The sequence below is a fragment of the Schistocerca americana genome, chromosome 7 (genome assembly GCF_021461395.2).
Source record: "Schistocerca americana isolate TAMUIC-IGC-003095 chromosome 7, iqSchAmer2.1, whole genome shotgun sequence".
Classification (NCBI taxonomy): Eukaryota; Metazoa; Arthropoda; class Insecta; order Orthoptera; family Acrididae; genus Schistocerca; species Schistocerca americana.
Window position 1 is genome coordinate 122,377,454 of NC_060125.1, and position 72,089 is coordinate 122,449,542.

Below are 72,089 nucleotides of genomic sequence, written 5' to 3' on the forward strand. Positions count from 1 at the left end.
GGCGGAGTTAATTACCAGATAACCGATATCACGAGATAAGGTCACTGAGGGAGACTGCCAAATTCAATTTCATTCCAAACGCGCTTCTGTGTATCACTGGCAATACAGACGCTATCCGCGGGACATCAACGAGCCGTTGTCTACAGCACTTAAAAATAACTCACTCTGGATAGTAACAACAACGAGTTGTAGCTGTTAGTTGGAACGATATAATGAAGAGCTTTTTTCTTTTTGTCAATAACAATCCTAGTGGTGACCTCAGTAACCAATTCGCTGACGCACAGCTTAAGTGTACACCTCCTGTTTTCGATATCATAAAAGAAATCGTTCTCCACTCTATTTTGTACATTTATCGGCACATGACCATTTGACGAACAGAATATTATCTCGTTGTCTGTGAACAAAGATGATGATGGGGTAATCAAGCTATTCAAAACGTGTACGTATAGGCCTATATATATATACGTGTATCAGCTGAGAGAGCTGCAAGCGGCTGTCGCGGGCAGGCAGAAAGAGAGACACTCGATGTGGGCGGCAGTTGTCTTCTCCGCCGCTGCGCTGGCTCTTGGGTATGCGCAGACCGCCGTCAACCGCTTCCCCGATGGCTTCATGCTGGGGACGGGTTCGAGTGCTTACCAGGTGGAAGGCGCCTGGAATGAAGACGGTGAGTTGTGATTCGCCCTCTACTGTCTGTGCGAGAGCTCTCGCGATCTGTTTCCAAACTTGTCTAAAACAAAAACACAGGGATATGATTCGAACTATATCTCAAAATTATTTGCGTAGCACAATTTTGCCAAGGAGAAAACTAAAGGTTTACCGTTGGGCAGCCGCGCGGAGTGGCCGCTCGGTTAGAGGCGTCATGTCACTGATTGCGCGGCCTCTGCCACCGCAGGTTCGAGTCCTCCCTCGGGCATGGGCGTGTGTGTGTGTAGTTCTTAGTATAAGTTAGTTTAAGTAGTGTGTAAGTCTAGGGACCGATGATCTCAGCAGTTTGGTCCCTTAGGAATTCACACACACACATTTGAACCGCTGTGCACTTCAAATTAGTTAAAATTATCAAAATGGTCAAAATTACTGAAAGTACAGATTTCGTTGGGATCACTGTGATTAACTGAACGAATTATAACCGCATCCCCGTAACACATCTATAACGGTTCCAAAATGTTTTAGAAATAGTAATATGCTAAGTGCCGAACCAGGAGCGCCGAACCAGGACGATATATGTTTAACTGAACACGAAGACAAAAGGAAAATTTGGTGATGCGAACTATATGACTCGCTACCATTTCCCTTACGTTTGTAATGAGTGTCACGATTTGTTTGAGCACCACGATGATACACCATATGTACGTGCGAGAGCAGGCTTTAGAACAAGTTTCGTTCGCGATGGATCCATAATACTCTGACCGAAAAAAAAAAAACGCAGCACCAATAATGAGTGCCATAAACAAAAATTGGTAGGCGTTTTCCTGCATCGGAAAGGTGATGTCTATTCAAATTTCGGCCGCGGTGGTCTAGCGGTTCTAGGCGCTCAGTCCGGAACCGCGCGACTGCTACGGTCGCAGGTTCGAATCCTGCCTCGGGCATGGATGTGTGTGATGTCCTTAGGTTAGTTAGGTTTAATTAGTTCTAATTTCTAGGGGACTGATGACCACAGATGTTAAGTCCCATAGTGCTCAGAGCCATTTGAACCATTTTATTCAAATTTCGCACCAGACGTATACAGAGGGGTCCAAAAAATGTATCCACTGTTTTAAAAGTCCATAATTGGCAAACTAATTGACGGAGTTGTCTCATCTTTGGTAGTGTAATAGTTTGTAGTTCCGGCAATCGCCCCACAATCGTTGTATTGCGTTATTTTGTTTTGTCAGATGACAGTCGCCAAATAGTCAGTGTTTTGTTCTTAGTTGCACCTAGTTACTCGAGTAAACATGGCTGGCGCAAGGCTTACATTCGATGAAAGGAAGTAAGTTTTGAAGCGGTATTTTAAGTAAGAAAACATTAATGAGGTTCAACGGCAATGGCGAAATGAGTATCAAACGAAGCCACCGACACGTTTAACGATTCGTCGCATTCGAGACAAATTTGAAGCCGAAGGCTGTGTTAAAGATGTACACAAACAACGATCTGGACGACCTGTAACAGTAACAAGTCCAGCTAACTCCCGTCGTGTGTTACAACAATTCACTCGCTCACCACAGAAGTCTGTGAGACAGTGTGCCCGTGAAACTGGAGTCAGTCGCTCAAGTGTTCGGCGAATTTTGAAGACAGCAAAGTGGAAGTGCTACATCCCACGATTGCTACACACAATGAACGAGGACGACCCAGATCGTAGAATGGAGTACTGCGAGTGGTTTGCTATCATGGTGCGCAACGATGAAGAGTTTGCACAGATGATTGTGTGGTCTGATGAGGCATAGTTCAAACTCAATGGTACAGTAAATCGCCACAGTTGCATCTACTGTGCCGCCGAAAATCCGAACGTCCATGTAGACAAAGCCGTGAATTTGCCAGGAGTAAATGGGTGGTGTGGGTTGTCTTACCGGGGCTTGATTGGGCCATTCTTCTTTGACGGCACAGTTTCCGGTGAGGTGTACCTTCAGAAGCTTCAGACATCCATTTTACCTGCCATCCGAGACTTGTATGGAGACGGAAGAGTTTACTTTCAACAAGATGGTGCCCAGCCCACTACCAAAATCGTGTTAGGGCGTATCTCGACGAAAATCTACCAGGAAGATGGATAGGCCGTAGAGGTGCTGTGGAGTATCCACCACGTTCCCCAGACCTAACACCTCTGGACTTTTACCTGTGGGGAGTACTAAAGGACGTCATTTATCGGCAAAATCCACGCACATTGGATGAACTTCAAGAATCCTCGTACGTTCATGTGTAAATATCCAACTGAACACGTTGCAGTCAGTAGTTCGTGCAGCAGTTCAGTGGCATCGTTTGTGTGTGGATGTTAATGGTGACCATTTCGAACACCTACAGTGATTTCTTTAAGTTCGACTTTAAGCTACACTTTCACCGAAAATGAGACAACTCCGTCAATTAGTTTACAAGTTATAGACTTTTAAACAGTGGATACATTTATTTTGGACCCTTCTGTAAGAGTGAAACTGGCAGCGCCACTTTGTGGATGTAAATCAGGTTTGCTTTAAACACATGCTGTAATGGCCGTGAGCGTTAGTTACATCAGAGATTCGATGTGGTGAGCTGACATTAGTCACGTATGCCTTCAAGGCGATAAAGACTCTATTACCAATAGCTCACTGAGTTTGAACGAGGTCGTGCAGCAGAGCTACGAGTAGCTGGACGTTTCTTCTGCGATATTACAGAAAGACTCGGCAGCAATGTGGACGCCGTACATGACTGCTGACAGCGGTGTTCACCAACTGTACGGTCGCGACAAGACCGCGGGATCCGGACGGCCACGTGGGACTACCGCGAGGGAAGACCGTCGTATTCGGCGTGTGGCTCTGGCGCATCGTACTGCATCTTCAGCAGTAATTTCAGCCGCAGTTGGCCACACAGTCACACAAATAACTGTTACAAATTGGTTACTTGAAGGTCATCTCCGAGCCAGATGCCCTGTAACGTGCATTCCACTGACCGCAAACCACTGCCACTTGTGACTTCAGTAGTTTCAAACGAGAGCTCACTGGAGGGCAGGGTGCAGGTCTGTCGTATTTTTTGCTGAAAGCCTGTTCTGACTCGATGCCAGCGATGGCCGTGTGTTGGTTAGGAGGAGGCCAGCTGACATCTGCCACCAATCTATTTGTGTGATAGACACATTGGACCTACACCTGGAGTTATGGTGTGGGATGCGATTCCGTACGGTAGCTATGGTGTCACCGCCAGACACCACACTTGCTAGGTGGTAGCCTTTAAATCGGCCGCGGTCCGGTAGTATACGTCGGACCCGCGTTTCGCCACTGTCAGTGATAGCAGACCGAGCGCCACCACACGGCAGGTCTAGAGAGACGTCCTGGCACTCGCCCCAGTTGTACAGCCGACTTTGCTAGCGATGCTACACTGACGAAGACTCTCTCATTTGCCGAGAAGATAGTCAGCATAGCCTTCAGCTAAGTCAACGGCTACGGCCTAGCAAGGCGCCATCACCAAGTTATATTGAGATGATAATACTGTATCAACAAGACCAATGTTCACCAATTGTGGATTAAAGTTAAGTATTCCAGCAGCTACGTACTTTTCTTTATAGCATTCATTACGTATCCTGTTTCAGACCTCACGCCAGCCTGCGTGAGTTTAAGCGCGTGCCTTCCGGCTTCCTCTCATTGTGACTTGGCTGTCTTGCATAGTCACAACAGTAGCAGCAACACTTTTGAGGTTATCCCACGCACTCTCACTGCAGTCCGTTGTTTCGGACCGCTGCCATTTGTCAACAGCATTGTACGGCGTGTTTTCCAATAGGATAACGCTCGCCCACTTACCGCTGTAGCAGCCCAACACGCTCTACAGGGCGTCGACATGTTGCCATGGTCTGTTGGATCACCACATCTGTCTGCAATCGAGCACATGTGGGATATCATCACATAACAGCTCCAGCGTCATCCACAACCAGCGTTAACCGTCCCTGTACTGATCGACCAACACCAGCCGCCGGCCGGGATGACGAGCGGTTCTAGGCGCTACAGTCTGGAACCGCGCGACCGCTACGGTCGCAGGTTCGAATCCTGCCTCGGGCATGGATGTGTGTGATGTCCTTAGGTTAGTTAGGTTTAAGTAGTTCTAAGTCTAGGGGACTGATGACCTCAGCAGTCAAGTGCCATAGTGCTCAGAGCCAACTCCAGCCCAGAAACTCACATCCAGCACCTGCAGAGCGCAACGCAAGGACGTTTGCATGCTTGCATTCAAGATTCTGGCGGTAACACTCGTTATTAATGTACCAGCATATCACATTTTCAGTAGCTTATCTCGCGCTTAACCTGTGATCTTGCAGTGTTAATCACTTCAGTATGTTACGTAGACAAACGTGTTCCACAAATTTCGTTACTCTTCATTAACTGTTTTTGTGGTATTGCGATTTTTCTTCCGTCCGTGTATTTCTCTCTGAATGAAGTCCCAGATCATAAACTATATGTCTCTTAGTACTTTTGGTAAGAGTTTAAAGAATTTAGTAGAACTAAACATTCGTTAAAACTTAACTTTTTCAAATGATATGTTACTTATTTCTGGTGTTTCACAACTTGTACAAACGTCGGAATGCAATTATGAACCGAAGGGTATGTAACGGAGGCAGTAACTGAGAAAGGAGTGAGACAAGGTTCTAGTGTACCCAATGTCCCCGCCGTTTCGTATTCGCTCCGTACAATGGGAAAGCAGTTATAGAGAAGAAAACTTCGGAAAAGGAAATAGGTTTCAGGGAAAAGAAACATAAGCTTCTAAAAGTTTTCTCATAACACTACAATTCTGCGAGACTCTCTCTGTAGTACGACCTTCTTAATGTCGGATAAGCTTGTTATTCAGCTAGCAGTACAATCTAGGACGACATACCTCTTCTTCGTCAGGTGGCGAGCAACACCTGTGAAGATCGTATCTCATCTGTATCCGAAGATAATTCAATGATTACAGATTCTCCTCGCAATCGGATTCGTTAATTTCTCCGTTGCTGTATCAACTCAGAGATAAAGTTTAACTGCGGTACTTTTACAATTTGTCAACTGGGAAACGGAAAAATCCTAGCGACTGTTCTCCGCGACGGTCGAGCCGAAAAAGAGCCGTCCCCCCCCCCCCCCCCCCCACGAGGTTCTTGAATACACCTGTCATGGCCCAGCAGTGGCTACTGTGCCAATGACGTCTTCTAGAAAGGAGGCCCGATCTTCCTCAAGCAATCACTGTAGTACAGTACAAATTCTGTTCTCCGAAAAAACAGCACACAATGCCTGGAGGTCCTACAGCGAAACCCCCGGCGCATTTCAGAAGATGAGGGAAGCTTCCCAGCGAGAACAAGCTCCGTCTCGTCCATAAAACGATTTAGTGGGCGCCGTTTTGGCGAGGCGCGGCGGCGTCTAAGAAAGGCGACATCCAGAGAAATTCGTCGTGCCGTCTCACAAGGTACGCTGTTTTTGTAAAAAACACATTATCCCGGCGCCAGCCTGACGCCGCTATACGTGGACCCGCACACGGGATAAGGAGACCAGCCTCCCACATCACGTCCACTCGCTAATGAAGCAGTCAGGCTGCCGCCATGATGCCCGGCGCCGCCAGTTTCCAAAAACGTGTCATTTCGCATTCAGCCACGCCGTTCCCATCCTCTCGCTTGGCCGCTAGCGAAACAAGGCCGTCCACCAGAATGCCGGCCCATAACCACTGCCCTGCAGGCACGGCCCACGGCCAGTATCGGTGAGTACAAAGGAATCCGCGAACTCGCTTGCTGCTCGGCGAAAGTTCTAAAGCTGCCCCTAATGCAATGGTCACCTCACGTCCAAAAAATTTGTATCTATAGCTGAGTTTCTAGTACTGTTACTTAAGTCATGCAAGTACTGTGAGGTCAGTCAGTGCTTTACCCTAACGCTAATAGTCCATCAGATTAATATCAATCTTAGCTGCGCCAAAGGCGAATGAAATTGTATGACAATCACCGAAACAAAATGAAAGGGGAAGTGCCTGACGGCTGTTACCACGGCAGTGGTCTGCCTGGAAGGCACCGCCGTATTTCAACCTGCTGTTTACTAAAATTACTAACTCGTTTAATATCCATAATAATTAGCGTTTCTGTGGTGTCACCGCCAGACACCACACTTGCTAGGTGGTAGCTTAAATCGGCCGCGGTCCATTTAGTACATGTCGGACCCGCGTGTCGCCACTGTGTGATCGCAGACCGAGCGCCACCACAAGGCAGGTCTCGAGATACGGAATAGCACTCGCCCCAGTTGTACGGACGACATTGCTAGCGACTACACTGACGAAGCATCGCTCATTAGCCGAGCAGATAGTTAGAATGCATCGCTCATTAGCCGAGCAGATAGTTAGAATAGCCTTCAGCTAAGTTAATGGCTACGACCTAGCAAGGCGCCATTAACCATTTTAAGATAGAGTCTCACTTGTATCATCAAGGAATGCTGTATTCACATGAAGGATTAAAAGTTAAGCATTCCCAAAGCAACGTACTTTTCTTTATTGCATTCATTGAGCGTCCTGTTTCAGACCTCTATCTAGCCTACGTGAGATTACGCGTGCCTTTCGGCAACTTCAGTGTGGCGTAGCTGTCTTGTTACGCCACAACAGTTTCTTTTGCTGTAGCATAAGCGTTAACAATGGGGATAAAACTGAATTAATATTCATTGTGTTTAACACTTAATGTTAAACAGCAAGCAAACCGGATTTTGCTTCGTAAAACCTGACCACGAGCTGTTAAATGGAAGAAAGGCTCACAAGAAGTTGTAAACACGAGACAAAATGAAACCGCAAACTGTGAAAACACTGTCTAAACTGTTTACTGTACAGGTTGGCCGCAAAATCTCGTCCCTCCCCCCTCCCCGTCCTTAATAACCAATATAAACCCCTGAAATTAAATAAATAACGTGAACAACAGTTCTTTAGAGCAGTTTTCTTGAGGTATGAACCATGTAGAGCTGCTCGAGAGAGGAAATGCACCGTTACCAATGGAGCTCTATAAGACTAGGCACACCGAATCGCAAATGAGATTGTGGTGTGCGTACCGTAAGACCTTCGGTACACACACCATCAGATTATTTGACTCGTCGCTCTAACGAAGTAGGCGAGTGTCAGCAATATGTCTCGTGGTCTTATCGTGGCGTGTTAATCTTCTGCCGTTAGGTCAGACGATAGAAATGTCACTTGCACGCTTAGAGTAGCAGATAGACGGTGACCAACTTTAAACAGAACTTGATTAATTTTCATATACATTTATTAAAACAATAACAAGCATAAACATTACGTAACTTGATTCTGGATGCTATTTACAATTGACAATCTGAAGTTCCTTTGGTCTTGGTACATTAATCTTATTCTCACATATCTCTGATACTTGACAAAGTGTCTATACATTTATCTTTATGGCTATGTACAGGAATATGATAATCTTCTTAGGTGCAGACTGAAGCTTGACTATAGACTGGTACAGACTAATGCAGACAGGTACAGACTGGTGCAGACAAATGCAGACTGGTACAGACTGGTGCAGACAAATGCAGGTACAGACTAATGCAGACTGACTAATCAGAGGTGTGTACACTCGTTATAATACCTCGCGTGTTCAGTTATCACTGCGCAAATGTGATCCGTGAGGAGAAAAGGTTCTACATTAGCAGCAATCTCATTGGCTGCGTTACATATTAATACGCGGATCGGCGGAAGCAGAATTTGGTCCATCTCTAAGGCAGCGCCATCTCGTGGTGCGGAGATGGACGAGCGCTGCGCCTGCGCTGTTGTGCTTAGCGGGGCGCGCTCTAGTGGGACAGTTGTGTACGCGCTGACTACGCGGAACTATGTACACAACAGAGATGAACATTGCTGATTTCAGATCTTCTTCGATCTGGTTAACCAGATTTAAGAAATCATACAATATCAGAAGTTGCTGATTTCAAGTCTTCTTCGACCTGGTTAACCAGATTTAAGAAATCATACAATATGAGAAGTCGCAAGACAACGAAGTTTACTTCAAGTAAAAACGTAGAAGACACGCCATTAGTTCGTAGCTGGCTGTTATCCCGACATCTGTTGTGGCTAACTCCGATCAGTCAGGTATCGTGAAAGAACGTAAGCAAACCGCACTTCTCTGGTATCGGGCTGCATGGAATTTGACCGCCCGCGGAATACACGGACCTCGGTGGATGATAGAGGGCACTGTCGCCGCAGCGCTGCACTCGCCTGGTGAGTGCGCCACCGTGTCACCGCCTAAATACACCGGTCAGTAGTGTCCTCCGCAGCCGGCATAAACACCACTGCACACTGACCGCTCGCTTCTTCTCGCGCCCGCCACGCCCTCCCCCCACCCCTCCAAATTTTCTATGTCCTCTCCGTCCCACGGCTCGCCCCTTCCTTTCCCTCTCCTCCCTTTCTTTCCCCTTCATCGGTCCGGGTCCTCCCACTCCGCCCCCATCTGCTGCCGTGTTGCCTATAGTGCTGTTGTCAGTGAATGTTCAGTGTTGTGCGTCTCTTGTTAGTACTGCGAACAGCAACCAGACTGTCGACGTGTTTTTTTCTAATTGTGCCTTTCTACTTACTGTGAATCTTCATCCGCTTCGTCAACGCCGTGTTTTTATATTTTAAATTCCACAACTCTCCGCCATTTAACAGTTTTTTACAATGTCACCGTTCTATAGCCTGTTTTTCTTGTTTGTTTATATTCTCATTATGTTTTTTAACTTCACTGTAGGCTGTAGAGCAGCATATTACGCTGCTGCCAGCCCCCCTCCTCCCGCCCCCTCCAGAGGAATGCAATAAAGAAAAAAAAGGACCGCTCACTCAGTCGTGTACAATATTTCATGGGGTTTCATGTCATGAACGATTCATTGTAGCGGTCACCCTTTCTGTCTTTGGCGTCGCCAGACAGAGTTTTTCTCCTCTGAAAAATGGTACCTCTAACCCGTCACCCTCTTCTTTCGAGAGATATACGTTCTTTTGGCTAGTTATTATTCCCAGCGGTACGATGTGGTTGCCTCCTGGCTAGAATTGCATCAATGCTATAATCAGCTGGGACAGTCATACCATTTGTGGGTCACTGACTTGCAAGGACAGCCGAAAATGTGATTTCACTTGCGCCCATAAGGCTATAAGATTTCCTACGCCGACTGCTCGATTCGTGATGTGGTGGTTCGACTGCCACCAAACCAAGGGGTTGACATGACGGCTTTGAAACTGGATAAACCGTCGTCAGAGGACATCTTGCGCATCGCTGATTCGTTCGGAATGGCCCAGGCAGCTAACGAACTGACACATGGTAAGGCAGTTCACCACGTGCGCCATCCCAGCGTCGTAAACGTAGGACGACCGCTAGGTAGCAGCAACGTCGTGATTCGTCTTTGTCCGATGTCTCTGTGACTTCTAAGCCTGCAGTTGCCCCTCAACGATGGCTACATGGGCGGCTCCATGTCCACAGTGTTTTTTTCTCTCGCTCCCGGGAAGACTGTATTGATCGCTGGGCGTCCTGTACACCCTGCGGAAAAGAGGGGCACCTCCGCTCAGTATGTCGCAATCGCACGACCCACTCCACTCGTTCACTACCGACCCCACGACCACACCAGGACACGGTACACATGCTGCAGACAGTAGTCCCCCAAGGCGACCACTCAGAAACTGTTTCTCACGCTTTGCACGTTTCATCAAGACCAGTTTTCAGATAGACAATGGGGCCACTGTCTCTTCGATCAATCAGGCGACTTATGTCCAACTCGATTCACCTGATTAATCCCCGCCCTCGCGATATTTGCTGGTGTGTGGAGATAGTGCGATTCCTCTTCGTGGGAGGTTCTCAATTGCACCAACTTACAAGTACGTTACTCGGCTTTTGACGTTCTTTGTCGTCGACCATCCATAGGCTACCAAGATTTTTCGCCTCAATGCCTTCACAGCGTTTGGATTTTCTATCTCAGATGAAGTCAAGGTGGTTTCCACTGTGGTTCCTTTCCAGGAACTCTGGCGACCTCTACACAGCATTTTAGCCTCTCTGTCAACCAGATTTCGGGTGTGGTTCAGACTTTCAGGCGCACATCACTCAGATGCCACACCTCGTTTTTATCGCGCCAGACCAATTTTGGTGGCATTATGAGCTGCTGTGAAGCAGGAATTCGATCGTCTACAGGCAGCTGAGTTATTAAACCTGTGAAACCTAGTGCATGGGCCACTCCACTAGTCATCATCCAGAAGCCGAATGCGTCTCTTCTCTTGTGTGGGGATTTCCAGGTGGCCATTAATGTTCAATCCCAGGTAGAAACCTGTCCTATTCCATGGCAGGAAGACATCAAACTGGCTGGGGGCATATTTATTCAAGACAGACATGCTGATGCATATCTCCAGCTACCCTTAGATGAGGCATCTCAGGACATTGTTGTCCTTAATACGTCATTTGTGGGTTGTGCCCCGCTGGCATTTCCTCAGCCGTTTCATTACTGCAGCGATTTCTGGAACAGTTGATACAGCATATTCCAGCTTGCGTCTATTACTTGGGTGAACTTATAACCAGAGAATCCTCCCACCAGGACGTGGGCTTGTGTTCTTTGAAGACGTGCAGATTTTTTTCAGCCAGTAGTGGAATATCTGGGGCATTGGCTCACTGAAAATGGAATCTGGCCTACTCATCAGAACAAGGCTGCCATCACTTCTTTACCTCGCCAACGAACTTACTACAATTACATTTGGGCAAGCTCAACCATTATGATAAATTCTTACCCCAGGTAGCCCACGTTGCACAAACTCTTAATCAGTTGCATGAAAAGGGGTCCCTTGTATCTGGACCCCCGACTGTGACCTCGATTTTGTCAAATTGAAAATAATGCTGACATGCGCACCCTACCTCACGTCCTTTTCTCCCGATCGCCCATTGGTTGTTGCAGCCAATGCATTGGTCTACGGTATCAGAGTAGTTTTACCACAGAGGGATTGGGATGGTTCCAAACAGCCTACATCATACACATCCAAGACCCTGATCTCGGCACAGTGTAACTATTCCCAGTTCAAAAAGGAGGCCTGGGCAATAATGCTCAATCAAGAAATTTCATGTCCATGTTTTCAGGACGGAGTTCTTTCTAATTATGGATAACAAGCTGTTTGTGGTGTTATTTGAGCTGTGTTCGAACTTCCCAGAACGAATAGTCCAACGCCTTTGGTGCTGGGTGTTGTTCCTCAGTGTCTACAATTTTACTATCTAGTACAAGCCTACAGCCCAGAATTCCAATGTTAACACTCTGTCCGATCTACCAGCTGGCCAGGACCCTGATTTTGACCAATAGGAGGCCCTCTGATTCCACATCAATGCCAAACGACATCATACATTGTACAGTTTTCCCCTTATGGCTGCATGTATTCCTGTGCAAGGCACCAGTACCTCATCCTGTAACAAGTCCTTCTTTATGTAATCCATGACTGCTCCCATTATCTCACTTGTCAGTTGACAACAGAGTTCCACTCTTGGAAACAGCTTTCTCACTGACTATTGGTTGTGGATGATGTCATACTGAGATACTCAGACAGATGCACATGAAGTGGTTATTTGGGCAGAACTGCATTGTCGGTTGTTGAGTTTGCGTCACCAGGGTCACTGGGGCGTCTCACACGTGGAGACACTGGCATGCCACTATGTGTACTGGTCTGAGATCAATGACAACATCAGAAAGATGGTCTGTAGTCATGCAGCATGTGTCCAGCAAAGGCAGCGCCCCCTCAGTCCTGTGCCCCCTGGCCTCCCATGGGATCGTGTCCATCTCGATTTTGCAGGCTCATTCTTGGGATGTAAGTGGTTGTTCATTGTTGATGTATATTCAAAGCACCCCTATTTCGTATGTATGGCATGCATAACGGTCGAGGCCACCCTTACTGTTTTAGCCCAAGTTTTGGCCATTAAAGTATTAGTTTGTAAATTGGTCTTGGACAATGGCCCACAGTTCACTGTCCTCAAAGGATCTGTACCAGCAATGGCATCAAACACATCTATAGCCCTCTGTTCCTCCCTTCCTCCAATGGTGAAGCTGAACATCTGGTCTGGACTTTTAAAGCAACTGATGAAGAAGACTATCGAATTCACCGCCGCTATGACGGCCCTTACTTGTTTTTTGAGCACTTATCACATCACACTGATTAACAGTCCAGCCCTGTGGAGCTCCTCCATGGTTGCCAGCCCCAGATCTTGCCTCATCTGCTGACACCGTCCCTCCAGCATTACAACCTTGGCACAGCAGTGTGGGCACACTCCTACAGGAGTACTGAGCCTGGGACACCAGCAACAGTAGTGTCCATTCACGAGTGATGAGTTACATCGGTCCAAACACAAAGGGGCTTGAGTGCTGTGACCACAACCAGCTTCTGCCTAGGCCACAAGCTTCCTTTTCTACTACTTTCTGAGGCCAGTGAGGCGCAGTGGCCAGAACCCTGAGAAGCCACAGTGGACGTCCCCTCCCCCCCCCCCCCCCCCGCCCCTATCAGCCTGGCCCACCCCTCTGGCTCCCTGTGGACCAGTGGTTCCTCCTGGCACGCCTATCTCCAGTGATGTTCCTATGGACACAGCCGACCACCACCTACAATCAACCTTCGTTCTACCTTTCACGGGCGAACAGTGTCCCTCACGGCCAGTATAAATACTGCCACACCTTGACCACTGAGCTCTCTCTCCCACATCCTCCACCTCCTTTCCCAATGCAACTTCCAGCATCTACCCCTCCCAGATGATGAGCTTCGCCCAACTCTAACCCCACCTTCCTCGTGCTTCCTCCTCTAGGCTCGTTCTACTCCCCCCCGCCTCCCCCCCCCCCCCCCCCGCCACTCCCCTGAGCGGCTTACTGTGGCCGACTTTTAACTTGTGTTTGATTCCAGTGATTTTAAGTATGCGGCGAATTGCCAGCTGTGTCCTTTTAACTCTATGTCGACTTTTTAATTGTCCCCCAATGTCCGCATGTTAGTGTATATTTTACCTCCTATCATCTCCATTTACTGTATTTTATGTCCCCCTTTTTACCGACATTTTTTATGTAAGAGTTCCCCTTGTATTTTTATTAAAGCCATTTGGTTGAAGAGCAGTGGACTGTGCCACTTCCAGCCCTACCCTGCCCCCATGGAGCAGGGGGATGAAATTACAATAAAGGAAAAAAACACTGGGTCCCCCCTTTTTTATGTGTCCTCTCCCTCCATTGCCCCCCCCCCCTTATTGCTTTTCCTCTCCCCACTTTTTTTCCCTCATCTGTCCACGTCCTCGCCCCCCCTTCCTCCATCTGCCTCAGGCTGTGGTGTGTTATCTTCATGTCTACTCTATAGTGCTGTGCTTAAGCGAATGTTCAGTGTCGTGCGTCCCCTTTTTAAGTGTTGCGAACAGAAACCATACTGTCGCTAAGTGTGCGAACAGAAACCAGACTGTCACCGGGTTCTTTAAATCGTGCCTGTCTACTTACTGTGTCTCTTCATTAGCATTGCCTTCCAAAACTTTCCGCCATTTTACAGTTTTTAAAAAGTCACCGTTTTATCGCCTGTTTTTTATTGTTTGTTATCTTCTCGTTACGTTTTTTTAACTCTTCTGTAGCCTGTAGAGCGGCTTATTAAGCTGCTGTCAACCCCACCCCTTTCTGGGGATGAATCGAAATTCAATAAAGGAAAAAAAGAAGACCACTCAGTGCTGTACTTCGTATGAAAGCATTCATTACTATCTACAGCGTACTACTGAGTACTCGTCGACGACTTCGCTTTTGTATTGGTTTTCCTCTTTGGCCTCTATTAAAATTTCGTCTTGTGCTTGACCTGTTCACAGCGTTGTGTCGAAAGTTCGTTGCACTTCTTTATTGCATAGGTTGCTATTGACTTACCGGTTCTCTTGTTGTGTCGAGTCTGCCGTCCGACCAGCCCCGTTGCTAGATTCCCACGAGAGTTTGAGTCCCGTCCACAGGCGGCTGTGCGTCGTCATCGTTCCTCTCGTGTATTTCTGACGTGCGCACCGGTATTCGGCTACTTGCGGATGTAGCAACTTCATCAATTCGAGGCGATGATGAGGACGGTCTGTTGTGTAATCGATAAATGGTGTAACACATCCGTACAAAATATTGACAGTGATGAATATTAGTGGATTACTGCTTCTTCAGCTGTCCTTGTGTCTTCATGGACCTCAATGCATATTAGGATCAAAAATTAAAAAATCTTATAACAGACCTACCAAAATCTGAAAAGATGAGAGAGAATTATTTTTAACATTTTATTCGATCCGATTTCTAACCAGTTTCAGGAACTGATTGATTAATTCCTTCTGTTCTACCCTTGTCCTGTACATAACGGTACCTCTGTCTTTCTGGAGAACGAGAAAAAAACTGTTTGTACAATCCAGATTCCACCCAGAACAACCAGTGTCTCTCGATAAAGAATTTTTTCGACTGTATAAAGTATTTTTAAGTCAATTGTCGGACAATATAATTTCCGTTAGCTCTGTCATTCGAGGTTCATCAGGGCAATAGTATTCTTAAAATGCAGTCGTTTGTGCGTTGTTTTCGTTGGCACAGTTTACGAACTGCTTTAGGTATGCTCGGTATGCAACACAACAAGCAGAACAATGGCCACGAACGTTTCTTATTCCACAACAATGTTGCCTAAATAAAACTAGTAATTAATGTGACGTGCCTGAAAGCATTAATTTTTCTGTCGTCGGGTCTGCGTGGAATGAGAAAAATGTTTGTTTTCGTCATGCAAATGACACTTCGCTTTATTATGAGGGCTGTCGGGAATTAATAAGGAACTTTCATTGTTACTAAAACGTACATTATTCAGAAATTATCATAAAAACTGCGTTGCAGGAATTATTATTAAATGATGTATGTATAAGGAATATTTCATTTCAAAAAATTAAAGTCGCGATTGACGGTAGTCGTCTGAGATGCAAGTGAAACTCTGCTAGCTACCTTTGTAAGAATTATATGTGCAACAGTTTAGCTGACGATATGAAGTGTCTCTCATTCAAAATATTATTGATAGGTTACCTTTCTTGTACGTTTAAGTGCCCCAGATTCGCGTGTATCACTCTGTGTGTTAGCACTACGCGGCGGTGCGTTCTCTCGTCGCGGCCGAAGGAAGGAAGGGCTGTACAAACCGCTGTCATAAGCGGTTCTCTGTCCGACAAGAACGAGTAACTTTAACAACTGAAGAAAATACGTCTTAGCAGCTAAAATTTTCATAGTTCATTTTTTTCGTTGAATTCCTTCTACATAAAAAATTTCAGCGTGAGTTGCAACATGTCGGATTGGACCATTCCCTTGTGAGAACTCAACAGCAGCAGTAAAATACGGCTTTCAAACACGCCTAAAGAACTTACAAGCTAAAATTGTAGACATTTGCTAAGTATTAGGGGTGAATTAAAGTAAGTTACAGGGACTATAACCAAGGGTAGATTTAAAGAAAATTAAAGGGATTATCTAAAGCCTAAAGGATTTAAATTTTCTTCCTTTTCGTAACTATTGACTTTCCTTGAATTCTGCTGTGATTGTCTTGTTTTGTATTTATATTAAAAAAAGTAATCATTTGTGGAGTATTTCGTATTTTGTGCTGCACTTTTCCCCGTCCAAAATAGCAGCAACTCAAAATATTCTTTTCTTTTGGCTTTAGAGTTCAATTTTATTGCGAAACGACGATTGATGCAATACGCACATGTGACACAATTTACTGCTTTTTATATGAAACAGTTTCAGCCTCTGAGCTTATTACAACGTTGCTGCTTTTCTGCATAGGAAAAGGGGAGAGCATCTGGGACCGGATGACGCACGAAAATCCGGAGTACGGCCTAGGCGACGGAAACGGTGACGTGTCGTGTGACTCGTACCACAAATACAAGGAGGACGTGCAGCTGCTCAAGGCCCTGAACGTGAGTACCTCCATACAGCGAGTGTCGCTCACGGAATACCTGTTTAAGATTGCAGTAAACATCTTAATTTCGACCACCAAGTTTCTCAGATTACCTGCTTGCATGCTTCACATCTTTCCTCCGAAGCAGCATCCGACATAGGAAGTTTTTTGTGAAGTCTTATGTTATACTTGTATGTAATTAATAGGCTTTCCCAATAAAGATGTCCAAAACAACAAAATCGATTAGGGATTCAGTGGTTTAAGAAATAAGAAAATATTTGAATATCTAGAGAGCGATAATAACAATTTATTTGTTTAATCGTATGATGATTTTATGCAATCACAGTTGATATATGACAAGTGATTTTATGCAATATGCATATGATATGAGACAAGATTAAACCTTAAAGTCCGTGTTTTTCAACCAATTAATTAAGTTGGGTGTGAGAGTGAACAAGTCGTCCGGAATTCCAGGGTATGAATGAAGTGGACAGCGTTGGACTAGATGTTCAGTTGTCTGCTCTTCTTGATTACATTCACACATTGGTGAATTAATCCAGCCCCATTTGCTCCTGAAGTAGTTACAACAACCATGTCCAGTCCTTAACCTATTGAGGCGGCACCAGAGGTTCCTCAGTAGATCAAAACCTTTTGGCTTCTTTGTGGGGTCAAGGTGACGGGCTCTTGTTCCCAATATTTTTGTTGACCATTCATGCTTCCAGCTTTCATTTAGATCAAAACCATCCGCGATGAGTCCTGCAGTAACACTTGCTGGTGTTCTTGATCGCAGTCGTTGCTGTGGTGGATGACAGAATTCCTGGTGCAGTGGTAGAGGGGGTCATGCAAAGGTTTTCTTGGCCTCCCTCAGTAGAGTTTGTTTCAGGCCTTAAGTGAGGTGGGAGGGATGTGACTCAGTACAGGTAACCAGTGGCATGGGGTTGATCTGATGGAACCAGTAATGCAGCGCATTGTGCCGTTCAGTTTTGTGCCTACCTTCTTCACATGTACACTTTCCAACCAGACAGGTGCACAGTACTCGGCAGCAGAGTACACAAGACTGATGCCAGTTAAACGCAGACTGTCAGCAGATGTTCCCCAGCTGGTACCAATGAGCTTATGTAGTATGTGGTTTCTCCCAGCAACTTTATGAGAAAGCTTGGTGATCTGCTCTTTGTAGCTCAGGGTTCTATCTAGAGTGATTCCGAGATATTTTGGGAAAGGATTGTGCCTCAAGTTTGTCCATTAAGCAGAACTCTTGGTTTGTAGTTCGGAGCACGATTCGCTAGATGGAAACAAGAGACTTCAGTTTTTTATGTGCTTGGGATCAATCTCCAGATCTTAAAGAAAGTTGACATCTTCTCCAGATCCTCCGTAAGAATTCGTTCACCATCTTCGAAATTAGTGCTCCGTGCTACCAGTGCGATGGCATCAGCATAAATGAATTCAGTTGATGTTGTGATTGGTAAATCATTAATGAATAATCTGAATAGTGATGGGGCTGAAACAGATCCCTGTGGTAGTCCATTATTTAGTTTCCGTTTGTGGCCTATAGAGCTGCCTAGAAACACTAAGCATGCTGGATATTTGCTTTTAGATCAGTCCCTGTCGCCAGACAGTGTCGTACGTGGCTGTCAGGTCGATGAAGACAGCTGTTGATTTCAAATGGCCTTGAAAACCTGCTTCAGTATGGGTAGTTAGGGCAAGAACTTGCTCGGTGCACCTGCGTCCTTTTCTGAAGCCAGCTTGTTCAGGAGGGGTAGCAGCCTCGACGAACGGTGCTTTTCTGGTTAGGAGGACTTGTTCCGAAAGTTTGAATGTACAACTGAGCAGTGTTATAGGGCTGTACCTTTCAGGGCTGTCTTCAGGCTTGCCAGGTTTGAGAGTAGCTATGAATTGTCAGGGAAGTTTGTTCTCTTTGACTGTGTAAGTGAAGAGCGAAGTGAGCCAGTGCATGCAGTGCGGGCCCAAGTTTTTAATAAATTCATTATAGATGTTGTCGGGGCTAGCAGCCTTACCGACTTTCAGTTCCTTGACAACACTTTCTACTTCCGCTATGGAGAAGGGCCTGGAAAACGGCTCGTTTCTTGGGGCACTGCGCTTGACGTTAGAGAGGTTACATTTTACTACTCTGGTATGATTCTTGTCTCTGTTTGCCCTTGTGAGGTCTGCGATCAGGTTGGAAATGAGGTCGGGACTCAATTTAGGATACGGCTTTTTGAGGTGTTGCTTGCCAATAAGCCCATTCAAGACTCTCCATGCTTTCCTACTTGACTCGGCAAAGTTCATTTCTTTGAGTGTTGCTTCCCATTTCTCTCGTCTGTCCTTGTTTAAAGAGTGGAGTAGCTGTGAGCCCACTGTTTGATTTCTAGAACTTTGGTATTCTTGATATAAAGCCTCACTTTCTTGGTGGCACATATTCCTTTCTGTAACCTCTGGGAATGTTTGACTTAGCAGCTTCGATAACTAGTGTAACGAATTCATCGTAGTTGTTTGCTGTTGTCTGTAAGTTCTTCGCAGCTAAGTTGGAGTCAAGGTCTTTTGAGAATCCATCCCAGTTAGCTCATTGAAAATTCCATCTGTGTAGGGGCATTGAGTTTACAAGGGGAATTTTTAAACCAATTTCTGTCATAACAGGACGGCGTTGGCGGTTTGGGAAGTTAGACAGAACAGTACGAGTGGCGTTAAGTGGTTGATCTAGCTGATCTTTTGACACAAATACCAAGTCTGGGTTGTAATCCTTATTCCAGCGTGCAGAGTGGAAGGTTCCTTTGTCTTTCACATCAACGACCAAGTGCATGCTGGTAGTTTCTGCCCATTGAGCTAGTGACTCCCCACAGACATCCACGGTGTCGTACCGCCAATCCGTGTGATGGCTTTTAAAGTCTCGAGTGTATATACAAGGGTGATCGAAAGCCGGCAGAACTGTGGACGTCCAATTCACACTTGGAGGCTTGTACAGGTTGACAATTTTTAAGTCGTTTATCTGGATTACTGTTGTGTAGATGTGGATCACTTCTGTAGAATCAATTACATGCACTCCGTTTAGGCTTGACTTCACAAAGTGGCTATTATATATTGTGGATGGTGGATAGCTTCGACCAGTGTATAACCAGGTATTCGTCCTCTACGCTGAAGATCTTGCTCATCTGTGGTATGTGTTTCTTGAATGTTGACAACATCAGTGTTAAGTTCACGCAGTTGTTTCTGTAGATACATTTGGCAGAGCTTATGCCTTCAATATTAAGCTGCATAATACGAACTAGGTGTTTCTCGTCTCTAGTTGGACGATCCTGAAAAGGACGGTTATTAGTTATGTTTCCGTACATATTGCATATCACCTATGAGACAATAACAATAATTCCGTGAGACCCTAAGGACTGTCGCAACTCATTCAAATGGAAGTCCTTCGCCGACATGTTTGTCCTTAACCTGCCTAAAAAGTCCTGCCAGGTAAGGGCATGCAGGAGGAGCTGCGGGTCAGAAACTTCTGTCAATCAGTACAACGAGAAAGTAATCCAAAGTTACAAATTGCAACTCTGGACCGACTTTTAGTTCTACTGAAAGGGACCTACAATTTAATGGGTTATCCGAAGTTTCGTTCCTGGTGAATCTTCAAATCATTGAGAGGTGAAGTCTAGGTTAAAGGCAGACTGAAATATTGCGTACTCTAACCGGGATTTGATCCCACGAATTTTCGGTTTGCGGCACCCGCTTTAACACGAGACAACCAGGCCCAACATTCTGAGATAGAAATTTGAGGAAATGTCTTATCACTTGCCATTATGCTGCTCTAAAACTGTTAATCTCCTGTGGCTGCACAATGATGTGACCATTGGAAAAAGGTCACAACATGTACCGACCTAGTAAAGCGTTTGTGATATGAACGCCAACAAGAGTAAAACAAGTGTAATGGAATGTACTCGAATTAAATATGGTGGTGCTAAAAGGAGTTACATTAGAAAATGTGTGGTGTCACCGCCAGACACCACACTTGCTAGGAGCCTTCAAATCGGCCGCGGTCCGTTAGTATTCGTCGGACCCGCGTGTCGCCACTATCAGTGATTGCAGACCGAGCGCCGTCACACGGCAGGTCTAGAGAGACTTCCTAGCACTCGCCCCAGTTGTACAACCGATTTTGCTAGCGATGGTTCACTGACAAAATACGCTCTCATTTGCCGAGACGATAGTTAGCATAGCCTTCAGCTACGTCATTTGCTACGACCTAGCAAGGCGCCATGTTCAGTTACTATTGATATTGTGAATAATGTACAGTCAAGAGCGACGTTCACCATTTATGGATTAAAGTTAACTATTCCACCTGCTACGTCCGTTTTTTCTAAAGTCTAATTTCCTTGTCCTGTTCCAGACCTCACGCCAGCCTGCGTGAGCTAAATCGCGTGCCTTTCGGCTTCCTCTAATAACACGGTGTTGGCTCTCCAACCCACAACAAAATGAGACACTAAAAGTAACCCACGAGTTTTTTACGTGGGCAGAAAAACAACTAATGATGGCCGAAGAAAGCATTTCTGAAAAAAAAAGGAATTCGTTAAATCGAATGTAAACTTGAGTACTAGGAAGCGTTTTGTGAACGTGGACGATACGCAGTTCAGACGAGAAGAGAACAGAAGCTTTTGAAATGTGGTGCAACAGACAAACGCTGAAGATTCGATGGGTAGATCACTTAGCAAATGAAGTGTTGCTGAATATAACTGGGGAGACAAGAAATGTGTGATACAACTTGACTAAAGGGATCGTTTGATAGAGCATACCCTGATGCATTAAGAAAGAGGCAATTTGTAATGTAGCGAAATGTGGGTGGGGTTCAAAAGTGTAGAGGAAGACCCTTGCATGAGTCAACTAAGCGGGTTCAAAGGATGTAGGCTGCAGCAGTTATTCGGAACTGAAGAGGCTTGCACAAGGTTGAGCAGCTTGCAGAGCTGCCTCTGTCCAGTTTTCGCACTAAGGACAACAACAACAACAACAACAGCAACAACAACAGTAGCGTGTAGTATCCTGGTGACTGCGCTGATCCCACGATACTCTCAAAGCACAACTAGATCAAAGTGGTACATACATATTGCAAGACAACGCACCTAACGTGATGAATATGGTTGAGTTATTGTGACCTGTAGGGGACCACACAAACGCCTTCATGTCCGTGAACTATTCCTCAACCACGCTGACACATTTCGGATATAAGCGGGTAACGCATGGAAGAACTGAACATGCCGGTTACCAAGAGGGCCGCCATAGCCGAACAAATGTGTCCACGCAACCGGACAATTAGTCCTGTATAGTTCGTCGACGAGAGGCGACGGCAGGCGTACCTGGCGACACTTCTCATTCTATTTAATTTGCCTGCAAGAGAATACATAGCCCATCTTTATAAACATTCTTCTGTTGGAACAAATGCATCGCCTCATCTGCCTATCGATGTATTGGGGCCATGCAGCGCCTGTGTCTACCAGCATGTTATACTATTCACCATTCCTCTTTCTTTGCCTAGAGCACCCCGTGCCGATACCCATGAAAACATCTGTGCCCTGCGGGGTGCCTAAAGAAGAGGTACGAGTCATTCTGTAACTCATGGTGTCGAGATGGCTGCTAAATGGCTATAGGTTAATGCAAGTACTCTTCTGCTCTGCAGCAAAGTGTGTGCTGTTTCACTCTTTCTGACAGATAATAACTGTGTACTGGGCCGGGACGACAACTAGGAATACGTGGTGGGCAATGCCTGAGAAAGGCAAGGTTCCGTATTCGTGCATCTATTCGGAACATAGAGTTTCTCTGCCAGGGACTTTCAAGAAACCATTCGTAGCATTTTGGGTTGTCTACTAACAGTGACAATTCGCCACTGTTGATGGTATCTACCATTCCACCCCCCTCCCCGATCCGCCCCTGTGAGTGATACACTACTGGCCATTAAAATTCCTACACCAACAAGCAATGCAGATGATAAACGGGTACTCATTGGACAGATATACTAGAACTGACATGTGATTACATTTTCACGCAATTTGGGTGCATAGATCCTGAGTAATCAGTACCCAGAACAACCACCTCTGGCCGTAATAACGGCCTTGATAGACCTGGGCATTGAGTCAAACCGAGCTTGGATGGCGTGTACAGGCACAGCTGCCCATGCAGCTTCAACACGATACCACAGTTCATCAAGAGTAGTGACTGGCGTATTGTGACGAGACAGCTGCTCGGCCACCATTGACCAGACGTTTTCAATTGGTGAGAGATCTGGAGAATGAGCTGGCCAGGGCAGCAGTCGAATATTTTCTGTATCCAGAAAGGCCCGTACAGGACCTGCAACATGTGGTCGTGCATTATCCTCCTGAAATGTAGAGTTTCGCAGGGATCGAATGAAGGGTAGAGCCCGGGTCGTAACACATCTGAAATGTAACGTCCACTGTTCAAAATGCCGCCAATGCCAACAAGAAGTGACCGAGACTTGTAACCAATGGGTCCCCATAACATCACGCCGGGGATACGCCAGTATGCCAATGACGAATACACGCTTCCAATGTGCGTTCACCGCGATGTCGCCAAACACGGATGCGACCATCATGCTGCTGTAAACAGAACCTGGATTCATCCGAAAAAATGACGTTTTGCCATTCGTGCGCCCCGATTCGTCGTTGAGTACACCATCGCAGGCGTTCCTGTCTATGATGCAGCGTCAAGGGTAACCGCGGCCATGATCTCCGAGCTGATAGTCCATGCTGCTGCAAACGTCGTCGAACTGTTCGTGCAGATGGTTGTTGTCTTGCAAACGTCTCCATCTGTTGACTCAGGGATCGAGACGTGGCTGCACGATTCGTTACAGCCATGCGGATAATATGCCTGTCATCTCGACTGCTAGTGATATGATGCCGTTGGGACCCAGCACGGCATTCCGTATTACCCTCCTGAACCCACCGATTCCATATTCTGCTAACAATCATTGGATCTCGACCAACGCGAGCAGCAGTGTCGCGATACGATAAACCGCAATCGCGATAGGCTACAATCCGACCTTTATCAAAGTTGGAAACGTGATGGTACGCATTTCTCCTCCTTACACGAGGCATCACAACAACGTTTCACCAGGCAACGCCGGTCAACTGCTGTTTTTGTATGAGAAATCGGTTGGAAACTTTCTCTCGTGTCAGTATGTTGTAGGTGTCGCCATCGGCACCAACCTTGTGTGAATGCTCTGAAAAGATAATCATTTGCATATCACAGCATCTTCTTCCTTTCGGTTAAATTTCGCGTCTGTAGCACGTTATCTTCGCGGTGTAGCAATTTTAATGGCCAGTAGTGTGTGTTTTTCCCCCACAGCAGCAATGTGGTTGCGGCGGTTTCTGCTCGAACCGAGGCAGTCACGATAAGACGTCACTCACTACAACAGGTGACGTTGTAGGAGACAATTTTTTTTAAACTGTTATAAGACACTTTCTATGTGACTCACCTGCATTAAATTTTTTAAGAAGTCTGGGTTACATGTTTTCTTTACAATGAGGTGTTCAAGGGCTACGTGTTATCTTCAATTATTGTGGAATCTGATTTAATAAACTCATTTCCAAAGTGACAGTTTTACTTTACCGGTAAGGTTAACTAGTCCAATTATTGAAATCAGTGGAAATCCATTAAAACAATCTAATTTTAATTTCAAAACATCGTGAAAGTGCATTACAACAACGTTTAATAGTTAGTCGTCGATGCTCCAAATACAACTGATTGAAGTTTTAATTGAAATCAGTCTTAGCAAATGCTGTACTCATACAAAACAAAATTGGTATGAAACACGTGTTCAGATCTTCGATGTAACTTCTTAAGATGACGAGGAAGCTTTGTAGTGACATCATCAGCGACAGCATAAATACTTTCAGCTGTCATAACAAATCTACTGGAGGGTATGTGCCGCTTACTGAGTGTCACTATAATTTTTTTTTTTCCGCGCACCTTAACAATTATGATGTCACCCGCTTAAATGTCTGGAAAATTCTCATCATCTTCAAAGTCTTCATTCCAAAAAAGTCAGATTCTTGTTATACCATGTCAGCGCTTTCCTCTGACGATGAATACGGTCCTTTTGGAGCACGTGCCTTCATCTTACTTTTTAGTTTTATTCTCTGGCAGAGGCTTCTTCTTCAACGCAGGCCTTCCCAGGTAAGGATATGAGCTCCTTCTTTCTTTCGGCTACAACCATCTCATTTTCTGGGACCATACTGAAGGAATGGAAGCAAGGTTTCACTAGGCACAAATAATTCAGCCTGGAGATCTTGGTTCTGAGGACGTGAATGAATGAGATTATTAGCGGAGGTACGACAAACTAAAGGAACTGGATCAGAAGCAGACACAGGAGCAAATGGACGGACTGAACCTCGAACTGCAGTAGGGACACTTTCTGAAACTACTCTCATTCTCGCATGGCTCAAAAGGACGGTCTGTCGCAGGTGAACACAGGCAGTCTAATGCACGAAATGTTTTATAGTTATTACAAGTGCAATTACATAAAAGATTTTTTAAATTAAAAAGATCTGTAATTCACAAAAGTAAATAGTTATATTGTGGTTAATTGGGCCGGCCTGATCAAGTTAACTGCTTTTAGTGTCCAGTTAAGCTATCCACAGTTTTTTTTAGTTCACTAAACCAGTTGTTAAATTATAGTAAACCAAAAACAAAACAAGTTGCTGTAAGGCGTAAACACTTACAATTGTCGTGGTTATTCGGCTTGTGCAAAACTCTTCAAGAAGTAACAAATAAACAATAAATGAAATGAGCAGCAAAAAATTCTGACATCAAGAGAAAAAAACAAAAAGGACATAAAAGAGCTGCTTGTTGTTTTCAGCTGTTTCTAGTAGTCTAAGTTGCTAGACCTGAAGAGTTTCTTAAGCAACCTGTTTGGGAAGATAGAAAACAACTCCTGCTAGAATTTAAAAGCAATGACCTGTCCAGTTGACATAACCGTCCTCTGACTGTCAAGCGACTTCTTGAATTAAACGTTACCTTTCTAAACTGTATAAAAAGTTGTAACATATTGGCACCGACTTATCACTTCATGAGTGTTTATTCAGTTCTCATTTCGGCGGCCAGTAATTGTGAACTTATCTCTGACGCTGTTATGTCGATTGGAATTTCCTTTTCTTATTATTAGCAGTTTTTATACGGCTAGTTGCCCGGCCATACCTAATAACAAATTAACATTATCTCCAAATGTAGTACAATGAGATTTAGCTTTGCTTTGGGTCTCTTTCCCCAGACATACATCATGACTCCTTCAGAAAAGGAGGATAGACTAAAAATACTTTGTTCCATTATTCTTTTATTTTACCAACAGGCGGACGTGTACCGTTTCTCCATCTCCTGGCCGCGAATCCTGCCCACTGGAGACCTCGACGTTATCAACCAGCCTGGTATCGATTACTACAATAACCTCATCAACGAGCTGCTAGCGAACGGAATCCAGCCCATGGTAAGAGAGAGTCACATCGTCTGCCACACCAGCAGACGTCCTCTACAGAGATAAGTATGTATTGTAATACGGTGTAGACATTTGGTTGTCCAAAAATAGATGTTATCTGAAACACACTCTCCTGTAAGATGGGTAACGTTCCAACCATTTAACAGCCACATTCTCCGAAATTAGCAAGACTTCTCGTACAAGATTTTAGTAAACATTTCTCACGTGAGTGTGTTTACTAATGCGATGCGATTTGGGAATGTTGGGATGAACACGGTTCAAATGGTTCAAATGGCTCTGAGCAGTATGGGACTTAACATCTGAGGTCATCAGTCCCCTATAACTTAGAACTACTTAAAACTAACTAACCTAAGGACATCACACACATCCAAGCCCGAGGCAGGATTCGAACCTGCGACCGTAGCAGTCGCACGGTTCCGGACTGCGCGCCTAGAACCGCTAGACCACCGCGGCCGGCGATGAACACGGTTTGAACTGAATGCACAGCGAGAATTTCGTTGCCAACGTATGACCTACCATCATCGAGTGGCACCAAGGTCCACGATCTACACTGTCGTACCTTCTCAAATGTTGCAATACGCCAAAAAAGTTTGACACTTAAGACACAGAGACAAAGTTTGAAGATCGACAGCTTTGTAACGATCCCTTCCTTCTTATGGCAACCAAAATAGTGACGATGAAAATCTGTTCTGTCAATGGCAGTTAACTTCCTGCTTTCGATCTGATCACTATAGATTGGATGAATATTGGACGTGAAAACTCCTGGCAGATTAAAACTATATGCCGGACCAAGACTCGAACTTGGGACGTTTGCGATTCGCGAGCAACTGCTCTACCAGCTGAGCTACCCAAGCACGGCTCACGACCCGTCCTCACAGCTGCACTTCCGCCAGTACCTCGTCTCCTACCTTCCAAACATCACAGAAGCTATCCTGCGAACCTGGCGGAAGTAGAGCAATGAGGACTCGGCGTGAGTCGTGCTTGAGTAGCTCAGCTGGTTGAGCAGTTGCTCGCGAAAGGCAAACGTCCCGAGTTCGAGTCTCGGTCCAACACACAGTTTTAATCTGCCGGGAGGTTGCATATCAGCGCACACTCCGCTGCAGAGTGAAAATTTAATTCTAGTATTGGCCGTATCTGTCAGTAAATTACTACCCGAAGACAATCCGCAGTTCGTAAGACCAAAAATTACTCTACGAAAAATCAATTGACCGATTGAGAAACTAAACTTACTGTACTACAGTTGCAAATAATTGATATACATGCGTTTCTTGAATATTTCCCGGCGAATAAAAATATTCCATTATGTAAACTGTACCACTTAGCCAGCTTGTTGCACACAACTTTTCTAAAAACACATTAACCAGGTTTCGGTAGCTCTAAGATTATCTTCTTCAGAATGGTGAAACTTACCTAGAAAAATATGTAAGGTACAGGTAATATACATCAATTAGTTACGTATGTGAAAATACTCAAACAAAAACCTGAAAACAGTAGTTGCAATGAACTCTCATGGCAACTTTTAAATTTTCATCAACAGTGATATCATCAAATGACATGTTTATTGTTCCATGAGTCAAGAATATAAGTCATAATAAGAAAGACAGATAGTTATCACAGAATAATACAATAATAGTTGCAAGCGGCGGCACAAGTTAACTGCTGTAGCCGGCTAGAACCGGCACATACAGAGCGCAAGAGGCATCAGGCTAAACGGCATATACATCAATGCCATGAGATGGACACGAGGATTAGTAGTGCCATATAGTAACATAACGGCAAACTTATAAACATCTGCGTTAAGATCAAAATTACATAGCTGTAGGCATACATTAGTAACATATAGTAGTTAGATAAAAGGCAATATGGAAGTTTGCAAAAATAATAAATCAGCCTTTTTACAGGTGCAGTTCCTTGCACAGGCAATGAACCCAAGGAAGTGCAAGATGTCAGTATCCTACACTCCGAGAGAAAAGATCTCCGACTCTGTATCCTTGAAGAGCTGGAAATTTTCAAACATCTGTCTCTTAGAGAAGGTTATATCCTCAACGAACAATTTCAGTTGCGCAATAAAAAATTCTTTCAAGGTTTACAGCCGTTACTTAGAACTGCCTGATGTTTGGAATTTTCCTCAAAGTAGCGTCGGGACTGTTGGTTTCCCTTATTCAACCGTCAATGTCAGTCTTCTACTTTATTTAAAACTACATGTAAAAAGGATGATTTACTAGTTTTGGAAACTTTCACATTGCCTTTTATCTAGGCACTATACGTTACTGATGTATGCCTATAGCTATGTAATTTTGATCTTAAGGCTGATGTTTATAAATTTGCCGTTTTGTTACTGTATGACACTACTAATCCTGGTGTCCATCTTATGGCATTGATGTATATGTCGTTTAGTCTGATGCCTCTTGCGCTCTGTATGTGCCGGTTCTTGCCGGCTACAGCAGTTAACTTGTGCCGCCGCTTGCAACTATTATTGTATTATTCTGTGATAACGGTCTGTCTTTTTTATTATGACCTATATTCGTGACTCATGGAACAATAAATATGTCATTTGACGATAGCACTGTTGATGAAAATTTAAAAGTTGTCATGACAGTTCATTGTAAGTGCAGTTTTCAGGTTTTTATTTGAGAATTTTCACATAGCTAAGTAATTGATGCATTGATGCATATTACGTGTACCCTGGATATTTCTCTAGGTAACTTTTACCATTCTGATGAAGATAGTCTTAGAGCCATAGAAACCAGGTTAATGTGTTTTTAAAAAGGTTGTGTGCAACCGGTTGGCTGAGCGGTACATTTTATATAATTACATACACTGCTACAAAATGTTTAAAATGTCAGAATGTTCCATCCTCTTTTGGGTGTGAATCGGGGACGGTGTTACTTCTTCTTGCTATAGTTCCGCTCATTACCGTGCTGTCATCTTCAAGACGAGTCACTCGCAGAACAATTGACACAATGCTGTGGGTAAACACGCATGAGTCAGAAATGACAATGTTATCCCTGGTAAGTCATAGATATTAATATCGTGAAGGAACGTACACTATCCTTTAAATAATATCCAGACATCAATTAGGTTGGTTTGTTGGGGGTTGAAGGGACCAGACTGCAGAGGCCATCTGTCCCTGACACCAATTAGTGGACATTAATATGCAGTGTCTCTACTGTTCGCCTTGACGTCAACTTCTAATCTGCTGGGGACACTTTCAGTGAGGTTTCTGCACGTCTGTGGAGGAATGGCGGCCCATTCTTTGTCAAGAGAGGAAACGAGGGAGTGTAGGCGTTGGGATCTGAGCCGAAGTCGACGTTGTAGCCCACTGGAGAGGTGGTACATTCGGTTCATGTCGGGATTCTGAGCAGGCCACACCGTTTCAGAAATGTTATTGTCCATTAGCGTTTGCGCCAAAGAGTGGCGGTGTGCCTGTCGGGCAAAATATGCAAAAAGATGTTCTTAGATTGATGGCCTAAATTCACCTAAATTCACACTTTCGAGATTCTGGCCCCACAACATATAAAGTCTAAACCAGGTGCGGAGCCTGCAAAAGGGGGGCTTCAAATGGTTCAGATGCCTCATAGCACTATGGGATTTAACATTTAAGGTCATCAGTCCCCTAGACTTAGAACTACGTAAATCTAACTAACCTAAGGACATCACACACATCCATGCCCGAGGCAGTGTTCGAACCTGCGACCGTAGCAGCCAAGTGGTTCCGGACTGAAGCGCCTAGAACCGCTCGGCCACAGGGGTCGGCAGCAAAAGGGGGCTAATACACATCCCCAGTTTAAGTACAAGGTTCAGTTAAGATGTTGTAAACAACTAAAATCTTATCTGTACTGCGAGCAAACAAACAGCTTCGTCTAAGTCTCGGTGAGTGCAGTGTTCTCAAGAAATAAAATATTCGCTGCAAATTCACGTAATCAATTAGACTTCGAAATAACATTGTTCTACCTACAAAGCTTCAAGCAATGATCAAATCTAAATATTATCACTAAAAAACGTTCAGTTCTGCCAAGTTCATATCTAACAATCTTAAAAGTGCGAACGGTGCAACATAATTCTTAATTTATTCTTCCAGGAAACACTGCAGGCTATGTGCCGTAAATTACTGGCTAACTTTCATTTCAATAGTAAGTATAGTCTCGGCCTGACGCACCAATCGTACAAGATTACAGTACAATGGAGAATTCCACGTATATAACGATACGTCTCAAGTTTTTTTCACTCTACGGCAACGTTGATGAATGCCTTTGACGGTCGCGATTGTAGCCCTGCCGGCGTCGCTCCCACCTTTTGCTATGAGGTACTGTTAACTGCCTGCACATCAGGATACCATGAGACTCGTTCCTATTCATACCTTCTCTAACATATCTATATAAAATTTAGGATAAATAGATTTCCTCACTAATACCTCATCTGGTTCTTCAGTAGAGGCCATCGATAAAATTTCCATAACTATTGTTGTTGTTGTTGTTGTTGTTGTGGTCTTCAGTCCTGAGACTGGTTTGATGCAGCTCTCCATGCTACTCTATCCTGTGCAAGCTTTTTCATCTCCCAGTACCTACTGCAACCTACATCCTTCTGAATCTGCTTAGTGTATTCATCTCTTGGTCTCCCTCTACGATTTTTACCCTCCACGCTGCCCTCCAATACTAAATTGGTGATCCCTTGATGCCTCAGAACATGTCCTACCAACCGATCCCTTGTTCTGGTCAAGTTGTGCCACAAACTTCTCTTCTCCCCAATCCTATTCAATACTTCCTCATTAGTTATGTGATCTACCCATCTAATCTTCAGCATTCTTCTGTAGCACCACATTTCGAAAGCTTCTATTCTCTTCTTGTCCAAACTATTTATCGTCCATGTTTCACTTCCATACATGGCTACACTCCATACGAATACTTTCAGAAATGACTTCCTGACACTTAAATCTATACTGGATGTTAACAAATTTCTCTTCTTCAGAAACGCTTTCCTTGCCATTGCCAGCCTACATTTTATATCCTCTCTACTTCGACCATCATCAGTTATTTTGCTCCCCAAATAGCAAAACTCCTTTACTACTTTAAGTGCCTCATTTCCTAATCTAATTCCCTCAGCATCACCCGACTTAATTAGACTACAATCCATTATCTTTGTTTTGCTTTTGTTGATGTTCATCTTATATCCTCCTTTCAAGACACTGTCCATTCCATTCAACTGCTCTTCCAAGTCCTTTGCTGTCTCTGCCAGAATTACAATGTCATCGGCGAACCTCAAAGTTTTTATTTCTTCTCCATGAATTTTAATACCTACTCCGAATTTTTCTTTTGTTTCCTTTACTGCTTGCTCAATATACAGATTGAACAACATCGGGGAGAGGCTACAACCCTGTCTTACTCCCTTCCCAACCACTGCTACCCTTTCATGTCCCTCGACTCTTATAACTGCCATCTGGTTTCTGTACAAATTGTAAATAGCCTTTCGCTCCCTATATTTTACCCCTGCCACCTTTAGAATTTGAAAGAGAGTATTCCAGTCAACATTGTCAAAAGCTTTCTCTAAGTCTACAAATGCTAGAAACGTAGGTTTGCCTTTCCTTAATCTAGCTTCTAAGATTCCATAACTATACGAGGCCTTAAATAAATATTGATGATTCACACTAGGCCAAAAATTACGTTCTTCCTCGCTAAGAGAAAGCGCAAAGCAAGGTAGTCTAACCTGCTCAAAAAACTACGAGGAGGGCGACTTGTAAGTGGCCTTATATATATGCTCATTTTCACTAAACTTTGAACCTAGTACTTATTTTAGCGTCTTCACTCGTAATCACTCTTCCTTGACACACACTATGTTCAAGGTTTACAACTTATATATTTTTCATACTATATCTCACATTAGTCATACAATTTAGCACACTGACTGTGACACGCAAATGTTTTCTTAAACGCTACTTGAAACTAGTCTAAGGTTTTAATGTCACTTAGATATTTAGTATGGTGTACAGTTGCTTCTCCTCTTTAATGTCCAACCATAATACTATTTATTCTTACTTCCTTCCGATGCTTGGGTAACTGTCCCTCAACTGACTTTAAAAATACAACTGGGTTTATATTGCCCAGGTGTGGTATGTAACTTGCTTCAGAAGAAAGCTCATTGTTATTCACTGACTGCAGGTCTAATATACACAGATCTTCTACACTATGTTTAAGTTCCTTAGTTTGCGTTACACATGGCTCCTCTACTACCTCATACATCATATTTCATCTTACTTAAATCAGCGGATTATGTTTGAATGATCAATTGGTGATGAAATGATTGAATTGGTTGTTCACAAAAATTCTTTATTTCAGAAGCTTTACTTTTAATGGCACCAGTAGCGTAATACTGTTCCTTCCTCAACCTATCTAAATGTCCCGAAATATCATTGGTTAATTATGAAGCTCCTCAGAGATTACCTCCTTAAATCTTAAAAAATTCTCATGACATGTATTCAACACTTCCTGCCCCGTCATTTCGACTGCATGTTCAATTACATTAAAATCGACTTACAATTCATTCCTTACTTCACGAGTTTGAGTTTGTAAATCAGACTTCAGTTGTATACAGTTAGCCTCTGATATCTCCAAATCAGACTTCAGTACCATGTAATTAGCATCTACCTTACCTTCAAAATTTTACAGTATTAGAATCTAATTTAGATGTTAATTCAGTGTGGTCAGCTCCCATTTCTCTATGCATGCTTTGTATAATATTACATAGTCCTGGTTTCTCTTCATCCTCACAATAACTTTCCCTTTTACTAGTCTGCTCCACCAAGGAGACCTTATCAGTGATGTCTTTATCAGTATTACTTCGTGTAGTTCTTGATATTATCGCATAACTATCCTCTGCGCCATACTTGACATCCAGATGTTTCTTATTATCATTCTCCCTTTCCATGTTTACCTTAGTTAATTAGTGAAATAATGTCTTTATGACTACCTAAAATAAAAGTGATAAGACAAACAATGCAGCCAGTGGTGTGATCAGCTGCCAATGGAGCCATGGATATTGGATTGCAGTCACAGCCCCTATACAGGACAGCCACTCGCAACCCCACCGCTGCTGAGCCGCCCAATGCACTGATGGGGCGACGCCCCGCCAGCTACCACTGACCACCACACACTAGGGATGCCTCCACTAGCTGCCGACAGCTGCTGTGCAAGCTTGCGACTCGCTCTGCTATATTTAGAGGTAGCACTGTGTACCCATGTTGTAGATGGAAAACCCACCACACACAGCACTAGCTCGAACGGACCACCGAGAACAAGTGAGCGGGCAAACTTGCTCTAGACTGCTCAGTGAACTCAAGCGCCACACCACCCGCGACTTACCTGCCCACTGCTGCTCAACCTTTGACCTCTACTTAGATTTCCAGCTGCACATCGACTGCCCCAGACTTGGAAATTGCTGCCGCAGACACCACGAGGTATGTGCTGCACTGCACCACACCTCGAGATGGGTCTAGCAGCACTTACAGGAGTGGCCACCTACCACCACTGAACACTCAGCACAGAATTAATACATTGCAAGAACGGTCCTGGCAGAAAAGGTCACCAGTGTGATGGTGTGCTGTCGGGGAGTAATATAAAAAGGTTGTTAGATCGATCGCCCAAATTGACACCTTCCTGATTCCGGCCACTTAAGAGCTGAAAAGTGTAAACCAGCTGTGGATGGTTACAAAAGAGAATTTATATTCTTCCCCAGTTTAAGTACAAATTTCAATTACATTGCTGGAAGTGACTAAAACCCTGTCCCTTCTACAAACTATAGAACTGGCTTCGTCGCTGCACGCAAAAAACTTTTTTTTTCCATTCACAGAGATCACAGTGTTTTCAAGCAAATGCTAATCCACATGATGAATCACACTTCCAAATAATACTGTTCAACCTATAAAGCTTCAAGCAACGATCAAACTGAATTACTGTCACTCAAAAACCTTCACTTCCACCAAGTTCTCATCCACCAATCATAAAAGCACAAATGCTGCAGTAAAATTCATCATATATTCTTCCATAAATTACTATAGGCTATGTGGCCTAAAATGTCTGGCTAGCTACCTGTACAGTGTTAAATGGATTCGACATTACGTACAATCTTGGCATGGTGCACAAGTCGTACAAGATGACAATACAGCAGCATGTACGTCACACTATTCCTCATGCGTTATTTTTTTTTTTGCGTTATACAGCAACGTCGCTGAACTACTTTGACGGTCGTGACTGTAGCCATATCGTCGCTGCTCGAATCTTATGATACTAAGTGCTGTTAGCTACACCAACGCATCTGGATACCGCGATAATAGTTGTAATTTATAGCCTCTGTAACACATTTATACAACCATTAACATAAACACATTCCCTCACTACTATTTTGCCTGTCCGCACAGCAGGAGTCGTCGATAAAATTACCCTAACCTCACGACTTACTAGAGGGTTAAATAAACATTAATGGTCAAACTAGGTGGCCCTTACAGCAGATGCTGGTTTATGGCATGGTGTGATGTCACACTTCTACAATGAAATATCCCTCTACTGTGCGGGTACACAGTGCTGTGAAATGTCTCCATATCCTTCTGCTACGTGCGTATTCTTAAGAGCAATAACGGGACCACAGCCTAACGAAGAGAAACGTCCCATATGGTTACAACAGATCTTCTGTAGTTCACTGTTGGCACTACATATGATGGCACGTAACATTCTCCAGGCGTTCACTCAAATCCTACCGCCACTTTGCCACAGAATATAGAATGATTTATCACTCCAAATGACTCGCTTCTAGTCATTCATTATGAAGCTGCGTCGTTCTTTAAACCAATTCCAGCATTCACTACAAAAATGTTTGGCTAATGAGGACTTCTCGGTCATTTTACACCATCGTTTTTAACTCCTCAAGCACATCCATTGTGCTAGCTGTGTTGTTAGTGGCTCTTTGCAACTCAAGACTGGTTCCTTGCACTGATATCATGCCATTATTTACGGACACAATTAAGAATATCAGTAATTATCCACAAACAATTTTATAAAAGCAAGTTAGCAACTGGCGTGCAGACAGTCTGCTCTGACCATCAATACGTAATTGTTGCCGTCCCAACAATGGGCGTCAAATCGTATAGGTCATGGTAAGATAACATTTCAATTTGTGAAATAATTGATTTGTATCATCAGTGCAAGTTGTTGTTGTTGTGGTCTTCAGTCCTGAGACTGGTTTGATGCAGCTCTCCATGCTACTCTATCCTGTGCAAGCTTCTTCGTCTCCCAGTACCTACTGCAACCTACATCCTTCTGAATCTGCTTAGTGTATTCATCTCTTGGTCTCCCTCTACGATTTTTCCCCTTCACACTGCCCTCCAGTACTAAACTGGTGATCCCTTGATGCCTCCTAACGTATCCTACCAAACCGATCCCTTCTTCTAGTCAAGTTGTTCCACAAACTTCTCTTCTCCCCAATCCTATTCAACACTTCCTCATTAGTTATGTGATCTACCCATCTAATCTTCAGCATTTTTCTGTAGCACCACATTTCGAAAGCTTCTATTCTCTTCTTATCCAATCTATTTATCGTCCATGTTTCACTTCCATACATGGCTACACTCCATACAAATACTTTCAGAAACGCCTTCCTGACACTTAAATCTATACTCGATGTTAACAAATTTCTCTTCTTCAGAAACGCTTTCCTTGCCATTGCCAGTCTACATTTTATATCCTCTCTACTTCGACCATCATCAGTTATTATTCTCCACAAACAGCAAAACTCCTTTACTACACTCCTGGAAATGGAAAAAAGAACACATTGACACCGGTGTGTCAGACCCACCATACTTGCTCCGGACACTGTGAGAGGGCTGTACAAGCAATGATCACACGCACGGCACAGCGGACACACCAGGAACCGAGGTGTTGGCCGTCGAATGGCGCTAGCTGCGCAGCATTTGTGCACCGCCGCCGTCAGTGTCAGCCAGTTTGCCGTGGCATACGGAGCGCCATCGCAGTCTTTAACACTGGTAGCATGCCGCGACAGCGTGGACGTGAACCGTATGTGCAGTTGACGGACTTTGAGCGAGGGCGTATAGTGGGCATGCGGGAGGCCGGGTGGACGTACCGCCGAATTGCTCAACACGTGGGGCTTCAGGTCTCCACAGTACATCGATGTTGTCGCCAGTGGTCGGCGGAAGGTGCACGTGCCCGTCGACCTGGGAGCGGACAGCAGCGACGCACGGATGCACGCCAAGACCGTAGGATCCTACGCAGTGCCGTAGGGGACCGCACCGCCACTTCCCAGAAAATTAGGGACACTGTTGCTCCTGGGGTATCGGCGAGGACCATTCGCAACCGTCTCCATGAAGCTGGGCTACGGTCCCGCACACCGTTAGGCCGTCTTCCGCTCACGCCCCAACATCGTGCAGCCCGCCTCCAGTGGTGTCGCGACAGGCGTGAATGGAGGGACGAATGGAGACGTGTCGTCTTTAGCGATGAGAGTCGCTTCTGCCTTGGTGCCAATGATGGTCGTATGCGTGTTTGGCGCCGTGCAGGTGAGCGCCACAATCAGGACTGCATACGACCGAGGCACACAGGGCCAACACCTGGCATCATGGTGTGGGGAGCGTTCTCCTACACTGGCCGTACACCACTGGTGATCGTCGAGGGGACACTGAATAGTGCACGGTACATCCAAACCGTCATCGAACCCATCGTTCTACCATTCCTAGACCGGCAAGGGAACTTGCTGTTCCAACAGGACAATGCACGTCCGCATGTATCCCGTGCCACCCAACGTGCTCTAGAAGGTGTAAGTCAACTATCCTGGCCAGCAAGATCTCCGGATCTGTCCCCCATTGAGCATGTTTGGGACTGGATGAAGCGTCGTCTCACGCGGTCTGCACGTCCAGCACGAACGCTGGTCCAACTGAGACGCCAGGTGGAAATGGCATGGCAAGCCACTCCACAGGACTACATCCAGCATCTCTACGATCGTCTCCATGGGAGAATAGCAGCCTGCATTGCTGCGAAAGGTGGATATACACTGTACTAGTGCCGACATTGTGCATGCTCTGTTGCCTGTGTCTATGTGCCTGTGGTTCTGTCAGTGTGATCATGTGATGTATCTGACCCCAGGAATGTGTCAATAAAGTTTCCCCTTCCTGGGACAATGAATTCACGGTGTTCTTATTTCAATTTCCAGGAGTGTACTTTAAGTGTCTCATTTCCTAATCTAATTCCCTCAGCATCACCCGACTTAATTCGACTACATTCCATTATCCTCGTTTTGCTTTTTGTCCTTTCAAGACACTGTCCATTCCGTTCAACTGCTCCTCCAAGTCCTTTGCTGTCTCTGACAGAATTACAATGTCATCGGCGAACCTCAAAGTTTTTATTTCTTCTCCATGGATTTTAATACCTACTCCGAATTTTTCTTTTGTTTCCTTTACTGCTTGCTCAATATAGATATTGAATAACATCGGGGAGAGGCTACAACCCTGTCTTACTCCCTTCCCAACCACTGCTTCCCTTTCATGTCCCTCGACTCTTATAACTGCCATCTGGTTTCTGTACAAATTGTAAATAGCTTTTCGCTTTCTGTATTTTACCCCTGCCACCTTCGGAATTCGAAAGAGAATATTCCAGTCAACATTGTCAAAAGCTTTCTCTAAGTCTACAAATGCTAGAAACGTAGGTTTGCCTTTCCTTAATCTAGCTCCTAAGATAAGTCGTAAGGTCAGTATTGCCTCAAGTGTTCCAACATTTCTACGGAATCCCAACTAATCTTCCCCGCGGTCGGCTTCTACTAGTTTTTCCATTCGTCTGTAAAGAATTCGCGTTAGTATTTTGCAGCTGTGACTTATTAAACTGATAGTTCGGTAATTTTCACGTCTGTCAACACCTGCTTTCTTTGGGATTGGAATTATTATATTCTTCATGAAGTCTGAGGGTATTTCGCCTGTCTCATACATCTTGTTCACCAGATGGTAGAATTTTGCCAGGACTGGCTCTCCCAAGGCCATCAGTAGTTCTAATGGAATGTTGTCTATTACCGGGGCTTTGTTTCGACTCAGGTCTTTCAGTGCTCTGTCGAACTCTTCACGTAGTATCATATCTCCCATTTCATCTTCGTCTACATCCTCTTCCATTTCCATAACATTGTCCTCAAGTACATAGCCCTTGTATTGGCCCTCTATATACTCCTTCTACCTTTCTGCTTTCCCTTCTTTGCTTAGAACTGGGTTTCCATCTGAGCCCTTCATATTCATACAAGTGGTTCACTTTTCTCCTAAGGTCTCTTTAATTTTCCTGTAGGCAGTATCTATCTTACCCCTAGTGAGATAAGCCTCTACATCCTTACATTTGTCCTCTAGCCATCCCTGCTTAGCCATTTTGCACTTCCTGTCGATCTCATTTTTGAGACGCTTGTATTCCTTTCTGCCTGCTTCATTTACTGCATTTTTATATTTTCTCCTTTCATCAGTTAAATTCAGTATTTCTTCTGCTACCCCTAGGATTTCTACTAGCCCTCGTCTTTTTTCCTACTTGATCCTCTGCTGCCTTCACTACTTCATCCCTCAAAACTACCCATTCTTCTTCTACTGTATTTCTTTCTCCCATTCTTGTCAATTGTTCCCTTATGCTCTCCCTGAAACTCTGTACAACCTCTAGTTTAGTCAGTTTATCCAGGTCCCATCTCCTTAAATTCCCAACTTTTTGCAGTTTCTTCGGTTTTAATCTACAGTTTATAACCAATAGATTGTGGTCAGAGTAAACATCTGCCCCTGGAAATGTCTTACAATTTAAAACCTGGTTCCTAAATCTATGTCTTTCCATTATATAATCTATCTGAAACCTTTTAGTATCTCCAGGGTTCTCCCATGTATACAAGTTTCTTTCATGATTCTTGAACCAAGTGTTAGCTATGATTAAGTTGTGCTCTGTGCAAAATTCTACCGGGCGGCTTCCTCTTTCATTTCTTACCCCCAATCCATATTCACCTACTACGTTTCCTTCTCTCGATTTTCCTACTGATGAATTCCAGTCACCCATGACTATTAAATTTTCGTCTCCCTACACTATCTGAATAATTTCTTTTATTTCATCATACATTTCTTCAATTTCTCCGTCATTTGCAGAGCTAGTTGGCATATAAACTTGTACTACTGTGGTAGGCGTGGGCTTCGTATCTATCTTGGCCACAATAATGCGTTCACTATGCTGTTTGTAGTAGCTTACCCGTATTCCTATTTTCCTATTCATTATTAAACCTACTCCTGCATTACCCCTATTTGATTTTGTGTTTATAACCCTGTAGTCACCTGACCAGAAGTCTTGTTCTTCCTGCCACCGAACTTCACTAATTCCCACTATATCTAACTTTATCCTATCCATTTCCCTTTTTAAATTTTCTAACCTACCTGCCCGATTAAGGGAATTGACATTCCACGCTCCGATCCGTAGAACGCCAGTTTTCTTTCTCCTGATAACGACATCCTCTTGAATTGTCCCCGTCCGGAGATCCGAATTTTACCTCCGTAATATTTTACCCAAGAGGACAGTACAAACCGGCGACCGTAGCGGTCGCGGGGTTCCAAACTGTAGCGCCCAGAGCCGCTCGGCCACAGCGGCCGGCTGATGTGCTCAGATTTGGCGGTTAACGTTGCGTTGGTGTTGGAATGTTGGAAACACATGTACATAACAGTGAAAGCTAGAAATTAATACTATACCACTGTTTAACATGAGAGACCTATATAACAATATTAATAGGGTACACGTGTACATACATATGCAATAGACTAAATGGGGAAATATCAGCAATAGCCTTTATGTCGTTAAGAAGAACAACAAAGGAGTAGAGGAGGAACATTAATAGTGACCGTGACAGCAAAAATGTATGTCATGTAACAGTGTGTTGTAATCCGTGTGTTATTAGGAGATATGATAAACTTTCTGGCGTAAGACATACATACATTTCTACGATAAGTAAATCATTAGGATGTTAAGTAACATTTTATGATGAGCAACAGTAATTCCTTAGGATGTGAATAACAAACCGTGATTAATTATTGGAGGGTACTAACAAAAGTCACGACCCAGGCTTATCAAGTGCAGAGGTTTGTAATTTCTGTGTTATGTGGTGTCTGTTAATGTCTTTTGAAAGGAAAAAGTTAAAAAAATAAATCTTCGTACTGAACGTCCAGAGTTCTGTGTGGCCTGTCTTCTGCAGGTGACGATGTACCACTGGGACCTGCCACAGGCGCTGCGGTACATCGGGGGATGGACCAACCCACTGCTCGCTGACTACTTCGTGGAGTACGCGAGGGTGCTCTTCGAAAACTTCGGAGACAGAGTGAGTAACGGCGCCGCGTTTCTCTGTTTCGGCACTCCCGGTGGAGAATGGTGTGTGTTGTGACGGCGTGCGCGGTGTGGCAGGTGAAGTGGTGGGTCACCTTCGACGAGCCGGCCCAGTTCGTCAGCGGCTACGCGGACAACCGCGACTACGCGCCGTCGCAGAACGCGTCGGGCGTCGGCGACTACCTGGCCACGCACACCGTCCTCAGGGCGCACGCAGGCGCCTACAGGCTCTACGACCAGCAGTACAGGGCCGCGCAGAACGGTACGTGCCGCCGCGTTACCGACCAGCTCACTGTGGACGCCGCTGTGTGTGTATGCACGGCACGTATCTGATTCTCTTAGTGCCTTACAATCGCTGCAGAACCTGTACCCGACTGAAGACATGGTCCAGCTGATACATAGCCAACTGTACTTGCTCCAGCAGCGGGGTAAAGAGGTATCCTTCTGCTGGGTGCCTGGTCATGTCGGCATCTGGGGCAATGAACAGGCTGATCGGGCTGCCAAGGAGGCCTGCAGAGAGCAGGATGTGGTCCAGTGTCCTATCCCCTTGCAGTCAGTCATCGCTGCACTCCACAGGAAGTGCATGGAGTTGTGGGAGGACGAATGGCTGGCGGTGACGGCCAATAAACTGCGGTCGGTAAAGTCAACCACTCGGCCGTGGCGTTCCTCCTGTCGGTTGCTCAGGCGGGAAGAGGTGGCCCTCACACGTCTTCGGATCGGGCACTGTCCTCTGACGCATAGCTATTTATTACGGCGGGAGGATCCTCCGTTTTGTGATGCTTGTGGCGTGCACATCTCTGTCCGCCACATTTTAACAGACTGCATTTTATACCGTGATGCAAGGGCAGAAGCACAAGTTGATGGTGATCTGCCCTGTGTTTTAGCTAATGATGAGACGTGTGTGTCTAGGGTTTTTAAGTTTTATGATGTGTCTGGACTCTGGCCTAAACTTTTAGGCTGGAGGTTTTAGTGTATTGCAGAGTGGCTGACTCCTCCCTTTTTTTCCTTGCGGTCAGCCAGCCACTTCCATCTGCTACATTGTTTTAGCCCCCTCTCTCGTTTTCTTCCTGTGTTGTCCATGTTTTACTGCTGACGCCCTGCTTCATCCCACGCTTCGGTGTGGGTGAGCACATCTTTTCCGATGATTGTTTCCCGTGTTTTATGTTCCGTTTTATGTAAATATTCTGAGCTTTTTTTTTTCCTTGATACCCGTCTCACTATGATACTGAACGGGCGCTGAAGACCTTGCTGTCGTGCGCCCACAAAACCCCTCTACAACTACAACAACTGAACGATTTATCAGAACACAGAGGCACAGCGTGTTTGGGAGGATTATTCTTAGTAGTGACGAGATCAGTAGAAGGTACACTTTTTCTCTGCATTGGCATTGATATTCGTAGCAGCGACGACTAGGGCTAGCTCTTATGTATTCAGAGAGAAGAAAATTAGCCCTTGAATGTGAATCTTCAGGTTTTGGCGGCGCAAAGACTGTTCCATTAAGTTTCGGGTGTGCAGCCGCAAGAAATCTCCTTCTTCTCTCAATATTTCGGCTGTATATCGTCCAGTGATCTTCAGAGAGAGTCGCAAGACTGCCGCTCCAGTGCTCGCTTCGTCCCTTTATACTCGTGTACCGCGCGACTGCGCATGCGGCCACAGATGCAAATGCGCCAGAGACGTTGGTCGGCGGCAGAGACGTGCAAAATGCGCGAGTTGTATCTATGACTCCGCAGTCGATCTGTGTTGGCATGTCGATATATCGTTGTGAGCTGCACTGTGACGACGTCTTTGTGAGTTTATTACAGCAAGTGCCGGATTCCATGATTTATCAAGATCCAGGCGAAGCTTGCGTAGAGCAGCCCTCTCTGCCAAAGATTTATTGCTCCTTTGTGGGCGAGCCTTCATAATTGCACGGCACGTTTCACGTCTTATTTCTCTCTGATGAATCCGAGGGAAGTGGTCGAGCAGCGCCATTGAAGAAGCTGATCTTGATAAATCATGGAATCCGGCACTTACTGTAATAAACTCACAAAGACGTCGTCACAGTGCAGCTCACAATGATATATCGATAAGCCAACACAGATCGACTGCGGAGTAATAGATACAACTCGCGCATTTTGCACGTCTTTGCCGCCGACCAACGTCTTTGGCGCATTTGCATCTGTGGCCGCATCCGCAGTCGTGCGGTATACGAGTACAAAGGGACGAAGCGAGCACTGGAGTGGCAATCTTGCGACTCACTCTGAAGATCACTGGACGATATACAGCCGAAATATTAGAAGAAGAAGGAGATTTCTTGCGGCTGCACACCCGAAACTTAATGGAATAGCCCTTGAATGTTCCGCCTCTCCTAGAAACTTCTAATGAATTACACTTGTTTCTACAGTTTCTTAGAATGTTCTGTTCTATCTTCTTACTCAGACATCAGAGCCTGTCACACACCATCCGAGCAACCCTATAGATTCGAGGTTAACATCTGTCGTTCTCAACCATTTTATGTAATACACTTTCCGTCCTCATTCCTAACGCAGTGCATCCGAACGGCGTTTTAACATGACACTAACGTACCGTTAGTGAGTCATATATCAGTAAAGTTTGGTTTTAATTCCTCCTATCGTTCACTGATTCTGTTCCTTTTACGAGCTGCATCAGTAAGTAATGCAAGATTATTTTTCTCGGCCAATTTCGGTTGAAACAATACGGAACTTGACATCGTGGAATCTGTCCTCTTCATTCCATGTAGTTTCATGAACTTACGTGGCGGCGCTATGCGTAGACTTCAAAATGGCATCTGTAACGGAGCTGCGTCCTACCAAGGGAACCTCCCCATCGCACGCCCCTCAGATTTTGTTATAATTTGGCACAGTGGATAGGCCTTGAAAAACTGAACACAGATCAATTGAGAAAACAGGAAGACGTTGTATGGAACTATGAAAAAATAAGCAAAATATACAAACTGAGTAGTCCATGCGCAAGATAGGCAACATCAAGCATAGTGCCAGCTCAGGAACGCCGTGGTCCCGTGGTTAGCGTGAGCAGCTGCAGAACGACATGTCCTTGGTTCGAGTCTTCCCTCGAGTGAAAAGTTTGATTTTTATTTTCAGACAATTATCGAAGTTCAGGCACTCACACGTAATCAACTTCGCTCTCCAAAATTCCAGGACATGTCCAGATTTGCTTGGACATATGCAGCATTTGACGGTCTACATAAGGAAAAATTTGAAAACGTTAAAAACGTATGTTTCGACAGAGCACAGGGAAAACTGTGCGACTGTGAAACTGTTGCATTCATTTGTTGCAGTTTATGTGACAAACTCTTATGTTTTCATTACTTTTTTGGGAATGGTTAATACATCCACAAGAAAAGCTAAATCGGGCAAGGTAGAAGAATCTTTTTACCCATTCGCCAAGTGTACAAGTTAGGTGGGTCGACAACATATTCCTGTCATGTGACGGACATGCCGTCACCTGTGTCGTATAGAATATATCGGACGTGTTTCCCTGTTGAGGAATCGGTTGACCTATGACCTTGCGATCAAATGTTTTCGGTTCCCATTGGAGAGGCATGTCCTTTCGTCTACTAATCGCACGGTTTTGCGGTGCGGTCGCAAAACACAGACCCTAAACATACAGTGAACAGAGACGTCAATGAACGAACGGACGGATCATAACTTTTCGAAAACAAAAAAAGTAAACTTTTCACTCGAGGGAAGACTTGAACCAAGGACCTCTCGTTCCACAGCTACTCACGCTAACCACGAGACCACGGCGCTTCTGAGCTGACGTCCTCCTTGATGTTGCTTATCTTGCACATGGACTACTCAGTTTGTATATTTTGCTTATTTTTTCATAGATCCTGTTTTCTCGAATGATCTGTGTTCAGTTTTTCAAGGCCTATCCACTGTGCCAACTTATAACTAAATCTGAGGGGGGTGGGATGGGGAGGTTCCCTTGTAAGTAGAGAGTTTTCATTGAGTTTCTTTTGGCGGAAAACCAGACCATCGCAGCCAGTCATAGGCGCTTGCTGAATATCTGCGGAGACCTGGCGGCGAACAGTTTCGCGGTGTCGTTGAACGAGGCGTCTCTCATCATCGCAACGAGATCGCGCAGGCCTGTTCCATCTCCCGCGTGCCGGCTGACCGCACACGGCCGTGGCTCCAGCAGTGCTGGAACGTGCGGACACTCTCGCTTCGCATCTCGACCTCTCTGGACGTATTGCCGACACAGTAACCCACCAGTTGGGCTTCCCAAAGGTACGCACCCACTGGGCTGGGCTGGGCTGGGAGCAACGAAGTACCACCTGTGCCGAACTGCTTGCACGTTACGAGGCTGATCGTGACAATATTTTGTCGAACATCGTCACAGGCGAAGAAACATGGGTTCATCACTTCGAACCAGAAAAAAACGGCAATCCATAGTGTGCCGCCACACCACCTCTCCTCCGGGGAAAAAGTTCAAAGCCACTCCCTCGCCTGGCCAAGTCATGGCGACAGTCTTTTACGACTCTGAAGGGGTTTTTCTCTTTGATGTCCTTCCTCGTGGCGCAACGATCAGCTCTGAAGTGTATTGTGCTGGCCTCAGCAAATTTAAGAAATGACTTCAGCGGGTGTGTCCCCACCAAAATGAAAACGAACTTCTCCTTCTGCATGAAAACGCAGGGCCTCACACAAGTCTGCGCACCCGAAAGGAGCCCACAGAACTCCATTGGGCTGTTCTTACTCATCCACCCTATAGTCCTCAATTGGCACCTTCCGACTTCCATCTGTTTGTCGCCACGAAGCATGAACTCTGCAGCGACCAGTACACGGATGATAGTGAGGCTACTGATGCAGCAAGACGTTGGCTCTGACGTCGACCTGTAGAGTGCTACCGTGTGGGCATACAGGCTCTCCCATTAAGGTGGCGTAACGACGTCGTACTCAACGGAGATCATATTGAGAAACAGGGCCGGCCGGAGTGGCCGAGCGGTTCTAGGCGCTACAGTCTGGAACCGCGTGACCGCTATGGTCGCAGCTTCGAATCCTGCCTCGGGCATGGATGTGTGTGATGTCCTTAGGTTAGTTAGGTATAAGTAGTTCTAAGTTCTAGGGGACTGATGACCTCAGAAGTTAAGTCCCATGGTGCTCAGAGTCATTTGAACCATTTTTGAGAAACAGGATTTTGTAGCGAAAAGAGTGGGGAATAATATGGTGTTCCGGAATCCCGAATAAAACCAACTTCCTTTTAGACAAAAATGTTTTGCATTACTTGTTGACTGCCACTCACACTTGTTACCCTTTTCCTACCTCCTGCCCCACTCGCTGGAGTATCACACTAACGCTAGTACGTTACACTATCTGCTCAAAGATATCTGGACAGCTATTAGTAGACATTAATATGTGACAGCTTGAATGCTGAGGATGCTTTCAGTGAGCTGTCTGAATGTCTGTTGACGTACTGTGGTCCATTCTTTCTTAAGAGGCGAAAATAAAAAAGTACTGATGTTGGACGCTGGGGTCTGGACGGAAATCGACATTCTAACTCATTCTATACCTGTTCCATTGCATTCGGGTTGGGACTCTGTGCAGGCCCATACGCTTCAGTAACGTTGTTGGCCACAAACCATTGCTTCACAGATGTTGCTGTATGACAGGACAAGTTGTCATGCTGACACAGTCATCGTCTCTATACTGTATCTCAACTGTGCACCATACACAGTGCTGTTAAATATTTCTGTGTGTCAGCATTTAGCACTATGCGCAAGAATGGGACCACACCATAATCACGAAAACACTGCCATACCCTAACACCACCTCCTCCGTATTTCACTGCTGGCACTACACTTGATTACGTGTGCAAGACTATGCTGGTCTCACGGTATGATTTGAAAGAGTTTCGGTGGCTGTGACTTTATGCCCTGACAGCAATCACTTTAACTAGTAAGCCTGCCACTTGGCTACCTGGACGATGCATCTGCTAAACTGATTTTGCCCTTTGACCTGCGGTTGTTGTTGTTAGCCTGTATTAGAGTTTATCACTTTCATCGGAATCTAAATGAACTTGAATTCTGAAATAATTTAATGAAAACGTGACCCTTTCATTACTGTTGTCAATATTGACGGGAGATTAATATATCATCATGGCAATGATCTCTTATAAAAATTATGGCACAGGTTTATTGATCATAAAATAAGACAATTAACACAATTTAAGCGTGATGACAAATAAATCATGATTTGTTGGCAACACAAATAGATGTAACAAATAGTTAACACTCCACTGTGTGGGGATTTGTTGGCAAAGATAAAGGTTTGTCTGATTAAACTATTTACTCTGGCTCAAAATGTGGTGTCACCGCCAGACACCACACTTGCTCGGTGGTAGCCTTTAAATCGGCTGCGGTCCGTTAGTATACGTCGGACCCACGTGTCGCCACTATCAGTGATTGCAGACCGAGCGCCGCCACACGGCAGGTCTAGAGAGACTTCCTAGCACTCGCCCCAGTTGTACAACCGACTTTGCTAGCGATGGTTCACTGACAAAATACGTTCTCATTTGCCGAGACGATAGTTAGCATAGCCTTCAGCTACGTCATTTGCTACGACCTAGCAAAGCGCCATTACCAGTTACTATTGATGCTGTAAAACATGCACCGTCAAGAGCGATGTTCACCAATTATGGATTAAAGTTAAGTATTCTACCAGTTACCTCCTTTTTTCTAAGTTCTAATTACCTTGTCCTGTTCCAGACCTCACGCCAGCATGCGTGAGCTTAAACGCGTGCCTTTCGGCTTCCTCTCAATTTAGTGGATTGGTCTCCTGCCAATCCACAACACAAAACATGGGTAATGTAGTCTGAAATTATCTAACACTGAATAGACTTTGATGGATTTATTCCACACATAAGTTGTACTACGTTGGGACAGCTGAGAACGATTCTGTTTGCCCTAACATGCTGGAGCAGCAATACTGTATGCCATTCTCGATGTGTAGCATTGTTTCACGTGGCAGTCGTGGTTCGAGCGTCTGCAGAATCCAGAAAATACACTCATCAAAAAAAGTATTGCATCATCCCGGTTCCCAGAACTCCTGAAGATAGACGTTGACTATAGGTATTGTATCACAGACACAGTCCCTTTTACTGTTCAGAGGTGTCACTAAACCCGCCCAAAGATGTAAACAACCATGCATGAGCAGCGCCTATTAGACGGAGGGGGTCCGACAGCCGATCAGTTCCAGTCATTCCACCAGGAAGCAGGTACACGGCTCGTGTTGTCTGGAGTTCAGCCATGCCTAAGACGGCCAATACCGCAGTTTGATCACGTGCGCACTGTTACTTTATGTCAGGAAGGGCTCTCAACAAGGAAGTGTCCATGCGTCCCGGGGTGAAACAAAGCGATGTTGTTCGGCCATGGAGGAAATGCAGAGAGACAGGAACTGTCGATGTAATGCCTCTCTCAGGCCGCCCAAGGGCTGCTACTGCAGTGGATAACCACTACCTACGGATTACGGCTCGGAGGAACCCTGACAGCAACGCCACCATGTTTAAAAATGATTTTCGTGCAGCCACAGGACGTCGTGTTACGACTCAACCTGTGCGCAATAGGCTGCATGATGCACAACTTCATTCCCGACGTCTATGGCGGGGTCCATCTTTGCAACCACGACACCATGCAGCGCGGTATAGATGGGCCCAAGAACATGCAGAATGCACCACTCAGGATTGATATCGCATTCTCTTCACCGACGAGTGTCGCATATGCCTTCAACCAGACAATCGTCGGAGACATGTTTGGAGGCAACCCGCCCAGGCTGAACGGTTTAGACACATTGTCCAGCGAGTGCAGCAAAGTGGAGGTTCCCTGATGTTTTGGAGTGACATTATGTGGGACCGACGTACGCCGCCGATGGTCATGGAAGGCGCCTTCATGGCTGTACGATGCGTGAATGCCATCCTCCGACCGATAGTGCAACCATATCGGCAGCATATTGGTGAGGCATTCGTCTTCATGGACGACAATTCGCGCCTCCAACGTGCTCATCTTGTGAATGGCTTCCTTCAGGATAACGACATCACTCGACTAGAGTGGCCAGCATGTTCTTCAGACATGAACCCTATCGAACATACTTGCGAGTGGGGACCATCTGGACCAACAGTACCTTGATGAACTTGTGGATAGTATGCCACGACGAATACAGGCATGCATCAATGCAAGAGGACGTGCTACACGGTATTAGAGGTACCGGTGTGTACAGCAATTTGGAACTCCACCTCTGAAGGTCTCGCTGTATGGTTGTAGAACATGCAATGTGTGGTTTTTATGAGCAACAAAAAGGGCGGAAATGATGTTTATGTTGACCTCTATTTCAACTCTTGGAACCGAGATGATGGAAAACATTTTTTGACTTGTGTATTATTTCTTACATCTATGGTAATCTTTGTCTGCATGTGGCACCTACTGCTTACGTCTTATCTGATATGACGTGGTCCATATGACATATTTGAGTGTAAATGTCGGCTGTCTTTTTATTACGATATGATTACGCTATTAATATGTTTACTTTTTATTTGCGTGATCTTGTAAAGCTATTTTTAACAACTTCGGCTCCAGCGATGCTATATGTTTACAATGGAATTTCTATTTCGCGGAAAGTTCGCGATTCCGTTAATTTTTCACAAATAGTATTTTTGTAGTTTTTACGTACACGATTAGTATTCTATTGTTCTGTGATTCTTTTGTAACGTTGCGAGGTACTGGGGCGGAGAAGAGTTTGTGCCTGTTTAATTCTGACAAATTTTGCATGAGAACGACACATGCACTCGACCGTCTCCTTACCTATCACCTAATTAATTATGCGCACAATGGTAACGAAAGGAAATGTTGGTGGACTCTGATAGTTGGTAAAATAAGGAGAGCACACTCACAATAATTTAATAGAAATCGTAATCTACTCAGAGAAAAAAAAGGAGAACTTCAATAAACAAGAGGAAATGGGATTCTGCATATATCTACGAAACGATATGTCGATTAAATATTACAATGAGATTTATTATACATCAGAACATAAAGCCACATGATTGTCGACACAAACAGTAGGTTAAAGGATAGGGTATACTGAACTATTATGAGAATAAGAGTTGGCTCGAGAACAAGGGGCTCCTACTCTCTGTGATGAAATGGATTGACAATAATGACTGGAGGCCCTAATGAATCAAATATTACTCTGACTATATGGCAGCATCGCGATTAGTAGTGAGAGCTCAAATGGGATCACATGGAGAAACAGTCAAGGTGGACTTGCAACAAAGCGAGCACGCGTGCTGTTGAGGACTTCAGTATAAAACTGATAGGTTCTACAATGCCAGAGTCGCAAAATACTCTACCGATCCAGAAATCTATAGCAGGTCGACGGTAGGCAGCGTTCTGATGATGTAGGCGCCGACTTCTGTTGTGCAGCAACTCTGTTTCAACCCCTGGCCTCGAGGGCTGTCCGATAATTCTAAGTTCTGCCGAAAAAGTGCGACTAAGTCGCAAGAGCGTCCGACTCCGATGAAGATCAGATCCCCAAATGCCTGAGCCCGCGCAACGCAAGAGCGAAGCCAACATTGCTTAACTCCCTACCATCGCGAATCAGCATTCAGCGCTGATTCCAAACTTCCGCCACACTGTCTCAGACATCATTCGCGCCAATAGCGTCCATTCCTTCCAATTTCGAGCAGGGCTTAATGACGTCCACTAGCCTCTTGACCAATCATGCCTCTGCTACTCAGGTGAGGGCACTGAAGTCGCCGTTTGACTGGCTACGAAAACAATCTGCCTAGACCACCGACCATCTGGCGCCAGACAGTCGCACCCAGCAGGGCACAGTCCGCAAGTATTCTCAGAATCAAGAGGACAATGCAGTCAGTCGGTGCCAGGAGTCCAGGAGTCTTCGTTCCGGACGCGCCAGAATGGTAAACACATAAACTGCGGCGACAGACGGCTCGCAGGTCGTTTCGCCCTGCACACAATAGACGAAACTCGACCGACATCAGTCGTTCCGCCAGGCGCTTAAGCCCATTGTACGATCCCCTCAGAATTCGGGGAAGTGCAGCCCCCAACCGGAAATGCAGCGTGCCGCGTCCTCCGATGCTCGCCGCGCACAGGCCACACAGGGAAGTAAAACAACATGCATAGGAATCAAGTGAAAAGTATTTTGAGCTCTGAGTACAAATACTCTCAGTACAATAACCTTATTTGTCCTGTTACCACCGTGCAATAGCAATCAATAATTATCCACGGGAGGAATTTAGGGCATGAGATGCTGCCCCAGCAGTCAACGCAGTCATGTAGCCGTGTGTTGCTCGGGAACTAGGCCGTTGTTGATACTGTGTGCCCCGGATGTCGGAGAGTTTGCGGTTAGAAGCCAGTGAAAAACACAGGAAAGAATAAATGGAAACAGCGCAAAAAAGGAAATATTGCTTCAGCGGCTCCTCATACGAATGGAACGTGATGCCTTTAAACATCAAATGACGATCGGATCGATTAGTCACTCGTAAATGACGCAAGCTTGCATTTTTCATGAAACGACTACGTCTCCACACAATCAAAACACCAGATACTGTTTGGGGTACGACCACAGAAGTGAATAGATATTCCTAACGGTCGAAACTGAGCAAGGGGGACATCAGAGTGACATGACGGGGTAGCATCAACGCGGTGAACCATGCAGGCATAAATGCGGTGAACCTTACATTTTGGGGCAGGAAGATGGCACATACCGGCATTTTGCGACGTAATTAGAACTTCCTTCTTTTGTTTACCTGCATGTAAACACAACAAAAATAGTATGGATAATTAAAGGTAATCACTGACTTTCTGCCGAATAGAAATTCCATTGTAAACATATAGCATCGCTGGAGTCGCAGGTATCAGAAAGCTGTCAAAAGTAACTTTACAAGATCACGCAAATAAAAGGTAAACATATAAATAACGTGATCAAATCATAATAAAATGACATTTAGGCTCCAAGATGCCATATGGACCATACCAGCTAAGACGTAACCGTAAGGTGCTACATGTAAACATAGACCAATATAGAAGTAAGGGACAGTATTAGCCTATACCTGTTATACCGCCTTCACAGGTACACATCAGCAGAACGCCGAAACGAGCTCGTCGTGGAACTTTTATCATTAAAACTAAAACTAAACTCTGTCCGAACAGGCCTTGGAAAGCCCAACGGTACCGACCGACCACCGTGTCATCCTCAACACACAGGCGTCAGAGGACGCGGATATGAAGGGGGATGTGGCCAGCACACCGCTCTCCCGTCCGTATGTCAGTTTACGAGACCGGAGCCGCTACTTCTCCATCAAGTAGCTCCTCAGTTTGCCTCACAAGGGCTGAGTGCACCCCACTTGCCAACAGCGCTCGGCAGACCGGATAGTGACACATCCAAATGCTAGCCCAGGCCGACAGCGCTTAACTTCGGTGATCTGACGGGAACCGGTGTTACCACTGTGGCAACTTGTATCACTACGAATAAGTAAATAGATAGCGCAGCAAAAAACGTATACTTGAAGTATGTCGTTCTTCGACCACTTGTGAGCTGTGGGCCCATTAGAGATGAAATTATTTGATCTTTCCTAGCGTTGTACTGCCGTTTATTTGCGGAGAGAGTGCAAAGACTCGTTGAATCTTTGTCAAACAGAAACGTTGCTGTATATGTCGTTCCATAGACGGATGCACACGTCATCAATAAAGTCGTCATAATGTTGTGGCCCATCAGTTGACACTGGTGTTCAAAATCAAAGCAACAAACTGCTAATTCCCCATCCTATGTCTAATTCACGATTTAATCATACAAAATCTCAACAGACGTCCGTACTATTTGTGTTCTACACGCAAGATGGCAATCCGATCAACGGACAACGACGTCAACGTCAGGGCACCTGTGAAACGGGTTAGTGTTCGCCGTGTAGTCCCACAGAAACAATCGCTGTGCACAGAGTCACAGACGGTGCAGTACGGCACAGAGAAGACTCTCTCCAGTGGAGGACCATAGGAAGAATGGAAGCAGGACAGTCGCAGACTGATGTCGCCCAATGGCTTAATGCGAATCGTCGTGTTGTTTCTCGGATGAGGCGAAAGTTTATAGGGACCGACACTATTTCCCGAAGGCCAGGGCAGGGTTGACCACGTGATGCGTCAGAAAGAGAGGACAGTTATTTGGCTGTAAGGGCACGACGGTGCCGCCTTAGTACTGCACGGCAACTGGGGTCTGGCCTCGCAGCGTCCATTTGACGTGCTGTGTCGAGGCAAACGATGTACAGAAGGTTTCGGCAGAGTGGCCTTTATTGTCGGAGATCTGCTGTATGTGTGGCTCTGACATGCCTTCACAGGAGGGAAGATCTAGAGTGGAGTCGTGAACATGCCACGCAGACGGTGGAACAATGGGTCAATGTTCTTTTCACAGATGAGTCCCAATTTGATATGGAGAGTGGTTCACAGCAGATTCGCACCTGGAGGGGACGTGGAAGACGATTTCTGGAGCCAGACATTGTGGAAAGTGACCAACATCGAGGAGGATGCCTTATGATGTTGACAGGGATTATGTTGACCATTCGAATATCTCTTCATGAACTTCTGTGGGTCGATCGGCAGGTATATCGTAACGAGTTCTTGAGACCTCACGTGCGGCTGTTGCGAGGAGCTGTGGGCCCAGACCTCGTACTGATGGAAGATAATGCTCGACCTTGTAGAGCACGGGTGGTTGATGTTTTCTTGGAAACGGAAGATACTGCGCGCACGGCGCGGCCTGCTCGCTCTCCCGATTTGAATCCCATAGAGCATGTCTGGGATGCACTGGGGAGACGGGCTGCATCGCGTCATCATCCACCAACAACTCTTCAAGACTTGCAAACAGCTCTGCAGGAAGAATGGGCCTTACTGCCTCGATATAAGATTGATGACATCATACACAGCATTCCCCGTCGTCGTCAGGGTTGTATTGCTGAGGTTTTCACACTCCATACTGATTACATTAACCAGTTGTCGATGTGTGCAAATTATTAAGTTGAGAAAAAGCGAACAACATTTTTGTCTACCGTTATGCATGTTACAGTTGTTTACATTCTTTATTCTTTACATTATTTCTACTCTTCTAAAACTTGTTAATGATGTTTTGTGGCTAAATAAACGCAGCCTTGCAAAATGTCCGTTTGTTGCTATAATTTTGGACACCAAAGTACTTCAGTTTTAAAAGAATGCGCAACGATAATCTTCGAAAAAACTTTCATACTTCAGTGGATTACATTAATCAGTGACGCAATAAAATTTAAATACTTGCAGGCAGTGTGGGGATCGTGCTGGACATACAGTTTGCTGAGCCGGCGGTGAACGACAGCCAGCACCGGGCCGCCGCAGACAGGGAGCTGCAGTTCAATGTGAGTATCCTCAACGTGAGCGCCAACTCGGCGGGTCGTGCGAGGCATGACTGGTCGGGATGCCGTAGGTGCCGGGACACCGGGTGCCGGGACACCTTCCATCGCTACCTTGCTAACTTAAACTGAGAGTTCTGTGCGTAGGGTGCAGGTCGTGGAAGTGGAGCGACAGTTGAAAGGTCTCTGTTGGATTCCTTTCATGTTAATTTTTTAAAACTGTGGTCATTTACGGCATACATTCCACTTCTAAATTTACTGTGGTGTTTCCCACTATCTGGGAGGAGACTGAGCAGTGGGACGTGCTACTTTTACACATAATCAACAACGATCTGTCACACTACTACATTTTAAAACACAGTTTATATGTAATTCATGTCACACAGTCTCGTATGGAACCTACATCCGCTTTCTTTTATGTGGTGTCACCGCCAGACACCACACTTGCTAGGTGGTAGCCTTTAAATCGGCCGCGGTCCATTAGTATACGCCGGACCCGCGTGTCGCCACTGTCAGTGATAGCAGACCAAGCGCCACCACACGGCAGGTCTAGATAGACTTAATAGCACTCGTCCCAGTTGTACAGCCGACTTTGCTAGCGACGCCACACTGACAAATACGCTCTCATTTGCCGAGACGATAGTTAGCATAGCCTTCAGCTAAGTCAATTGCTACGACCTAGCAAGGCGCCATCACCAAGTTATATTGAGATGATAATACTGTATCAACAAGACCAATGTTCACCAATTATGAATTAAAGTTAAGTATTCCAGAAGCTACGTACTTTTCTTTATAGCATTCATTACGTATCCTGTTTCAGACCTCACGCCAGCCTGCGTGAGTTTAAGCGCGTGCCTTTCGGCTTCCTCTCATTGTGTCTAGGCTGTCTTGCCTAGACACAACATTTTATATACTGTATATGATAAGATACTGTCATCCCCCTTCCCTTCTGTGTGAAAGGATGCATGAGCAAACGTATTTCTAGTTCCATGCTTGATGGTAGCAGACAAGCCTGTCTGCTAGAGAACAGTAGGACCAACGTCGGAACAGGTAGCTACGCTTTCTGAAAGCAAAGCGGTTTCTATTCTTAGTATGGTCCTGTCCGTCCCTTGTCATGTTGGTATAGGAAGCTGCCTCTCTGGGCACTTCCGTTTTCTATCTGAAAGCACCCTCGGTAGGGGCCCACGGCAGTCTGTCCACAGCGAGCGTCTGAAGTGGTAAGATCTCCAGCTAAGCGCGTCTCTGCTAAGTACGTAGGAGAATGGATTCCTTAAGTTCAGCCTAACTGAAAATTTAATCACCTTTATTTCAGGTTTAGATCTAAAATATCTAATGTTATCTTAAATTGCAGCGCAGTGTAATTCGAGTGTGAAGTTCAGAATATTTTCCAGTATTTGTTTTGTCACTACTTTGTGAGTAAACTGGAACCACGTGTGCATGATCCGTAACTCTAACTAAGATCATCAATCTTAAATGCGAATGTGCGACAGATTATAACGTCTCGTCTTGACAATATTTTTCAATATAGCAACTTTTCTTTATGTTCATCCCACGTGGGGTGTACTTTGTGAGACCAGTACCACGTGCTCATACAATTGTTTGACCCATCAGGTTAATAGTAAGATGATAGTAACCAGTTCGAGGTTTTTCTTTTGTAATTTTTGTTTCGATGTGATTTATTTTAATTATCAAATTTATTGTGGAGTTACACTCTTTGTGTAAACCAAGTTGACCACGTGAAGCATGTGGTGTAATCATCAAAGTAGCCCTCATCTATTCTTTTCGGGAAGATTTCACAGAGAGTTAGTACGAATTTAGTATACCAGTGTGTGGTAATTTCATGACGGACAGGATTGCACTACGAACGTAACTTCTTTGGGTGAAAATTAAATCGGTTGGTTGTGGTTAATTTCCTCTTGCATATGTTTCAACGTTCTTCGTGTGTTATTTGTTTGCAGTGTTGTATGCAGTCTCCCAATCTTGGCTCCATATTTTATGTGTTCCGTAAGATTACAAACTCACATTTTCACAATCCCAAATATGGCTTTAATATGTTGAAATTTTAATGGAAGAATGATCAATGTTAAAATAAATGTCCAAATATAAACTGATTTATTTCTTTTTATTTAAATTGTCTTTTTATATATATATCACCGGCTATCGTAAGATGACTGCTAAAAGATTATAATTAATGTTAGTCTGGTTGGGAATTTGGTAAGCTAGACTGGATACCTGGTGAAACCGTTGCTCAGTATTGCAAGGTTAACTTTCCCAGATACCTCACAGCTTTTAACCCGCTTTTATTGTCTTGAACATCAGCACCGCTTTCAGAACAAATTAATGCATCTACATTACACAGTTACTAATGCACAAGCCGAAATTATTTTACCCTCGCGACAGTTCTATCATATTGCAGTTCTGGATTAAATCATTTGAAGAAATGCGGCAACCAGCTACTGTCCTGTCTGCACCAGTGCAGCGCAAAATGATAGTTTGGAACAAAAGTCGCATATTAATGTGCAGTCAGGTTCTACTTTCAATCGTTCTGAAATTAGTAACTTCTTGTTCCACGAATACGAATTCCATACTGGTATATGAGACTAGTGAGTTCAGTGCGAAAGTAAGTAGCGGAGATTGTTGTATCATGGAACACTTTTCAGACTGAAACTACCTTTTTATTAAACGCTGACCTACAGAATTTTCCCTCGCAAAAACAATGCAAAATTAATCTAGTCATTTATTACCCACAATACACAAACCCAACGCAATCTGACTGCTATACATTGACAACATGACTTCCAATAATTAATACAAAAGAATGGCCCTGAATTGCAAGAAATATTAACAATAATACAAATCCAAAAAATATTAAATTAGAGAAATATGAAACTACCTCCAACTCTGTTAATTGCTTAAACTCATTTCAGTCACGAATCCCAACAGTGCAAACCTCATTCCTTTTCACAAATCACCTACCTCTCAGAAAATCTGCACAGCACGAACTACAGCAAATACAGCAAGTAACAACTACAGCCAGCTAAATAAAAAATTTCAAACTTCTATAGACTCTAACTACTAGGAGGCATATGGTTAGCGAAAGAAAGATTTTGTTGAAGAGGAGACAATGTATTTAGAAAATTTTACCTTATTCATGTGACATCCAGTTCCAAAATTTACATAGTTGCCAATATTTCTACTGCCCAAATATTATCAACCAAACATCCATCATCATACATTTCCCTTTTCCATTTTCTTATAAACACAACATTTCATCTCACTTTACAATGCATGGCCTACCAACACGGAGTGTCCACTAAGAATATCATGTCAATACACTTCCCTGTCCGCTAAGAATATCATGTCCATACACTTCCCTATCCACTCGCTAACTGCTAGTCCGTCCAACCACAGAACCTCCTGCTATAGCGCTGCCAACATACAAACAGGCTTCTTACAAGACTTCCGCATCTGCCCAGGAGCTTAATTATTTTCTTATTTCATTTTGGAACGACAGCAGTCACTTCATGTGTGCTGCAGTCTTTTTCTGTTATTTCCGGTACGAGTATTACTCCTGAAAAGAAAGTTTTTTCTAAATATGAAAATAGTTCCGAGGTACAACATGGTCATATACCTAGGTACGAATATTCTATTCAAATTCACAAGTGTTGCAATCAAGAAAATCGTGGCACTGCGGTATTTAATAGCCTGTATGTTACACGGCAGCATTACTGCGTAGCAATAATCAGTGAAGGAAATAAGATTAAAAAGAAATATTATAAAGAACCAGTTACAAGTCAAAAACAGTTTGACGTAGAAACCATTGGCAACCAACAAACATTTCCATTTTCGAGACAGGAAAAATTGTCAAGACATTAAAGAAGCTAAGTTCATTTGCAAATATCATATGTTCCTTGGTAAAAACACCTTACCTTTCAAGTTACAAGATGGTGAACGACTCATCATGTACGGATTAATCGTCCATAAGCTATGTAAATTGTTTTAAAAATATACGGAAGTTAACTCACCATAAAATTCAGTAACTCTGTAGCTTTGATATATTAAGCAACACTTAAATTTGTAGAACTCCTGTGATTCTAAAATCGGCCACTGGAATGAGACACCGACCACGAAAATCATGTGTTCCTAGGCACACTTTTTTACAGTTGCAACAATATCCCGTATACTTTACTGGTAATTTATAAGTTAACAAGCTTGTTGCAAAACTGGCTGGCTAACGAAATTATCATTTAGCGCAGGGTACCAACAGCATTCGAACAGAAGCTGGTTTATAGGAAACGTAATGACATTACATTTGAAGTTGGAAGATTGCCCAAAACGTGTCTTACCAGAAATGAAATTCATTATGAGTCTGATCGCAGAATTGTTTGCAACTGAAGTGCTAAAATGAAGATGCAGTTACTACCATATTGCAAAGTGTCAGGCGCAGTGACAAGTCAGACTCGCAATATTTGAGAAAAATGGGCCTATAGAATTCTACAAAACATGTATTGAAATAGTAAAAGCTTCCTTTAAATTTCAGACAAGTATGTCTGGTATTACATTCCGTAATTTATATACAACAGTAATATGGATATTAATATTTGTTCATGTAGGGTGAGAGATGTGAAGAGGTAGTTATTAATTAGGTCTTGTAGTTCTGTCACGCTTCTTGTTTATCTCAAAACTTATTTGTTTTTGTTCTGACCTTTAATGTAATACTTCTGCCTCTTTTCCACCCCAGATTATTTATATACGGGTGAAGCACCTCAAACTTCTACAAAAATATTACGGAAATGGAAAGTGCTATTGATACGCGGTTTTCACAGCCTGGACTGACACTCAGTGGTTCGTATTGTTAGCCAATCAAGAGAGTGTAATAATAGAAAATGTATTTTTATGCAAACATACACTTTTTTAAATATTGACATTAACGAACTAAAGAAGGGTGAATTAGGATGTCATTGGTGTTTGTTGTAGGATCCAAGTGCGAGTCATTTATGAGAGATCGTACACTACTGGCCATTAAAATTGCTACATCAAGAAGAAATGCAGATGATAAGCGGGTATTCATTGGACACATGAATGTTTCACCGTGGTATGACAGTAACAGCGGACGACGGCAGTCGGCAACGCCCAGTTGCGTTCGTATATTCAAAACATGTGACCTCACGCCACTGCGCGGAAGCGGAATTTTGCTGTTGTCAGTAGCGAGCCAGGGTGTGAATCGGACATTCACCAAAGCTACGATCCCCCTTGAAAATGTCATCCGCAGATGGGGACGAAACGTCGGGTTTTAAAGAGAAACCTCTTCGACCAAGGCATAATAGCTCGGAACATTTTATGAATTGTAGCCTCAGTATTTGCCTCACATGGTGCTACTCTTTTCAATAAACTATAAAGCACTGCAACATTTAAAGTGAAGTAATAATTCGTAAAAACTTATGTTTCAGTGGACTGCGTAGTTAACTTACAGGTGGGAGGATGGTTGCGTGATGGAGTGGGGGGGGGGGGGGGCGGGCGGGTGAGGTGGCAAGATTGTTAGCTGGTGGGGGTCATGCAGGTTCTACATGGCTTACATAGGTTTGTGTGGTGATAGTCTTGAAAATGGAAGGGATGACTGCGACATCATCTGTTGCTACTGTTGCTCAGTGGGTTGTTACTCGGGCGGCAGAGATAGATGTAGGGACATGGTTGAGAGAGAAATGGGAGATGTGGGAGGAATGGAGGTGCACGTGTTGGTATTGTGATGGGATAGAGTACTGTAGATAGAGAGAAAATGTGTAGGGTGGTGGACTGGATGACGTACTCAGAGTGATGACTGAGGGAGGTGGACATGAGGAGGTGTAGATGATGGACGTTGTGGGATGATCCATGACGGCGGACAGTAATGAGAGGCGCTGATTGGTGTGGGACACCGCTGGAGGGAAGCTGAGGATGATAGTGAAGAGCTGTGGTGGAACGTAAGTCGGTGGATGGCGACGGAATGCCTCCGATATGACATGGGTGATAGCAGCGATGTCCAGGATGATGTGATGGTGATGAAATACAGAGGAACTGGCAGTGACGATGAAGACAAAGCGGCGAGAGGGAGGCTGAGATGACGAGTATGATCAACACACATGCACGCATAGGAAAGACTCGTTGATACAGAGCAGCCGCACGTACTGATGCAAAGTGTAGGAGAGTCTGCCCTGGACGGAAAAGTCAGCATGCGCGAACTATTGACACAGTACTAGGGAGTTCATTATCCAGGTTATTCCAATAGCTGCAGGGAGTGAGCGATTCCAAATCAAGCCCAAGTGATTTACCAAGGTCCTAGCCGCAACAAGGGGCCTCATTCTTCCCCTGTTTTGAAGAGGACACTGGTGTTATTACTGCCATTATGGTGTGGGGAGGCAGCGGGTACAGGGCACGGATGGTAGCGACTGAGGGAACACTGATGGCACAACGGTACATCATGAACTTTCTGCTTCTTCATGAGTTACCTCTTATGTTACGGTATTAGGCTGCCATTTTCTAACAGGACAATGCTCGCCCAGATGCGGTACGTCTCCCTATGAACTGTGTGCGTGATGACATGGGCCAGATAGTTTCATGAGAGGATACAGCGGCTTTATAACACCCTTTCCAACCGAATCACTGCATGGATCCATGCCAGACTGGGTCAGCATCGTACTGGTAGGTTTGCTCATACTGCCAGATTATTTGTAAATTTGATTCGTTTTTGTAATCGCAGAAATATTACGAGATACCCTCTCATCGCGTGGTTTCATTTCTTTAGCTCGTACCCCTGTATACTTCACTTGTTTTTACACGCAGTCGGATGATTTTTAGGTTCGACATGTGCCAAAGCATAATGGAAGATAAATATTATATACTACTGGGCATTAAAATTGCTACAAAAGAACAAATGAAGATGATAAACGGGTATTCATTGGACAAATATATTATACTACAACTGACATGTGATTACATTTTCACGCAATTTGGGTGCATAGAGCCTGAGAAATCAGTACCCAGAACAACCACCTCTGGCCGTAATAACGGTCATGATACGCCTGGGCTTTGACTCAAACAGAGCTTGGATGGCGTGTACAGGTACAGCTGCCCATGCAGCTTCAACACGACACCACAGTTCATCAAGAGTAGTGACTGGCGTATTGTGACGAGCCGGTTGCTCGGCCACCATTGACCAGACGTTTTCAATTGGTGAGAGATCTGGAGAATGTGCTGGCCAGGGCAGCAGTCGAACATTTTCTGTATCCAGAAAGGCCCGTACAGGACCTGCAACATGCGGTCGTGCATTATCCTGCTGAAATGTAGGGCTTCGCAGGGATCGAATGAATGGTGAAGCCACGGGTCGTATCACATCTGAAATGTAACATCCACTATTCAAAGTGCCTTCAATTCGCACATGAGGTGACCGAAGCGTGTAACCAATGGCACCCCATACCATCACGCCTGGTGATACGCCAGTATGGCGATGACGAATACACGCTTCCAATGTGCGTTCACTGCGATGTCGCTAAACAAGGATGCGACCATCATGACGCTTTGAACAGAACCTGGATTCATCCCAAACAATGTTTTGCCATTCGTACACCCAGGTTCGTCGTTGAGTACACCGTCGTAGGCAGTCTGTGATGCAGCGTTAAGGGTAACCGCAGCCATGGTCTTCGAGCTGATAGTCCATGCTGCTGCAAACGTCGTCCAACTGTTCGTGCAGATGGTTGTTGTCTTGTAAACGTCCCCATCGGTTGACTCAGGGATCGAGACGTGGATGCACGACCCGTTACAGCCATGTGGATAAGATGCCTGTCATCTCGACTGCTAGTGATACGAGGCCGTTGGGATCCAGCACGGCGTTCCGTATTATCCTCCTGAACCCACCGATTCCATATTCTGTTAACAGTCATTTGATCTCGACCAACGCGAGCAGCAATGTCGCGATACGATAAACCGCAATCTCGATAGGCTACAATCCGACCTTTATCAAAGTCGAAAACATTCAAATGGTTCAAATGGCTCTGAGCACTATGGGACTCAACTTCTGAGGTCATTAGTCCCCTAGAACTTAGAGCTGCTTAAACCTAACTAACCTAAGGATATCACACACATCCATGCCCGAGGCAGGATTCGAACCTGCGACCGTAGCAGTCGCGCTTTTCCTGACTGAAGCGCCTAGAACTGCTCGGGCACAAAGGCCGGTTCGGAAACGTGATAGTACGAATTTCTCCTCCTTACACGAGGCATCACAACAACGTTTCACCAGGCAACGCCGGTCAACTGCTGCTTGTATATGAGAAATCGGTTGGAATCGTTCCTCATGTCAGCACGTTGTAGGTGTCGCCACCAGCGCCAACCTTTAGTAAATGCTCAGAAAAGCTAATCATTTGCATATCACAGCATCTTCTTCGTGTCGGTTAAATTTCGCGTCTGTAGCACATCATTTTCGTGGTGTAGTAATTTTAATGGCCAGTAGTGTATTTTGAAAAGTTCCCACCGGCGCTTGTACAATAGCTGTGGTAGCACACACTAAAGAACAACAAAAGTTCATAAGCTAGGTATGTGGATTCTTTTGGTGGATTCTGACCAATACGGGACAATCGACCATCACAGCTTGTGTTCAAAACGACCACCGGAAGTGGCAATACAGTCTTCCAGTCTGGTATGGTACGACTTCTGCACACGCGCTACCCTTTCAGCGGAGATGTCCGAGGATGTCTTGATGGAGAGAGATGTGATGGGGATGGAACCTATGTCAATGGGGAAGGCGCAGGTCCCTTGCCTGACTCATTCCACTTCCTCGTGCGATTGCGAGGGAGGTAACTTGCGGATGATCTGCAACAGCAGCAAGAACATTACTTTCCCCCCTTCTGTCGTCACTTGTTTCCCTCTGGTAAGTCACCTACTTGTCAGGCTACCTCTTACACGTAACTGGTTGAAGAGGCTGATAAATAATGGCGGAGATGGTTAACGTCTACTGCGATGTCTCGCCGCATATACCGTACAATGACGAACCGCATTCTTCCTACATTCTGCATACACCGTGAGGATTTAGGCTTTTGCTGCATTGGTAAATCTCATTGTCCGCCGACGACCTACTGCTTGGACTATCAAGTCGCAGTGCACTCAAGGAACGCAGAAGCACACTGTAAGCAAACATTACAACTTTGTACTTAGCAACTACTCAGGTTGAATGGCACAACCAGGTGTCGGGTTGTGGAAACTTTTCAAAATACGATATCTCGTAAACAAATCGTACTAGAATCCTGTAACAAACATTCCAATTTATCCCAATCGTAGTTTGTTAATGGCAATAGGCAATGTTCCAATTTAAAAAACTGTATGTTTTCACAAAAATATTCCTTCTAATATTATTGCAATTTATTTATTGGCTAAAATACGAGCACCTTTGTGCCAATCCATACATATATTCACTTACTGCGGTTTTATGGTATATTCGAACGTCTATCAGACAAAATTAGTAATTAAGTTAGAATAAAAAATGAAAAGAAAGTTGAGATTGTTTTCTTAAAAAGATACAAAATGGAAAATTATCATTTATAAAAATTTTTACAATTTAATAAGGAACACCATCAGGTACAATTTAAGGAATACAATTTACAAAAACACGAAATCATAATTGGGCTGATGTATTGTAGTAATACATGTCGCCGAGAACAAGGACTCAGTATGAGCTTTCCTTATAGCAGAAATATTCTTTTTTTTTTTGTTATACGCAGCAATGCACTGCATTGCAGAGACGTTCAGTTGTTTTACCAGTAAAGTATATACATCCTACATGCTAAGTTTTATACAGTGTCTGTATGTTACATTAAAATATCCTTTACCCACGCATGCATATGTGAATGAACACACATTGTTTTGACGATTACAGCTGTTACAAATATTACGAAATTTTCGTTAACCAGGGTTGACTCTATTATAAAATGTGCTTCATGCCGGCTATTATCCTGGGATATAAGGAGGGAATGTAAAAGTTTGAATAATCCCTTGGTTACAGAAAGGGATCGTTGAAAGGACACAGCCCGAGGCATCGAGGAATAGTGAATCCGGTAACTGAAGGAAGCGTGGGGCTAAAAACTGTAGGGTAACACGAGGAACTGGCTAGCGTGAACAACTTCAGATGCATGCAGCTGCCATAGCTATGCAGAGATGAAGAGACTTACACGCGACGGAATAACGAAGAAAGATGAATTAAGCCAGTCTTAGAATGGAAAACCAGAACACCAATCATCATATAATAAGTCAAGAGCCCTCTGAACACGGAGCATTTCCATTTCAGCGGCATTAGAGGAAAATACGTTTGTTTCACAGATCATAAATCATAGATTATCGCTCACCCAGACAACCGCCAGGGAGTTCGAATCTAATTGCTAGCATCCAGAGAACAACATGCTGTATTTTCAGACCAAGTAAACTCCATCTTGGAGCAATACATGGACCGTATAGGATTTGGTCAAAATAAAATAAACACTTAATATAAACTCCTAATTTCTGAAGCTTTTATTCTTACTAATCTGCAACACAGCGGCGTATTTTGTTTTTCCCCTGCATTGTGATATACCTAAATATGCTCTGAGCCTCCAGTGGTTCTGTTGTTGCGATGATTCTTTTTCCCTGGGATCCTAAACAGATTCGCAGTGAGGAAAAACTATCGGTGCCCTCCTCTTTAGCGCAATCGAAAAAGTTAATACCGTATAAAGGGCTAAAGTTTCGAGTGTCACTAGGTTTGAACCTCTTGTCACCAGGTAAATCTGGAGGAGAGGCTTTGGGGATGAATAGGAAAGTATGACTACCGACCAATGAAAATGTGTAATGTAACCCTTCAAGTCTGGTTTTGCACTCCTCCATTAAACAGAATGTATCTGCATATGAGAAACAAACTTTTAAATTTTAAGTGTGTTAGTGTTCTCGTTACATTTAGGACGTTATGTCGTGTTTTCCAATGTTTTTGGTTACAATGAAAGTAGTCATTTTACGCAGCCAAATTCCTTATGTGTCACTAGCATCAAAGTCAGCAGACATCCTGCAACATGATAGTACTCGTACGTCTGAGTAAGCGTCGGATAACGATCAAGTGCGTTTGAATAAACTTAGGACCGAAATAACCTCTCTAATTTCACTCTCACAAATTTCAGTCTTTCAGTCTGTTTCAGAGCTACACCGAGCCAACAAAAGTCGTGGGATCCCTCCTAACGCTGTGTCGAACCTCATTTTGCTCGGCGTAGTGCAACAACTGGACGTGGCGTGGATTCAGCAGGTCGCTAGAAGTCCACTGTAGAAATACTGATCCGTGCTGGCTCTGTTACCGCTCATAATTTCAAAACTGTTGCCAGTGCAGGATTTTATACACGAACTAACCTATATGTCCCATTAATGGTCGATGAGATTCTTGGGCGATCTGGGTGGCTGTATCATTCTCTCACATTGTCCAGAATGTTCTCCAAGCCAACGGCGAACAACTGTGACCCTGCGACATGACCCACTGTCATCCATAAAATTTCCCTCGTTGTTTGGGAACTTGAAGTCTATGAATGGCTGAAAATGGTGTCCAAGTAGCCGAACACATCCATTTCCAATCAATCATCAGTTCAGTTGGACCAGAGGACTCAGTCTGTTCCATGTAAACAGAGTCCACACCATTATGGAGCCACCACTACATTGCAAAGCGACTTGTTGAGAACTTGAGTCCATGGCTCCGAGTTGCCTGTGTCACACTCGAACCCTAGCATCAGTTCTCACCAACTGGAATCGGGACTCATCTGACCAGCCCACCGTTCCCCAGGCGTGAAAGGTTCAACCAATATGGTCACGACGCCAGAAGAGGCACGGCAGGCGATGTCGTGCTGTTAGTAAACGCATCCGTGTCGGTGGTCTGCTACTATAGCCCATTAACGCCAAAGTTCGCCGCATCGTCCTGACGGATACGTTCGTCGTACGTCCCACATTGATTTGAGCAGTTATTTCAAGCAGTGTTGCTTGTCTGTTAGCACCGACAACTCTCTGCAAACGCCGCAGCTCTCAGTCGTCAAGTGAAGGCCGCCAGCCACTGTTTTGTCCCTGGTGAGAGGTATTGCTTGAAATTTGGTATTCTGGGCCCACTATTGACGCTGTGGATCTTGGAACACTGAAAAGAAATATCCCATGCCTTCACCTGTAGTTACCATTCCGCGTTAAAAGTCTCTTAATTGCCCAACATCAGCAACAATCACGTCGGAAACCTTTTCACATGAATTACCCGAGTACAAACGAGAGCTCTGCCGGAATACATCCCTTTTCATCTACATCTACATCTACATTTACACTCCGCAAGCCACCCAACGGTGTGTGGCGGAGGGCACTTTACGTGCCACTGTCATTACCTCCCTTTCCTGTTCCACTCGCGTATGCTTCACGGGAAGAACGACTGCCGGAAAGCCACCGTGCGCGCTCGAATCTCTCTAATTTTACATTCGTGATCTCCTCGGGAGGTATAAGTAGGGGGAAGCAATATACTCGATACCTCATCCAGAAGCCCACCCTCTCGAAACCTGGACAGCAAGCTACACCGCGATGCAGAGCGCCTCTCTTGCAGAGTCTGCCACTTGAGTTTGCTAAACATCTCCGTAACGCTATCACGCTTACCAAATAACCCTGTGACGAAACGTGCCGCTCTTCTTTGGATCTTCTCTATTTCCTCCGTCAACCCGATCTGGTACGGATCCCACACTGATGAGCAATACTCAAGTATAGATCGATCGAGTGTTTTTATACCTTATGTACTCGACACTACCGCCACCTCCATATGTGCATATCCTTATCCGACGATCAGTGTACAGTGAAGGAGCTGCTACAGTTTTCAGTATCTCTCGAGAAATTATAATGCTTCCATTGTGAGGATGGAGGAAAATTTCAGTAACTGACATTCAGGATTTCTGTACACTGATCCCCAAGAGCACGCAGTTTACTTCCACATCTAAAAGCTGGCTGTACTGTCTCATAATCCATTTGAAGCTGCTACAAAAGTTTCGTGGTCAGTATCTTGATGCATACAACTCTTGTTGTGCGTTGCCTTACCACAAGAAAATCTCAATTTTTATATTTGCACATTCTTTACGCTAGTGAATGTAATGAATTATAGTATTTTGCTTCTACTATAAGTTGTGCAATGATTTTTGCTGATGTATTTGTCACTTCAGTTTGTTGCGACATATTATTCTTTTAACATTTTATATATGCATGATCTAAAGTGGGAAAGACAAATCAGTGGTAGCAACGGCTCCTATGCAGTTCATACTTATTACTTTCGGCTGCAAGTAAAAAACGAATGCAGATATAACAGAAGTTAATGTAATGAAAGCTTAACCGTATGTTTCTCTTATTGACCAGGTTGGAATATTTGCACACCCCATCTTCACCAATGAAGGCGATTACCCAGCAGTGGTTCGGCAGAGGGTGGATGCCAACAGCGCAGCAGAGGCGAGGCCCCGGTCACGGTTGCCAACTTTTACACAGGAAGAAATTGATTACATCAGAGGTAAACTTGTGTTGTTACACTGTTGTCAGCTGTCCGTATCAGAACAGCAGTCGTAGATGTTTAGGTTACTTGTTTTACAATATGTTGTCGGCGTTAAAATTACTCGTATTGGGATTAGGCATATGGTATGCCTAGGGTCAGCGATAGAGTTTATGTGATTCATTCAGGCTTATTTCATTCAATGTTATCTTCTTCTTCTTCATCTTCTTTCTTTCTTTCATCCCAGGCATGTCTATTTGATGTAATGTTCTCCTGAATTAAGCAGATCCGAGAGCAAAATAACTAGCCACGGTATACTAAGAGGCAGTTTTTTGTTTCATCCGCAAATATGTACTTACGTACGCTAAACCTGTGTCGTTTTCCTGACGTACTTTCGCCATACATAGAATAAAGTTCGCCTCCTACGAGCAGTACCTTGACATGCGCCAAGAATTTCAATGCGAAACAGTGTTTACGAAAATAATTATGAGCCGATGTCACCTGTAACATGATAATTTTTCGCTTTAACTTTACATTTTTCAGTAGTTTTTTGTACTGAATCTGTCTTCATATTAACATTCTGTGGGAAGCGATGTTAAGAATATAATCAGGAGTCGATGTCATCTGTAAGAAGATACTGTTACGCTGCAAACTGCATGACATTTTTCAGTATATTTTTGTGCTGATACCGTCTTGATATCAATATTCTGTTCTGTATTTTAAACGCCCATTTTATGGTTCTGAATCTATAGAAGCAATTCAAAGGAGCAAAGCATATGAGTGTCCAGTTGCACTGTAGATCTGTTAAGCCGACGGCATTCGCTGCGTTCTTCTCATGTCCACTAGGTCCACATGAGTGAGCAACAACAATTACTTTCCAGGTTCCGCTGACTTCTTCGGAGTGAACAACTTTCGCACTGGCTACGTGTCTCCATCTGACATTGGAATATCGCCATCGAAAGCCAAGGACACAGGCGTTATTGTCGGCACTGGTGAGGTGAGTTCCAGATGTTACCTGTAACATATTTTCGAGACACGGCCGCTTGCTGCAGTGCAAATTTTTGGATAAAATCAGTTCAAAACTTTTTTTCAGAAGCATTTGAATACTATGTCAATTCTATTAAAGCGTGTAATAACTTAAATTACTAATTTCGGATTTTTGTTGTGAATGAATATTACATTTCGCTGTCATTAACGAATATCCTGCTTTGTTATAGCTTTTGGTACGAAAGAAAAAAGAAGGAAGAATAGAGTTTAACGTCCTAGTCTGCTGTTATGGTCTTCTCCACTATGATTTACTATGACAAGAGCTCCGACAGATCTGTGGACTTACATAAGATAAACCGGTTAAGTTCTATCACATAATAGTGAGATGGAACGTAATATGTGGCGAGAGCCATGCCGCCTATAAATATAATTATGTAAAAAATGATAGAAATGAACAATATGAGTAAAGATACATTGCTACTTACGGTAGAGATGACTCTTAGGTTGTAGACAAGCACAACGAAGAGACACTTGTACATTAACTTTCCGCCACCGCCTTCGTCAGAAAACGAAACACGTACACATTCATTCACACGAGCAAGCACACACTTCAAGCACACATGACCGCAGGTGATAGCAGTCATGTGTGCGTGAGGTGTGTGCTTGCTCGTGTGAATGAATGGGTACGTGTTTCGTTTTCTGACGAAGGCTGTGGCCAAAACCTAATGCACAAGTGTCTTTTCGTTGTTCTTGTCTGCAGCTTAATGAGTCATCTTTATGGTAAGTAGCAATCTACCTTTTCCTTATATTGTTGATATTCGAAAGTGGGATTTCTTTTGTTTGAAACATAGAAATGAAACATATTAAAGACACTTTCGAAACAATTCCGGACTGCTATCATTAAGTTTTAGTGGAAAAGAAAGTACAATATCATGCAGTATTTTAGCGTTGTTCGTTGTTACAGTTCTCAATTACTAGCCGCTCTTCAGTCACGTGCTCATGGAATATGAGAAATGGTCAACAGTAAGGACGTGATGTGCAAACAGCGCACTAGTGAAACCAACAATAAAATTATTTTCTAAATAAAATCTCTTTTTTATGATCAAACGTACCTTACTTTTCGAATACGCATCGTAGTTCAATCTTGCGGGTTACACGAATGTGTACCACACCAATTCCCCCATAGTATACTGCAACACTCATACATCGACAACGAGCTTTCAGTCGATAAGCGTGCCTTCGTGTTAAATCCGCTGTGATGTCATTATAGAACCAAACGGTCATCGTGACGTTTAAAAAAAACATTAACCGTTGCCAGTCAAAATTGCATTACGTATTAAATACCCAATTTCTATCGGATATAACAATGAACAAGGTCCGATTATAACGGCAATGATGGTCGACGAGTGGTGTTGCCCGTGTGCTGGAAATACGCCGAACACTACTGTCAAACATCCTGTTACTATTAACGCTAGTTTTCTGCAGTGATTTTACACCGGGTGTCACTGACTGACCAAAGACTGCCAAGAGGTAGAACTACATGGTTTCCATGTACCCACGACTGCATGGTCTCTTGCTTTGCGACGAAGAGATCACACTACTCTTGAAATAAAACAGGAGCGATGAGAATCAAAACCAAGGAGAAAACGTACTGAAAAACTGGGACAGCTAGTGCGAAACGTGCAAGAACAGGTAACAGGAAGGAGGGAAGGAAGAACTATGTTTAAATCCCCTCGACAATGATGTCGTTACAGACGGAGCCCAAGCTGTGATTAGCAAAGGAAATCGGTCGTGGCCTTTTCGGAAAACCATAGAACACCTAAATCTGCAAGACCGGACAGGGACTGGAACCATCGTCCTCGCGAATGGGAGTCCAGTGCGCTAAACCACTGCGCCACCTCGCTCGGTTAGTTAACAGCATAACAGAAGGAGCAGCACAGGAAAAACGGCGAGGTGGACAAATTTTAGGGCACTTAACGCGGATCACTGTGGACGCTGGATGCTTTAGCAATATAGATGAAAACATTAGATGAAGGTGCACTGCACAACGCAATTAAAAGTTCACTTTTTACAAAACCCGTAATTCCCACCCACAACGATGCAGAAGTTTGGAATTTGGCTCAAAGGTGCTTACGACCGTCCTGTGTTATGTCGCAAAAGCAAAGCGGGCGGAGACGTCATGCTCTGGCTCAGTGACACTTAAAATGGCAACGTATCGACGCAGGCGGGAAAAAAGGTCACAGCTCATGGGACGTGTAAGGTAGGTTAATGAACTCACATTTACACCAAATTTCACCACAATTCTGCCCAAAGGCTTCGTGGATGTGTCACATGATGGTAATGTCGCAGCACCACCTCTTAACCACACCTGACCCCTTCCTTTGAAGACGGCCGAGGTGGCCGACCGGTTCTAGGCGCTACAGTCTGGAACCGCGCGACTGCTACGGTCGCAGGTTCGAATCCTGCCTCGGGCATGGACGTGTGTGATGGCCTTAGGTTAGTTAGGTTTAAGTAGTTCTAAGTTCTAGGGGACTGATGACCTCAGAAGTAAGGCCCATAGTGCTCAGAGTCATTTTGAACCTGACACTTCTGAGATGGAGGTCAGAACAGCGAGGCCTAGAATTGAAATCAAGCGGTTAACTTTTGTGTGGCTGACCAAAATATTATAGACATTTTGCCGCTCAGAATCGAGATGAAGAGCGCTCAGAATGGTGACGTGAAGGGCGTCAACGAACCACCCCTTCCCTTGGGGCCTTGATTCCTATACATTTCGCGGGCGAAAACGACAGTTTACAGTGCAACGGGCAACACAACGACATCCTTAACAACCAGACGCTGCTACCGAACTGTTCATTTCTTCTCTAAGGACATCATGGGGCTGCATCTCCACTGAGCATGATCTGATCCCTTAGGTGAGTAGCGCAACCGCAAATTTTTCTTTGGTATACAGTGCGCAACTGTTAGGCGCCTTTCAGAACCGTTCGACAAAATCTGAACGTTACCCGAAGCAGCAAAGGGCGCTTATGCTTTCCAGCCCTTAAGTTTCAAGTCCTCCTGTAGCGTGAGAAGGGCGGGGCCGAGGGGTATGCAACGTTAACACACGCATGAAGGAAACAGCGAGGAGTACGCCTAAGAACCGCCAGTTCGGTAACACCTTCGGTGGCAAACGCGCACTTTTGTTGCGCACTTTAAGAAAGTTCCTGTGCAGAGGTAGCCATTTACGGGTAGGTGCCAACGAGACAGGCATTCCTTTCGACAACCCCGAGATTTCGCACGCGGTCAGCGGGCATTAAGTGTGCGACATTGCGTCACTGAGCTGGGATGTGTCGCAATGTTACACTAGCAACTAGGAATCAGTGAATGGCTGTCTGAGTACAGCGACAGTTTCGAAGTGGCCAGCAAAAGTGCGCGATTGGCACGGGGGGTGACGCAGAGCCGGGGGTTCTTAGCGGTACCGTTTGATGTCTCCATGATGGGTGCGTCAGTGCAGCACTGTGGTGTCCTTAGAGAAGGGTTCAACCGTCCAGCGCGCGTCAGCAGAGTCATGTTTCCAGGAGTGTTGCTACGTTCCACATCGCACTGTAAACTGTCGTTTTCGCCCACGAAATGTGTCGAATCAAGGCCACAGAGTTTCACTGGTGCAATGCATGCCACCTCCTGAGACCTCTTCGTGTCGATTCTGAGCGACCGTTTCTCTGAAACGTTTCGGTAGGCCACCCAGAAGGTAACCGCTTGATTTCAACTCTGGACGTCGCTGTTCTGATCTCCATCGCAGGGGAGTCAAAAGAAGAGCTGAAACGGGGTAAGAAGGGGTGCGTTCCAATAGGATCCAATTTGA

At 44.6% G+C, this 72,089-nt stretch overlaps 2 protein-coding genes across 2 annotated transcripts in view; both read left to right on the forward strand.

The window, feature by feature from the left end:
* The first annotated feature begins 518 nt into the window (after positions 1-518).
* Positions 519-53,874, forward strand: LOC124622768 (myrosinase 1-like). The gene is made up of 6 exons (XM_047148559.1): positions 519-664; positions 16,395-16,528; positions 25,841-25,975; positions 40,217-40,339; positions 40,423-40,606; positions 53,654-53,874. Exons 1-6 carry the CDS (start codon positions 526-528, stop codon positions 53,872-53,874), a joined length of 936 nt encoding a protein of 311 aa, XP_047004515.1. The 5' UTR covers positions 519-525.
* A 5,555-nt stretch (positions 53,875-59,429) lies between these two features.
* The window catches only part of LOC124622769 (myrosinase 1-like), a 15,590-nt gene continuing 2,930 nt past the window's right edge, over positions 59,430-72,089 (forward strand). The window contains exons 1-3 of the mRNA XM_047148560.1: positions 59,430-59,480; positions 67,138-67,285; positions 68,146-68,261. Of these exons, the coding sequence (XP_047004516.1) occupies positions 59,430-59,480; positions 67,138-67,285; positions 68,146-68,261 (315 nt within the window). The remainder of the gene's footprint in view (positions 59,481-67,137; positions 67,286-68,145; positions 68,262-72,089) is intronic.

Bases quoted from the DNA above. Each gene is read 5' to 3' on its own strand.
- LOC124622768 (XM_047148559.1), top strand. From the start codon at position 526: ATGTGGGCGGCAGTTGTCTTCTCCGCCGCTGCGCTGGCTCTTGGGTAT. The intron at 25,976-40,216 runs GTAAGAGAGAGT...TGTCTTCTGCAG, and splicing joins CGAACGGAATCCAGCCCATG to GTGACGATGTACCACTGGGA. The intron at 40,607-53,653 runs GTACGTGCCGCC...AAATACTTGCAG, and splicing joins GTACAGGGCCGCGCAGAACG to GCAGTGTGGGGATCGTGCTG.